This window comes from Symsagittifera roscoffensis, chromosome 7 (genome assembly GCF_963678635.1).
Source record: "Symsagittifera roscoffensis chromosome 7, txSymRosc1.1, whole genome shotgun sequence".
Lineage (NCBI taxonomy): Eukaryota > Metazoa > Xenacoelomorpha > Acoela > Convolutidae > Symsagittifera > Symsagittifera roscoffensis.
Genome location: NC_087068.1, coordinates 19,163,325 through 19,225,068, shown reverse-complemented (window position 1 = coordinate 19,225,068; position 61,744 = coordinate 19,163,325). Strand labels below are relative to the sequence as shown.

At 40.7% G+C, this 61,744-nt stretch overlaps 1 protein-coding gene across 1 annotated transcript; it reads right to left on the bottom strand.

Annotated features, from left to right (window-relative positions):
- Positions 1–15,577: 15,577 nt before the first annotated feature.
- On the bottom strand, positions 15,578–28,727 carry LOC134851442 (protein RFT1 homolog). Its single transcript, XM_063867523.1, has 8 exons — positions 28,196–28,727; positions 27,620–27,787; positions 20,650–20,819; positions 18,876–19,071; positions 18,312–18,388; positions 17,092–17,228; positions 16,165–16,344; positions 15,578–16,016 (listed from the first exon to the last, which is right to left on the bottom strand). The coding sequence occupies exons 1-8, from the start codon at positions 28,704–28,706 to the stop codon at positions 15,722–15,724; spliced, it is 1,734 nt and encodes a 577-aa protein (XP_063723593.1). The 5' UTR covers positions 28,707–28,727; the 3' UTR covers positions 15,578–15,721.
- Between the last annotated feature and the right edge of the window lie 33,017 nt (positions 28,728–61,744).

The following is a 61,744-nucleotide window of genomic DNA, read 5'->3' as shown; positions in this document are numbered from 1 at the left end:
TTACGCTTTAACTATTCAAATTCAAACTATGGAGAAAAAACTATTTATAGAGTTTTCTTAAACAACATATTTTTATATATATATATATATATATATATATATATATATATATATATATATATATATAAATGAACTTTGGTTTTCTAGCTTTCTTTCCAACCCGTGTAATCAAAACTGACTGAAATTACATAAAACTATTAATATCTTACCTGAATTTGAAGTTTTTCAGATGCCGCTGTTCGAAACGGAGGTATTGGGAAAAGTTTGAATTAATTTTTTACTCCGGTGAATAAAGGAAAATCATAATGAAAAGAATTTTGAGAATTTCGTTACAGGGCCATTAATCAAACGTCAAAATAATGTAATTGAATCAAAGCCTCATCCAGATAGTTAGATATAAATCTTCCACGCTAGCGTTAATTGCTTACGCTAAGATCAGTTTTCAGAAAAAAAAAATTGTTTTTGCGCCGACCGCTGAAAAATTTAGAACCACTTCTAGTAAAATAGTCATAGGAGACCACAGTTTTTTTTAATAAATAGAACAACTAGGATATCTTTTAGCGTTTATCTTACCGCGACAGATAAAAAACCGTTTCACAATTTTTTGTGGAAAACTTAAAAACAAATTTCAATTTTAAATTTTTTTGGTTGAATTTTTGAATCTAATATTACGCAAAAACGTAAATGATAATTCTAGGTCAAAATTTTTTTCATGAATGAGTAATGAATTTTCATTCTAAGACTTGGTATAACAAGACTGCTCGTATATCAGGGCGAAGACCTGAATATTCCGACACTTCTTTATAAAAGCAATTTAAAAAAGTTTTTGATTGTGAAATTCAAGAAATAAACGAGATTTTTTTTCAATTTGTCCACTTTCATACAAATGTATACCAAAAAAGGAAGTAATTGAAGTGTGGTATTCTGATAAAAAGACCAAATGATTTGCCTAAATTCAATTGGCAACGCAATAATCCGCCGCTTACGCGTGTTCTAAGAACACAAATAATTGCGCGTCAATTATCCAAAATTGGAGAAGTTAGCCATTTTCAAACCTTATAACTTTACTAAAAACAATCATAGGTGAAATAGTTTTTGTTTTTGAGCTGCAGACAACAACATCCTCCAGGTGGTACAAAAAGTTCCATCAAAACGTTAAAAAGTCGAAATTTGACTGAATAAAAAAACTAGCCCAAGCATAATTATTCCGTTCTTTCTTCGAAAGTTGCGACAAAAAAGACTGGTACAATGCAGCATTGCTTCATTGCTGTAACCATTTTAATTTTAGAATAAAGATTATTATATGTATTTGCGCAAAATGATTCAGTCTTTTTTGTTTAAAAAAGACGGAAGCCAGTCAACTAAACTATCTGAACGGCATTTTTGCAGTGTTTTGTTTGCGGTGGCCGCGGCGTATTATCAATAACAAAAAATATGAAGAAATGTTTATTCAGCAGCACATAAGTAAATATATGACTGTTTTGGTTATAAATGACTATAGTTGGGTTTTCACGAAACAATAATAAGCCAAGTGGGATAAATTGCTGGAAAACATAATGCAGTTTCCAAAATAACTAAGACCATGCATGCATGCTTGGTAAGAGCAAGAAGAACTGGTTAAACTTAGTGACCAAGGCCAAAATGAAAAGAATTATAGAGAAAAGAGACTGACATGTTTTAAACTGCAGGAAGCTAACTGAAAACGGAAGCGTTGAAGTAGAGTTGGAATAAAGTTCAGGAATTATGTATATAAGGTTTTAGCAGCTGAAACATACCTGGAGCTCAAATTAATCTGATTGAAGCTTTGGTATGTCGGAAGTTTATGTTCGACAACGGGTCATCGCGTCTACATTTACGGGTGATTTGATTTAAAAAAGGATCGTTAATAGTATAAAGACCAATCAAAATAGATAAAAGTTATCATCCATCTAGAGACATTCTCCAAAGTTACTGGCAGTTATTCGAACACGATGCAAAAAAATCATAAACTTGTACATATCAAAGAAAATTTCAAAAAGCTTTTTTAATTCTGAAAAAAAATTGAAGTATGCAATTTGCAACCAAATTTGAAAGATTAGCTGGATGTTGAGGTTAATAGAAATCGTCGCTAAAATCAACGAATCCAATCTAACGACGTGATTAGTGGCGCCAAGTTTCCAGATGAAATAGGATCAAATTTCACTTTTGTTCAAATAGGACAGAAAATCTAATTTATATGAATATGTTTTCTGATGCTGAAAGAGAACTTTCTACTGGAGCAATAATGAAAGAATAATAAAAAAAATTGATTTAATAAAGTTGCGTTTAAAAAATTCAGCTTTTGTGACTATTTTGAGCACTCTTTTCATCTATTTTGAAGATGATTTAGAAGGGGTAAGGTGTTTCAAAATTGAATCGATGATGATGACCTTTTTGGGCGCCCATTTCTAAATAGGCACTTCAGTTGCAGTGTTATGTAATATTTCTCAAATTTCGCCCGTCATGTTAGGATAGAAGACGGCATCAGTTAGACTGCTGTTGGAAAGCGACCGGAATTAGGAGCCCTGAGGAGCCATAAACCAGTTTGCAATTGCAAATCAACGGCCACGCTGTTCTTAACATCAGCCAACAGAAAAACAGAAACAAAACAACAACAAACACTTCTCAATGCAATAGTTTAAACACTTCTTTTTTCTTGCGTCTTCTCAAGTTTTTCCTAACTTTTGTAAACTTCCGGTGCGGTTTCTACAAGAAAATAACCCGATTAGCACAAAATGCTTACGGATTGTGCTGAAGACTGCCTCTGCTAATGCGAACGGGGAGAACTTTGTTATCAGGTGCAAAATGCGTTGAAATTGTTTTTTTTTTACTGGAGTGGAAATTCATAACTAGGAAATCCAGGTGAGGGGGATTGCTGACAAGATTCATGATGACAACTTAAAACAACTTACTTCCTTGCTTTTATAGTGAGTGATTTCTTACTGGGTTTTCAGCTTGAATTGTCTGAATTGATCTGTAAAATACAGGTTTGTTTATTGTTATTATGGGTATAAAAAGTTCTATTATGGTTTTTCTTGTGCTATTCGGACATTATGCTAACTGCATCCCTTTTGAGATAGTATTTGGGGCAGCTTATTTGGTTTATGGCCCTGTGGTGTGAATAGCCTCAGACTGCTGGCTTTGATATCCAGATACGCCAGGAAAAAAAATAAATAAGAAATTGTGTGCCACTCTTAATCTCACGCATTGGCACTTTAAAAAGTGTGCAGCGATATCACAAGCCAGTCTTCCAGCTATATTTTGGCAAGATATCTAATGTTTTTATAATCCAACATTTTGATTTTTGATTTGAACACAAACATTTCAAAACAATGTTATATAGCTGATATAAAACTGCCTAATTAGATTTAGTTCGTCGTTTCTATTTTGTTTCTGAATTTCTGCTGATTGAGATTTCGGCTTGCAGGACTATCATTGGTGCCATGGCCAATGCGTAAGGCTGTTGCTTTGAAGAGACAGAAGCCAGAAATTAGCAACAAACAAAGAGTCTATGATGGTGTTGTTATCATATTATGCATGAGTGAGCCCTCCAGAGAATGTTGCGCATCATCACTTGACTAAACATCTTCCTGATCGAAAGAACAAATGCAAAATGAAAAGCCGATTAGTGTAGCTGGCTGCTGCGCAATTAGCACAGAACGTTCCGACTAGATGCGTATTTGCAAAAAAAAAATGACAAACAAAAAGTAGTTGATTTTGCTTGTTCATTTTTGTCGCTCGAAGGGACAGGCAACAAGCATAATAACTAAGTATCAATAAACTGTTGTTTGAAATTCAGACTTCAAAATGCTCAAAATGAAATGTTGTCGATGACTTTAATTGTAATCAAACTATCATTGTTCCGACTTTTGAAAACCAATTTTGACTTTTTAACTAGCCATTTTGACAACTTTTTTTAAAATCAACTGACAATTTTCGACGTTATTAGCTCCAATTTCATCAGTATTTTACCTAAGGTCGATTTTCGCAAAGTTGTTAGGGTTTCAAAAAGGCAGACTTGTGCATTTGCGATAACTAGCGCGCCAAATTATTTAAGCTATTAACACGTGAGCGGCTTTTTAATCCGGATAAAAAATCGTTTCTGAGAGAATTGAGGCTTGCTGCCTATTTTTTTTTTCAAAAAAACTCTACTTTAGCTTAATGTATTCTTTTGAACTTGAACTAGCCATTGAGGTATGACTTTCAAAAAATGTATCAACATTTTTATTTTCAATTTTTTTTCTCGTTTTATTGAAAATTTTGTCTATGTTAATTACATTCAAACACTTTTTCATGCACATTGAAGGGCAGTCGGATCATTAAGGGCGTCGTCTTGATACGAACAGCTCTGTTGTCCTGATTTTTGAAGGAGGTGAGGAATATATATGCCTAGTGTGAAATTATTGGCCTGGTGAAGAAATTTGACAACGTGTGGTGATCAATCACGGAACGTCAGGATTGCCAAGCGCGTGTGTTTACGCCAACCTAAGTGCTTTTGGCGACTGCTCGTTTAACATTTGCTACTTCTGATATGTTGAATAAAAAGTACAAAGTGATAGAATTCTTCCCTAGTAACAAATAAATTATGGCAAATAAGCTTCTCTATACCAATTTGGAACGATTTCTAAGACGGGTTGAATCTCCGCTAACGCGTTAGAAGTGCAAAATGTGTCGCGCATTAATTGTCCCAGTTTGGCTAAAACAGCAATCTTTAAAGCCCCATAACTTTACGAAAAATGATTATTTATTGTAATCACAAAAAATCTTTTCAAATTTAAGCTCAAGACAACTATATTTTTTGAATGATAAAAAAAATTTATCCGGATAAAAATTGTTTCGAAGAGAATTGAGGCATGCTGGTTATTTTTTAAAAATTCTTTACTCTAGCTAAATGTATTCTTTTGAACTTAAACTAACTTAAATTGAGGTATGAATTTCAAAAAATGTATCAACATTTTTGTTTTGTTTTTTTTTTTCGTTTTGTTGAAGCTTTTGCCTATGTTAATTAAATTCAAACACTTTTTCATTCACATTGAAGGGCAGTCGGAATATTAAGGGCGTCGCCTTAATACAAACAGCTTTGTTCTCCCAATTTTTGAAGTAAGTGAGGAATATTTACGCCTACTGTGAATATATTGGCCGAGTGAAGAAATTTGGCAACGTGGGGTGATCAATCACGGTACGTCAGGATTGCCAGGCGCGTGTGTTTACGCAAGCCTAAGTGCTTTTGACGACTGCTCGTTTAACAATTGCTACTTCTGATATGTTAAATACTTATGGAGAATAAGTTTTTTTAGACCATTTTGGAACAATTTCTAAGACGGATTAAATCTCCGCTCACGCGTTAAAAGCGCAAAATTTATCGCGCGTTAAGCCCCAATTTGGCCAAAATAGAAATCTTTAAAGCCCCAGAACTTTACGGAAAATGATCACTTTTATTAATCATAAAAAATCTTTTCAAATTTAAGCTCAAGACAACAATATCTTTTGAATGATATAAGAAAAGTTCATTAAAATGGCTGGTTAAAAATTCGAAAATTGTCTGAAGAAAAAAAAACACACTCTGAGCACAAGTTTCCCGTTATTTTCGTTACAAAAGTCAGAAAAATTAATCCCAAGAACAGTTTGATTTATATATTTCTTTCTGACTATTGAAGCACAAACTGAAGCTTAAACTAAGACTGAATAGTCTTCAATGTGATATATATCAATCGACCACGTTGTATCACACTTTGCGGAAAAATACTCAACCCAATAGAAAATTGTATCACCTCAGCAAGATTACTGTTTTTTCCAAAGCAAAGCAAACTAGTTTTAACAAGTTTTGTGAAAAAAAATGAGCAAAGCTTGGCAAATTGGCTGCTATTGGCCTAACTAAAGTTTTACACAGAAGCGAAGCACCGCTTTGCAAACACTAGCAAAAATACGACAAAACACAGCTCTAGAAAGTGCAATGAGAAAAATCGAAAAAACCTCAAATTAGCAAAACTCGGCTAGTTCTAGGATTCATTCCAGGACCTACTGCAATCAAAAGATTTTGAATTTTATACAGTAACTCCTCAGCCACGCACGCTTAACCACCGACCGACAAACACTGGTCACTAATAAAACGGCTACATATGCTGATAAATTGCCAATGCGATTCAACAAAAGTGGCACCAAATACAAATAGACACAATCTCCTAAGTAATAACTTTGGAATATAACAAACTGAAGGCATATACACTAACTTTGCAAGCAACAAACTGCATAGCAAAAAACCACATTACGTATAAATTATGCATTTCAAAAAACACGAGATGTATTGAGATGTATTGAAAGTTTCTGATATCAACTTTTTATGATTGTTTTGTTGTTTGAACCAAATAGTTTTTTTTCGATTCATTTGATGAATTCAAAATGCATCGACTGTGTTAACTTATTACTATTCGAATGTCAAAGCACATGTTATCGAAAAGCTTTAAAAGTGCCCAAAAAGTGGCACCAAAATTTGCGACTTAGGTTTGAATAAAAGAACGTTTTAAATAATACACTAAGCTGACCGAAAAATAATTTATTGTTTCCGCAAAAATACCAAAAGATTGTTATTGTTCCGACCACTCTCGAAAAAGGGAAAATTGTGGGCTATCAAATTTTGACTATCAAAAGGAAAACTCGTAGAAGGCCAGTGTGGTAGCACATTAAAACCCTATAGGTTGTAATTGGGATTTTCAAAAACTTCGAAAAATTGTCTTCGTGTCGAGAAACACTGTCTGATGTCTGATATTTTACAACCGGAAGTTTTGGACATAGATTTTCGATTTGTAAAATGTTTTCTTTATTTTTAACTTTTTTTCAATCAGGTCGGATAATTTTGTACTACTTGCACAACAACCTGCTCTGTGTTAATTTAGCAATCAATTGATGAAATCGATCATAAAAATTTCTGAGCTGTGATTGCTCAGATCAAAATTATTGCAACTCCTCAGAGTACGCAGAATTTTTCTGCCAAGTTTTGGAACTCATGATGTGCGGCGAAACCTATATTGACAGGAAGACTTGGTTGTGTGCTTCTTTCACCGTTGAATTTTGACACACTAGTTCCTTCAGGGAAACACAGATTAAAAATTCTACAATTTGTCGTTAATCTGGAAATTTTGTGAAAACTAAGGAGAATATCTCAGGAAATTTTCCATTCTCATGCTTTAGATAGGTTAAAATATTATCTTAATAGGATCATTGGTCGGAGTTTCAAGCTTTTAAGAAGTCTCTACTATACATTTTTTCGTTGAATTTGTTTAGAAAAATTAGAATACTAAGCAAATGTTGAAACTAGCTTTTCTCGACACTACAAAATTGTTACTCGGAACTATTGTTTCTCGACATTACAAAGTTTTTAAAAATTGATCGACTCGGAACTAAAAAGGCAATAAAAAAATTTTGACAATGTTTGCGGTACGAAGGGAAAAACTGCAAAATTACCCAAATACAAAATTCCCCCATTTTCAGTGGCCGGAATAATTCAATCTTCTTTGAAATCATTCTTTCGTTTTTTTGTTGGAGAAGACTCAAGAAAATAATGGTCTGCGCAAGAAAACTCTGTTTCGTTCAACTACTTTTAGGATTGAATTGGATATTAGGATTCATAAATCGAAGAGTTTTAGCTAAAAAAAAAACAAAAAAATGCACTGTATTTAAAGTGGAATTTTAGTCTCTTCCAGTTGATTCAGACAAAGAATAAAGTGTTTAAAATGGTTTACTCAATTTCTGCCTAACCCATCACTTGAACAAATCTACTTCTCCGATTGCTTTGAAAACATATTTTCAAGGCTATATTAGGAAAATTAAAACATTTTAAACTTATTTCCCAATTCTTGCATATAATCTCTTAATGTTTTGCAGGTTTAAAAACTTCTCACGAAAAGTAAATTAACCGAGATCTTGAAAAAATCAGCTCTTGTACAAAAATATTGCACCGCAAAACAAAAACAAACACAGAGGCCAAATGTAGCTTTGCGTCACTTAAAACACTAGTAAAAAATTTCAATCTATCAAAAAAACTCGAGTTCAAACATGCGAGAGAAAATATTTGAACAATAAATTAGCGCTTACGCAGCAAAAACGAAGCCAAAAAAGTTTGAGCAGACACCAATTGAGCCGAAAAAGATTCAAAAGAAAACAAGGAATAACACCTGCAACCATAATGAAAACTGTTTACAGCACCAAAAAATCTGTACTGCGGCAACTAAGCCGACAAAAATTGAGTAGACAATCACGAGAAACACTGTCTGATGTCTGATTTTTTACAACCGGAAGTTTTGGACATAGATTTTCGATTTGTAAAATGTTTTCTTTATTTTTAACTTTTTTTTCAATCAGGTCGGATAATTTTGTACTACTTGCACAACAACCTGCTCTGTGTTAATTTAGCAATCAATTGATGAAATCGATCATAAAAATTTCTGAGCTGTGATTGCTCAGATCAAAATTATTGCAACTCCTCAGAGTACGCAGAATTTTTCTGCCAAGTTTTGGAACTCATGATGTGCGGCGAAACCTATATTGACAGGAAGACTTGGTTGTGTGCTTCTTTCACCGTTGAATTTTGACACACTAGTTCCTTCAGGGAAACACAGATTAAAAATTCTACAATTTGTCGTTAATCTGGAAATTTTGTGAAAACTAAGGAGAATATCTCAGGAAATTTTCCATTCTCATGCTTTAGATAGGTTAAAATATTATCTTAATAGGATCATTGGTCGGAGTTTCAAGCTTTTAAGAAGTCTCTACTATACATTTTTTCGTTGAATTTGTTTAGAAAAATTAGAATACTAAGCAAATGTTGAAACTAGCTTTTCTCGACACTACAAAATTGTTACTCGGAACTATTGTTTCTCGACATTACAAAGTTTTTAAAAATTGATCGACTCGGAACTAAAAAGGCAATAAAAAAATTTTGACAATGTTTGCGGTACGAAGGGAAAAACTGCAAAATTAACCAAATACAAAATTCCCCCATTTTCAGTGGCCGGAATAATTCAATCTTCTTTGAAATCATTCTTTCGTTTTTTTGTTGGAGAAGACTCAAGAAAATAATGGTCTGCGCAAGAAAACTCTGTTTCGTTCAACTACTTTTAGGATTTAATTGGATATTAGGATTCATAAATCGAAAAATTTTAGCTAAAAAAAAACAAAAAAATGCACTGTATTTAAAGTGGAATTTTAGTCAATTCCAGTTGATTCAGACAAAGAATAAAGTGTTTAAAATGGTTTTCTCAATTTCTGCCTAACCCATCACTTGAACAAATCTACTTCTCCGATTGCTTTGAAAACATTTTCAAAGCTATATTAGGAAAATTAAAACTTTTTAAACTTATTTCCCAATTCTTGTATATAATCTCTTAATGTTTTGCAGGTTTAAAAACTTCTCACGAAAAGTAAATTAAACGAGATCTTGAAAAAATCAGCTCTTGTACAAAAAAATTGCACCGCAAAACAAAAACCAAACACAGAGGCCAAATGTAGCTTTGCGTCACTTAAAACACTAGTAAAAAATTTCAATCTATCAAAAAAACTCGAGTTCAAACATGCGAGAGAAAATATTTGAACAATAAATTAGCGCTTACGCAGCAAAAACGAAGCCAAAAAAGTTTGAGCAGACACCAATTGAGCCGAAAAAGATTCAAAAGAAAACAAGGAACAACACCTGCAACCATAATGAAAACTGTTTACAGCACCAAAAAATCTGTACTGCGGCAACTAAGCCGACAAAATTTGAGTAGACAATTTTTTTAAATTTGTTAATTTATTAATTTAACTATATAGTTTAAGCACATTGAAGAAATAAGTGGCAATAATAAGCAAAAAAAGAGCTTTAAAAGTGTCAAAAAAGTAGAAAACAAGAAAATGGAAAACAATCAAGACTTTTGAAAAGTAATTGGCCTCAGAAAGTAATCAGAAAGTTGGCGTTTTCGAGAATCAAAGCTTCTTTAAAGGAAAAATTTGAGCGCTAAAGCTTATGCAGAAGATATTCACCCATGCAATTTATTATTTCGCTTGATCCAAAAAGTCAGGTTTGGCAGGGTAGTTATCGAGAAAAGTCAAAAAGTTTAGAAAAAAAAACGGTCAAAAAATCAAACTTGTGTTTTTCCGAGGCCCGGAACTTTTTGTGTCAGAAAATTGTGCGCACTTGTGTATGCAGAGAAGTTTTCCAACACCCGTGCTTCATCATCCCATTAATATAGGTCGAAAATTATTCACTCGAGAAAGAAAACAAAAAAATGAAATTGTAAAAAGATCTAAGAACTATTAAAAACAAGTTGTTAAAGCCCCATTATCTTCAATACAAAACACGCAGGCATCAATTTTTGCTCAGTAAACGGCGCAATATCAAGGCATTAAGCCAATATAATATAAGCCGGAATTTATTAAACCGAATAAACAGAAAACAAAAAAGTTCTTGAAATAAAAATAAACAAGTTGGTAAAATAACTACCACCCTAAGCAGCAAATTTCAACTAGGACGGATATTTAAAATGCCAACATTCTCAAAATGTGTTTGAGACAGTTTCCAGTAGAGAACAGGAGATTAATGGGTCCAGGAGATGAGTCATGTGAACAAACTTATTTACTGGAAAAAGTCTAGTACCAGAGTGCAAGACCCTTGCTAATTGCAAGGGTAATAACTAAAACAATTGCATGATTAAACTCAAACGTACGCAAAAAAAATTAGCAACCAAACTAAGAACGTTTTCCCAAAATTGTTAGTGTTTTTAAAAATAAAAAATATTAGATTCTTGCAATGGCAATGATAGCGGGTAAGAAAGCGGCTCCATTTGCTGTCGAATGATAATTGTTCCGACTTTCAAAGAAAATATCAGAGTAAATGTGCTGAGTAGTCTTGAGATCAAATTGAAAAAACAACTTTGCTGGTGATAACTTTTTGTAAAATTATGAGGGTTTACAGATTGCCAATTTGGGACAATTTCGCCCTAAAACCGCGTGAGGAGATTCAATCCCTCTTAAAAATTGATCCAAAATGAATTCAGACAAAGATTGCCAATTTGGGACAATTTCGCCCTAAAAACGCGTGAGGAGATTCAATCCCTCTTAAAAATTGATCCAAAATGAACTGAGGCATGCCATTTAAACTTTATCTATAAGCGAAGTATACAATTTACGCTTAACATAGCTAGTGGGGGGTTATATTTGAAAAAACGCAATTATTTTCATTTTTTTTTGAAATTTTCATTAATTTCTTTAAGCAAACCTTACTCCATAGACTTTTAAAAAGCAGTCGAAACAATACGGGCTTTCTCCTGATATGAACAATCTTGACTTAGTTGCTCTAATTTGACAAGAATTATGACCGCTTCCTATTCTTTTTCTTTTACTATTTCTTCCAACGAAAGCTTTTACCGAGTAATTTCATCATATCTGCCCCAAGATTTAGTCAACAGTTAAGTATGTGCAACAGTTGTACCATTTAGCAAATCTACCATGTTATAGACCCCTAAAACACACACGTGAAACTCTTTGGCTTGCTTACCTACTGTTTGTAACGTCATCACGGTGGGGGTCGGCTTGAGGGGAAAATACCGTAAAATCAGCACCACTACATCATGAGTTTCTTTTCTGGTACATTCTTACACCAAAAAATTGCTTCGATCAAATTTGAAAAAGGAAAAACATTGCTTGTCAGTTTATGCACCGAGGCAAAGCTATACTTCGCAAACACAAACGATTAAAAAAAAAGAAAATGGTATAGGTAAGTTGAGCACAGAAGCGAAGCGGAGGTGGTACACTTAGTCTGGAGGTAACGAATACGCCCGGTATGGCAAAGGATGCAATACCATCTTAAAATATCATTGAAGCAAGAAGACTGGAAAGCAAAGTAGAGCCATTAAGTCGAACAAAAAATAGAAAAAGAGAATATCAAAATGATGTTCTATCTGAAGAAAAACGTCACGAAATACAATCGCTGGCGTTTAAAGAAAGGTCAAAAACAATTATTAGGCGGCAACTGAGCCGACATAACTTGGGTAAACTTCCTCAAAAAACGGAAAGAGAAGAGTATAAACTAAATTTCTTTCGAAACGAACCAGCACCGCTAACCTGTCGGCCGAAACTTTTTGGGCCGATTAAATTTTTTACACACAAAAAAACAAATAATGGAAAATATACATAAAAAAAATTAGTAAAATTAAACTGTGCAGCAGTAAATCAAAACATTACGAAACTTTAAAATGCAAACTGCGTACACTAAAAGAACTAAGATGGCGCACCTAAGCCGGCAAAATAAGCAAACAAGTAATAGGCCGACATGTTTTGAAACGGAATGTTTCGTTTCAAAAAATGATCGGTCGTGGTCAGATTCGAACACGGACCTTTCGCATACCGGGCGTATTCGTTACCTCTAGACTAAGTGTACCAGAGACGCTAAGAAATTTGAATCTGTGACTTGGAGAATCATCAATCTGTGACTTGGAGAATAGAAAAATCATCCCATCTGCTTCATGGTCACTTGTCTATCTACAAGCAATATTCACCAACAAAGTAACTGCATCATATGCTATATATTTGCCAATGCTATGCAACCAAGTGCCACATGACCAAAACTTTCATTAGAGAATTAGGCCAGAAAAAAAATACATTTACGCTAGTGGTACTACAAAATTCCACTTATATTCCTGCATCTTGGAAATCGATCCAGACAACAATTTCAAAGTAGCTTCAGTGTTTGTTTCAGGCACACAATCTATTTTCGTCCTACTAGAATCGGACAGCTGCGTTGTATAATACCGATACTAGTCCTACTCTTACTTCTGTAGTCACAACAGACTTAGAATTATTGAAGCGATCAACTTGGAAGAGGTGGAGTTAAAGAGAGATCAACTTTATAATGAAAAAAAGAGAAACCTGTACGAATGAACGAACGTCTGATAAGAAAAAATGAGGACATTGAATACATTTGGAAAATTTAATACTTGTTCCAAACACATAGCCAACAGAAGTTTGGAGAAACGTAGAACAAGGATGCCGAAAAAAAGGTTGAATATAGCCAACTGAAAATATGAAAAGAGTAATAAACGCATGGAAACTGAAAAAAAAAACCGACTTATTTTTTCAAAATTCTTCAACTTTTAAATTTGGAAGAAAAAAAAGAAGGCCTTAAAGCTCTTTCAATTAATAGAACAATTTATGATGGACAGTTTATGTTAAAATTAACCCAATTTGAGAAAACTGGATCAATGGGTAAAACTTTCATTTCGCTGGGAAATTTGATAATTAATTTCCATTTGTGAAATTAGAAGTCGATCACGTTTTTTGTGACCTTTACACTTTTGCGGTTCGATAGTGGAGTTTGCCTCTCTTTTAAACGGTGTCAGGACTATTTGCCCCAAGTCAATTGGCCCTATGCCATCTTGTCCTATACTAACTTGCCCTACATGGCAACTTGTCCTATGCCAACTTGCCCCACATGACATTTTGTCCTATGCCGTTTCATTTTTTATTATATGGGACAAGATGGCATAGGACAAGTTGTCATCTGGGGCAAGTTGGAATCGGACAAATTGGGCTGGGACAAGTTGACTTGGGGCAAAATGACATGTAACCCTAGTCAATTGGCCCTATGCCATCTTGTCCTATACTAACTTGCCCTACATGGCAACTTGTCCTATGCCAACTTGCCCCACATGACATTTTGTCCTATGCCGTTTTATCCCATACTTAACACTTTTACTTGATTCATTGATGTTCAAATTGAGGACCAGCAAGTGCTAATGTACACTGGACTCGTTTCGAGATAACAAAAGACTAATTGAAAATATTCGAAGCTGACCCTAAAAAAGCATAATTTTTGGTAATTACACGCCAAACTTTGACAATAATCCACAATTAGCGCCTTTGAAACAAAATGAAACACGGCTATTCTTTCATTTTGCTTCATTGTTTACCATTTCATTTCGTTCTTAAACATCCACATAAATACTTCAACATAAATACTATGAGTCAACTTACGTGGGGAATATCTCAACGAAACAAACGAACGCTAATTATTGACGGACACGATTTCACAAAAAAGCAGACGACAAAAACTACTGAGCACTGGAGATGCGCAAGATACAGTTCACACAAATGCCGCATGCTCGCCGTCACAGCAGGAGATGAACTCGTCTCAACAAAAAATGAGCACAGCCACGATGTTAGACCTGGGAAAATTGAGGCAAACCAGATCATGCATCAAATGAAAAAAGAGGCCAGGCAGCAAATTGTACCTGTTAATAGTAGTATAATTGCCACTTGTCTCCAGGAAGTAACTGATGAGAAAGCTGTTCATTTATCCTTGCCCAGTCGTGCAGCAATAAACAGAACTCTTAACCGCCAGAAACAGAACTTGGTCCCGTCCTTGCCAATCATTAAAGACAGGCACTTCATAATTCCGACGGAATATTCTGATTTCTGTTTATTCGACAGTGGTGTTATGGATCCAGAGCGAATTTTGATTTTCGGTGATCGAGATAATGTTCATGCCCTCCAAGTTCACAATTCTCTTTGGCTTTGCGACGGTACATTCAAAATTTGCCCAATGCAATTTTACCAGCTTTATACCATTCATATTCAAATCGGTAGATTTTACCCGCCATGCCTTTATGCTCTACTGCCAAACAAAACCGAACAAACGTACTCAAAATTCCTGAAAGCCATCACCTCTGTCTCTGATAACGCGCAACCATCGAGGATCCTTCTAGATTTCGAACGAGCTGCCGTAAACGCTTTTACAAGTGCGTTTCCAGAGTCTTCAATCAAAGGCTGTTACTTTCACCTCTGCCAGGCCTTTTTACGCAAAATTAACGAGCTAGGCCTAAAGAAAGCCTATGAAAACAACTGCGAGCTAAGCTTGGCACTGCGTTTAATACCCGCTCTCAGTTTTGTTCCAACTGATTTAGTGGAACAATCGTTCGAGAGCGTCATTGAGGAGATTGAGCATGTGGTGGACAGATTAGATCTTGAGCAAAGCCTGTCAGATAAAATTGACGAACTTGCCTCATACTTTCAGATTCCGCATTTTGTTTCAAGCTTAATTGTTCACAAACAAGTCTTTCATCTTTATGCCGACATTATGTTCTACGAGGATATCAAAGAATCTGGGGCAAGTTTCATTTTTTATTATATGGGACAAGATGGCATAGGACAAGTTGTCATCTGGGGCAAGTTGGAATCGGACAAATTGGGCTGGGACAAGTTGACTTGGGGCAAAATGACATGTAAACCCTTTTAAACACTCACTACGTTCAATACTCTTAATTGAACACTTTTCTAACGCTTTAATTAAGCAGGGAGTAAGTTGGAGGCACTTAGCATAGTAATTAGGCGTTCACTTCGAGAACGCAATTTCGGGAGATCTCAATTGATCTCCAACTTCAAGTCTACCTGATTGACTGGTATCGACTACAATAGCGGTACTATGTCAAAGTTTTGAACGCAAAAATCACGCCTCAAAAACTAACTCAGTCTTGAAAAAGGAGAATAATACAAAAACGGCCTATCCTTAGACAAGCTCAACAGCCTTTGTGGGTCAACAACCAGAATTATTATCAATTAACAATCTAGATTAATTTTCACCTGATATATTACAAAAATCAAATTTACATAAATTAGTTACCCAATCGTTTGGCAAACATCTTGTTAAAATAAATAAGATGCACATTATATTGAAAAATTAAGTCAGTTTCAGTTTGACTTTTTGCAGTTTGGGAAATCTGTCTTGAAGAATTAGGTCGAAATATCCATCAAACAGGAATACTGAGAGCACCACTAATAGAAATCCGACGCCTCCTAATCCGAAGTGGATAGCATTGAACATTAGACTTGTTTTACAACAAAGCAGTTGTTCGGATAACGCACAAGCTAGTCCAAAAACGAGCAGCAGTATACTTGTCAGTCGGACCGGAATCAGCGCCTTCCACACTTTCCAGATAGGGTTCACTGGACCCATGTCATCGTTATTAGTTGGACTGGATCAGGATTGGCACGACAATCAGTTTAAATTCATACGCATTTTGAAAATTTCTTTTTAAAATTAAATCAGTATTAAAATTGTTTTGTATTTATTTTTTAATTTAATCAGTATTAAAATTGTTTTGTATTTATATGTGTGCCAACCCTCCGCAAGATCTGTGTTGGTGATCTTCATTATTCTCTAACTGAGCCTGTGCGAAGTAGGTGTTGATGTGAGAGGAGCAGAAAGCTATTCTGCAGCACATGTTCACACAATTAGCCAGAAGAAATCCAACCGCACCCACGTAATGAGATAGAATATAGGAACATAAAAGGAACAGCACGCTAAAACATAGCCAAAAGGGTTCGAATTTTTAAACACAGCAGTTAAAATTAGTCCCAACATTTATTACACAAAAACTTTCTAGCTGTCTGAAAAAAATCCGAGAAACACAATATCCAAATAATAGGTTTCATTGAGTTCTGTAACAACTAAATAATTACGTTTTTTCAATCTAAACAGATATTTTTTAAATAAATTTCACCGATTCATTTCATGTTATTGAAGAGATGTTCAGGATATTATAAATCTATTTTAGATTTGAATTAGCAAAATCGGATTTCATTTGCTTGATTTGAGAAAATAAGCAGTAGGAAAATGTCAGAAAGTGTTTAAATTTAGGCATTTTTTCTCTTTATGATGATGTCCATAATGACAGCTGTGAGATATTGAAGGTGGCTATCAAGAGACTCTGCCATCTCCTATTGAAATCACCATCGATCATTAAGGAGATATACAGGATTGAAATTATTGGTCGGCAACGGACTGAATTTAATGGTCCCATTTCTTTCGAAGCTCCAACCCATTCCGCACATCCACTCAGTGATGGAAACAAAATACACTTTTCCCACCTAATGAGCGAAGTAATGTATTCAGCGTCTATCAATTCTAATGACTAGAATTGATAGACGCTCAATAAATTACTTCGCTCCTTAGGTGGGAAAAGTGTATTTTGTCTCCATCAATGAGTGTGGATGCGCAGTGTATGGGCTGGTATGAGGTAATAATTAGGACCATGATTTGGAACTTGCCTTATGAGCACCATGTGGAATGTGTACTTCTCCAGGTTGGAGTCACTCATAGAGGCCACAGTGAAACATTCCAGAGTTCCATTCACAGCCAGACAGAACAAGTACATACAGTATACTCTCAGAAGACACACTCCCACCTAATGAGAATAATGTAACATTGGCCCCACCACTGAAGTTTTGTTTTCTCTTCTTTTTTGCCCGCAAAAATATTCATCAGAATGGATCTAGTGAAATATCTTGCTTAAGCTATTTCTTTTTCGATGCATAACTTGGAGCTTCCTTGGTAATACAAAGTTAAGTTTAATCAAAAAACTTGAAAAAAAAATCAGTAACTGACAAATGTAGTCGCAATTATGCCTATTCCACTTAAGTCTCAATATTTCGTCTTTTTTTCATCCCACTGTTCACAAAAACTGACGCAAATCACAAAAAATAATCATAATTTGAAAAATTATACTTTGGTTGGAACTTTCTGTGCCACTTGCACAGCAACCGGCAACTCTTGTTTCAAATGCATTAATAAGCCTCGATACCTCTAAATGCAAGTAATACAATGATGACTGGATCCCTCAAGTATTTTTAATGATTTGCAGTAAGTTATCTGAAGAAATCAAGGCCCTTTCTTCATCCTAACAGTGAATTTTTACTGGTATGACGCTTTTTCGATAACAGCAAAGCTTGACATGCGGACTAATTACTACAAAAAGTACACTTTGTAACCCACTTTTTACACAAAGGCGAAGCCGCGGTTTGCAAACACTGGCGAGAACACGACAAAAAGCAGTTCTAGATTTCTAAAAAGTGCAATAAAAAAGGTAAAAATAAGCCTCAAATTAGTTAAAATTCGGCGACCTCTCGGACTCGAGCCTACGATCTAGAAATTTAGAATCCCACGCGCTAACCACTCCGCCACGGACGCTTAGTCCATCACAGACACTAGCCATAAATAAAGCCGAGAACAGATGCTATGCAATTTCCAATGCTACATTGAAAGTTCCAAACAATTGATCACTTTATTTGCGAGTTAGGTTAGAAAAAAAGAAGGTTCGTGCTAAAACACTAGCTGCTTGCTAGCGTAAAAACCACTGGTTACAGCATAACGATGAGGTTTATTCGAGGGTTGGGTTCTAAAAGAGCCAAAACCGATCCAAAATTCTCAATATTTAGGATCACCGAGATTTACAAAATCAATTCTCCTGCTCAAGTATTCGAATATCTACCTCACTGGCCAGAGTGTCTCCACCATACAGAGATAAGAATAGTCGGGAGTAGGAGAATCCAAATGTACACACAGTTACTACAGCACATCACAACCCATTACTGTCATGTCCACTTATTTAAATATGCTCTTTTTTAGTCATCTTATTCTTCATTTCTTCTAGAAATATTTTACCTGTTGGAATTTTTCTGCAGTTTTCTAAAAAAAAAATTGACTAAAACATTATTAAATTATTTAAGAAAGATAGCTGATTCTTCTACTTATTGTCCAGGTTTTGATTTAGATTTTAATTGCTTTTCAGGTTGTTGCTAGATGAAACTCAGTCGTGTAGTTGCTTAATTTTTATTTGACTGGTTTTACTGCTTTATTTTTGTCTAATGTGTTCATATATAGGAAAAGATCGTTTCGGCTTCTTTAAGTGAAATATTTTCTGTACGTGAAATGATCTCTTCGACTTCGGTTTTTAAAGTAACTAATTGTGATGGAGAAAAAAATCCCCTGCTTCTCAATCACACTAAATTTTTCGGATCACCTTAATATATGGACATGTCAGTGTAAGCTGTACTTGAAATGAGTGCCACTGAATGTAGCATAAGAGTGAGCACCCGATGACACTCGGACACTGTACCCTCTGTCTGGGCCGAGGGGGGCAGATTGCGACTGATGCTCTGAGAGAAGTAGAGGTAGCCCCCCTCTTCAACTGGCTTGAACACAATCCTCGCACACAGAGAGCCCAAGTTGTTCACTACGTCGTACATTCCCTATGAGTATACAAATACTTTAGCGTTTTCATGAACATTCTCGCCATTTTTCATGAAAAATTCTCACCTTATTTTCATGAACATATTTTTCGTATTTCAATCTCATGAACATTTTTTTCACCATATTTTCATGAACATTCTCACTATTTTTTCAAGAACATTTTCATCATTTTTTCATGAACATATTTTTCGTATTTCATTCTCATGAACATTTTTTTCACCATATTTTCATGAACATTCTCATCATTATTTCATGAACTTTCTCACCATATTACCATGAACATTCTAATCATACTTTCATGAACATTATATTTTTATGAGCATTCTCATCATATTTTTATGAACATTCTCACCAAATTTTCATGGGCTGGAAAAAACACTATGTTCCCTAGCTTCTTTTCCTTCGGCGCATGAATTTAAATTAGATTCAATCACATAACAGGAAAACAAAGAATTTAAAACATTGACAAAATTCGATTTAAAAGTTCGTATATACAAGTTCCCCTGATTTGTTTTACTAGGGGCCCAGCTGAAAGCTGGAGAGACCTGTTTGATTATTTTAATATTGATTATTTTAAAATTGTTTTAAAATTTCAGGTTTCTCAAGTCGATAGCGCCCTTCCTACGCAAAAAAAGTGAAAAAGAAGCTTATGCATTCATTGGTAACGCTTTTGTCCAAGCATTGCAAATATGACTATAATATGTTGACTATAACTGACATCACAAAAACGTTCTGGAACAAACCGACCTGATTAAAGAGAACTAGCGTAACTCGTGCAACTTCTCGTTGGACTTCTTCGAACCATACAAAAAAACTCAACACAAAGCCAATAGCACCAAGCAAAAGCGAGAAAACGTAAGCATAGCGGATTCCATTGTCTAAAAAATACACACAATAAGTATATTGAATCTTTGTTCCAATGCCAAAAAACTTTTAAAAAAACTTTTCCTAAGTGTACAGCTCTTCCCCGAGACAAATTAAGGACCAGCCGCTTGGGCAGGGGAGTTTCCTACAACCTGGTCTATCGATTAAACCCTTAATCCCATATCTGGATGGGTAGTTTTTGAAGAAATCGAAAATTTCCGAAAAAATGGGCAAAAAGTGAAAAAAGTACCGAGTTGTGAAGCTTTTCTAAGACCGTAGGGGGTGGGGTAGGGTAAAAATTGCTCTAAATTTCATGCAGGCAGGTAGGTGAAACGCTACTGAATTCATTGGTACCACTTTTATGAGAATCTGACGGGTAGTTTTTTGAGAAAGCGAATTTTTCGAAAAAGCGTCTCAAAAAATAAAAATAAAAAAATCAAAAAAAACCAGAACTCATCTGGAAAAAAAAAAACGTTTTCATAATACCTGTTTAATAAATCAAACAGGAATTTAAAAAAAAACATTGATCTTGTTAACAATATCCCCATCGCCTATTGCAAAAGACGGGAAATCCTTTACGCGATCGATACAAAATCTGCTCAATTTTGATTCTTTTTAGAGGAGGAAATTCTTTACCAGGTTTCAGCGGAGGGGTAGCAGGGGGGCGGGGGCGTATGTGACAAATTCGAAAACTACAAGTAAAATTCGAAAACCTGTTCGGAGTAGGATAGAGTTGAGAAGACAGTCATGGTGTACTTCTCGCCCTCTGTGAGCAACTGTTTCACTACACTCTGTCTCAGAAACTGGCTGGTGGTGTTGAACAACTCCTTGTGCAGGGTGTGCGGGCCAGTGTAGGACGGCAGAATGTCTCCCACTGTCATACCTGATCAAAAACAATGACGATCATTCATATATTACTAGCTAGAACATATTATATTCGTCTGAAACTAATGAAATGTTATGATTTTCCAGTCGAGAAGGCAGGTTAGAAAGAAAAAAGACTCGAAAATGCAGAGCTATCTTAATGTCTCTTAAATCTAATTTTAAAAAAATCAGATCAACTTCATCGCCAAATTCGGGGTCAGGTTACCCATTTAAAAAAAATTGTAAACAAATTAAGCCACAAAGTTAAGGAAAACAATGAAGGCAGCCATCTTCAAAGAAACGTGTTGAGCTATGGTTTTCACTGCAAAAAGAACACTAATTTGTCCATGTCTCATAAATGTAATCGGTCTACGAATGTCTACGAGTAGTTAACAAGAATGCTCGAATTGGAACAAAGCCCTGAACATTTAAGTTCAAATAGAAAACTTTTCAACATTCAAAAACTAAACAAAACACCAAATAAAACAACTTATCAAGAAGGGAAACGTACTCAACAGATTATCGACCAGTTGAATTTAAGCGATGAAAACAAAAAAAAACTATTGAAATTAAGGACATTTCGTGAATTTACGGATATTTCATGAGTGAGTGACACTTCTCCGGCCAAAATAAACCTAGTTCAAGAAAACTGGAAGAAAATATAATTGCTTGTTATCTTACTGGCTAAAAAAACAGCTATTAGACAAAATGAAGCTTCCATTAACTGCAGAAAAACGAGAAAAACTGATCCGGCTTTTTTTAAACAGTTGTCAACTTTTGAAGATAAATATCAAGTTGAAGCTCTTTGAACTTCAAAAATCTTCATGAATCGACTCTTTTCTTAAATAAAACTGGCTGATTAGAAAATTGGGTCAAAAGACTATTATTTTATTTCGTTGGAAATTTTAAAAATTACAAACTTTGGCATAATATCATTTTCGAATATACGAGTCTCACGTCCTCCCATCTGCTCCGATGACATTAGCTTTACTAACACTAGCAACAAAAAAAGCAGCTACAGATGCTAATATATTGCCAATGCTATGAGGCAAAACTGCTACAAAAAACTATTGCTAAGCGCGGCATTAAAACTCCGTTACCTAGAGTAGGATTCCAGTTATTTTATCTGTGCCACGGTCACTTGACAATCTCAAAACAATAGCCACAAAAAAAAGAAGCATACAATTGGTATTAAACATCCAATGCTACAAAACAACAAAAGTTCCACCAAATGAGCACATTTATTAGGAAGTTAGCTTCGAAAAAAGCTGATTCCTACTATGCACTGACTCGCAAGCACCTGCACTGACTGACTCGCAAGCACATTTGTGTAATGAACCCCGCACAGCTCAGGAGGCGCTTTGGAGTGATAAATCGATAGAAATTCAATGAAAGCTCTTCCCAGTGATGGTAATGATTTTGGCAAGCTTTATCAGACCTAACATGCCGGCAATACCGAAGCAACAAGAGTATATCAGTTCGAATATGGCGGTGATTGCGAAAACGAGCCGAAACTAAAACAAATTGCGGACAAAACCCAGGCTGAAGGCGTAGTTATCTGCGGCTAACAATAAGTGGACAAAAAGTGCTCTAGCGTAGATCTGCTCGAAAAACAGCAAGGAACAACACATTGTTCGTGGCAAAATTTCCTAGTCAATATGCGTTTTGGTTTTCAACGAGAGAAAAAAAAACACAAAAAGGAGGGAAGAGTGACTGACATTCTATTGCTGAACTTTCACCTGTCACACCATAATTTCACATATTGTTATCTAAACTTATTCAAATTTCTATAGGTAAATAAAGATCACTAACTTTTTGAGCAACCATATAGACCGGTCGCCGGCTGAAAAAAAATTAAACTTCACAGGTGATATGGCAATTTGAATAGAGAGAACTCAAAAATATCAGCTTTGTAACACAGCTAACGCTCAATTTTCATTATCAATGAAAAATGACCGCAGATTGAATTTTTTTCTACTAATTGAGCTTAGGCTGACAAAGCTGTCAATGTAGCACGCGAAATTGGTATCTAGAACAAGAAAACGGCCCTCATAAATGTATATATAACTTTTTCAAAGTCGGGAGAATAAAAACCATAAAATATTTTAACAAGAAAAAAATGAAGAGAGCTCGATCCCGAAAAGAGTCTAGTAAGACACACTGCATCTGCAACCCAAATGCCAAGTGCAGATCATGAGTTCTTTATAGTAAGAGATGAAATTGCTCCACGGGGTTTCCAGTAGTCTGGGCTTGAGACCAATTAGAGTCGTAATATCTATAGACAGAAGAAATCGCAAAACTCAAGATGTCTTGATGACAGTTCAGTCTTGAGAGATCGCAATATAGGAACAGGAATCATCTAGTTCTTTGGCCAATTCGTTTGTCAACTTCGAAAGTCATCAACAGAAAGATCACATCGGCCTTTGCATATTTTCGTCAAGTCAGAAAATCCAGCATTTACAGATATAAAGGAATGAGTAAAAATTTAAGCTTGAAAAGGCGATCTTTGTAGTTGGGATGTAAGGCACAATCCACTTAGTGAGCATGCTCAGCAGCGTTCGATGCGTCTCATGTCGCCTCTGGAAGCGAACCAGCAAAGAGATTCCTAACGAAAAATTTGCCAGTTGGCGCTTTTGTATGACTTGAGTTGAGCACTATAATGGAGCAAGGAGTATACGTTTATCTCTATTCTGTATGAAGTTTGGAATGGTTTATTAATTGGTGAAATATTATGATCCGTCCAGGTTTGCATAAGAGGTCATATTTTGGTGACAAATCGTAGAAATTGAAAATCCTGGTTTTAAATGGGTGTTAAACCAATTTGTCGTTCAAAGCCAATGATTCTAAGATAGAAAAGCATCGTCAAGCTGTTAATCCAATGCAACAAGTATGCTATCAACAGCAAACAAAGACTACGGCGCGGACTACATCTAAAAATCCTGGCAGGTCAATCCTCGACAAGAAGATGTTGCTTTCTGTCAATCAGGTAGTCATGGTTACTCTCAGGAGCCAACAATTCACTCACAAAAAGTAGAGCTTAGTGGGCAAAATCTAATGATTGACATTGTCGAAAGCTTTCGACGCCTAGGATAAAGAGCATGAACTAACAATTTCTTCTCTTTACTTTCCTATAGCTTATTCAGCGACTTACACATGATCGTACTTTTCAACAGCTGAATTGATAAACAAAGAGCTGAGGAGCATGGAAGGAACTCTTCCGGTCGGTAGTTACATCCTTCCTCCTTGGGACTACTTTTGAAGAGGAATAATGCGACTCAACTTCCACAGTTTCGGGAACTCGAAACTGTCTGTTTTGATTTCGTGAACCAATGCAGAACAGTTCACGTTTTGCTTTCTGTTGTGCGTCTGTGAACAAAGGCGAAAGCGATTGGGATTAAAAAAGAACTAGTAAACTTTATTAGACATGGGAAAACACCATCTGGTCCGTGGCTTTAGCGACATCTAGCTGACTTAAAATTGACCTGACTTTTCCTGACTGACAAAATCTCCAAAGGAAGAGTAGAAGAAAGGAGAATCGGGAATTGAACTATCGGGTTGACTGATGAGTTCTTAACTGATTTGAAATCAGTATTGCACATGTTAGATTTTTCACTGGGGGTTTTGGCGGAGAAAGGGCCGTTTCTTAGTATGGCTGCTAGACACTGAGATGTCTGAACACTTCCTGAGTGTCTCTGTTCCTGCCTGCCGGAACGCTCAGTCAGAACACTTTGCAACGTGATTCCTTGGCATACATTTTCAGAGTATCTAGCCGTTTTTCCGAAATTCGTTCTAGAGTTCATAGTTTCCTAATACAGCGAGCAGTTTCAGGCCAAATCCATGGGGATATTTGGGATCTTTTTGAGTCCTTATAGCGCGAACGTGTCCAGAGCTGGCTCAGTCTACGCGTGCCGTCAGTATGGTAATTTTCTAGCAATACGGGTTGAAATACGAAGCCTCGATTGCATTTGAAAGTCACTCGAAGTCTTTTTGACATACTGATGGAGGTGTTTAATTTAACAGACAGCAAGTTGTGGTCGAATAATTTTCTTCCATTCAACAGAATTCTGGGTTGGATGAATCCGTTGGGCAGTTCGTCTTTTCCAGAATTTGTTCCAAGCAAAACTCTTCCTGCAAGATTAGCCGAGAAATACTGTTGTTTTCTCAAAATTTTTCAAGGCAACAACCGCCATGGCGCGCAGCTTTTTGGCTTTACAGAAAGAATAGTCCGACGGCAGTTTGTATTTCCGTCATATTTACCAAGTCGCTTCATGCGGAAACCAAGAAAATCTTCGACCTTTGAAATTTCTTGGTTAACGATGGTACCGCTGTAGCTCCATGCAGAGCTGCTGGGAAGCCGTCAGCTCTTCACTGACAAAGGAAGTTTCGATCTGGCTTCTAAATAAGAAATTAAGAAAATTCTGTTTGTTTCATGATCTGTTTCAAGGCTTCATCAATCTTGGCAGTGCTACTCGTCTAAGGTTTCATAACATTTCCTGTGATAATACTTAGGGTACTCATTATGGACTCGCTGTTGGTTGTCGTTACATGTTCCTTCAGGTTGTCAATGGAGACTTATAATTATGAATCATAATCTTTTTGGGATTTGACAGCACTAACTTCCTCTGCTTGTACGAGCTGAGATAGGGTTTCACGGAGCAGGCACTCCAGGGTGATTTTTTTCGCTTTACTCAGAAATGCTAGATACTGTGATTCCGACTCTTTCAGCTGTTGAAGGGTCTGGTATTTGGAATGGTGTGATACTTGGAACGGTGTGGTAGTTGGAGTTGAACGGTTAGAGGGAAGACGGTGTCGTGGAGGCGACGAAGACATGTTGATCAACGAACAAAATTAGGCCGGTAATATCTCTTTTAACTACTGGGAGTCAACCCGAGGTCGCCAGAAATTTTGACAGGCCTATTGACGGAGAATGTTAGAAGATCAATTAAAGTTTGTTGGAAATTGTTCAAAAACGTATCTTTCAATATCATGTTATTAAAGGACATGAAAAGGATTATCGTATGCAGCAATGTTTTATGTTCAGAATTGTTGCAAGATATCTGTTCATACAACCGAAGTTCTAACATCTTTCGTAAACAAAGGCTACCTTAGTTATAAACATGGTTCGTCGTTACATTTAACATAAAACTGTTTAAAAAGTTTCATGTCAAATGTATATGTTAATCACATATAACTTATAAATACATATGAATACATAACACTAACCGAAATTAAATTTTGTTAAGTTTTCATCTAGTGACGCGTTGCGGGAAAATTTTCATTTGTTTTTCTAGTTTTTGATATTGTGCATGTGCTGTTTTATTTCTCAGACGGCTTGTGGAATAGTCATCACGTTGAGGCACGAGATGGTGTAAAATATGAAAGTTGTTTTCTGTGCTTTATGAACTAGGCATCCGATCTTTTAATAAAAGAATCGATAAATTAAATTTCCTAATGATACCAAGTTTCATTGCCTTTTCTTGGACACGGTCAATGAATGTTAGCGTAGTTTGCGCAAGCCCAAACTCGCAGGGCATAAGTTATTTGGCTCTCTACTAGATACTCATAAATTTGTTCCAATTCTGATAGTTTAATTCTAAAACTTTTGAGTCTTGACAAAGAAAACATGAACTTCATAAGTTTTTACACAAATTGTTGATACAGGGCTGGAATGTGAATTTATATTCGAAGGTAACGCTATTTAAGACTGGGGGTAAACATTGAGAGGGTGTCCCCGTCTTTATGCACGTACCTGGCAACAACACTAAGTTTAGTAGGGGAACTGAAAAGTTAAGATATCTAGAAGGGGGCAATTATGAATTAACTAGTGAAACAGAAGAAAAAAGAACGTTTAGAAAAAAGGTGACATTTGAAATACTTAGCTTTTCATTTGAAGATATTTTGATATTTGAATTTAACCAAGTTAGTTGCCTTGCGTTTTCAGTTTTTTAAAGTTAGAAAATGACTTGATATTGAGACTTTACTAAGTTTTCAGTTCGTGCGCTAATGGCGTGCACAGAGGGTGAGCTGTGTATTGTCATAACTATTGAATTCTTATCATTGACAAGAAAATCGTTTTTTCAACACTATTGTTTGATATGCTGCATTGCGTTTCTAGAAACATCTAGCGATCCATAAACTCGTATGATCGTGTAGGAATCATCAGCAAACTTGATCATTTGAGCAGTATTGACTGGTTCCATGTCGAAATTGAACGTAGCGATATTATAGAAGATTGGCCCTAAAACTGTGCCTTGTGGTACAACTTGACTTATGTTTACTGTTCGAGATCTTTGGTTGTTGCATTCGGTGAAGACTGATCGGTTTTTTAAGCTAAAAACCCAATTTATAATAAAAAAATGTTTATTTCTGGGATGACTTTGCTCAATTTTTCTACGAAAATGTGGTGTTGGACCCTGTCAAATGCTTTACTTAGGTCAACAGATAAAATTCTCACTGAGTCGGCTTTGGTCTTCTGAAAAGTTGCTATTTGTTGTTGCAATGAAATCATTGTTGTTGTCGTCGATGCATGTTTTCTAAAACCATGTTGGTTTCTGGGCAGAAAGTAGTTGTACTGTTCTGATACGATACGATTCATTAAAACGTTTTAGTTTTTGTTTTTAGCACAATAAGCTTCAGAAACAAATCGAGCTTTTTCGGGCCCATTTTCAACCAGACTTTGGCATTATTATGGTTTCTATAGATGTGTGGTTTCGATAGCTGATTTGACGTAAGAGAAAGCGAAGAGAGAGAGAGCAATAAAAAAACGTTAGAAATAGCTGCACTATAAGCTAGAGATTTGTTTCCAACTAAAAGCCTTACCCAAGTGTGCTGAGTGCATGACGAAGTATAGGTAGAATAGTGAGCAGTAGCAGAGGGAAAAACACAGTTGGCCCACTGTCAAAGCCCACAGACCCCCCTCCTCCCCGCCCCTGCCCACTTCGGCACCATCAGAGTCACCACCACTCCAACCCCCGTTGATCAGCAGGGCTTAAAACAAATACAGATTTGAATCCTGAAATTAAATGCTTTGTAGTAGCGCTTTTTCGTCAAATCTTGCTTCGATGCTTAAAATGTGTAATAATTCGATATTTCAGCTCATTTTCAGTTTTTAAATACTGCTGTCATGATTGCGAAATGAACGACTTTTAGAAAACAACCAGAAAACCAGAAAATAACAGTATACCAAGAGCATTCCAATTAACAGTCCAATTTTTTTCGAAACACCTCTCGGAAATCAAAAAAGAAAAAGGCCCGGTTGCTTGCAAAGACGAGCATTGAGACAGAGTATGTCTCAGAAGGTAACATATAGTCTATTAAATAACAAAACGGACCACTTTAAGAATTCTTACCTGTCTCGCGTTTTAAGTATTGTTTGACCCGTATGAGTATTTTTACCTGCAGTAATCAGACAACTATTCAGTGTCGAAACCCCAATTATAACAACATTCGGGGTAACTTCTCTCTTCACTTGTGACAATATGTAGCACGGCTCAGCCAAAAGCTCCAGGATTGCTGAAAATGAATAAATCAGAACAGCTTGCCTGTAGTTCGGGAATAACTCCGAATCAGGTTGCGATAAAGCGAAGCACCATATAATGGAAAAAATTGTGCAATATAAAAATCCTACAAACGGCACAAACCAGACAATGTTAACTATGTCCTGAAGCGAAACTGTTACAGCTCCGATGCATGATCTTCGAAAAGGCTCTCTGGAAAGGAAAACAATAGATTGTTGCATAAGAAGAAGCCGAATATTCGCTACTCCCAACACATCTGTGGCCACGTATCTCAAACAAACTGCTTTCAAAAGGAATGTAATAATTTTCAGGGCTATCTCTAATGGAATGTTCACACTGACGGATCGCACTGCGGCATTCAGTGCTTCTCCGGATCTCATTCTCTGCATTTTTAATATCAGAACAAAAGACCATCTGAAAAAACATCGTGGTGTACAAATTTCTCTTTAATATACGCAGAGGCGAAACTGCTTTTCACAAAAAAAAAACATTTCAGGAAATTCAGGCTCGAATATGCAAAATTAAATTACAAATTTAGGTAATGAAGGTAAATTCTGGTAGATTAAAATTCCGTTCCAGTTTTTAGAAGAACAATAGTTCTTTTTAATTGGTCGTATCTGACTTCAAATGTGCCCGAACTGATACTGCAAATTGTTCCGATTAAGAAGTAACTGCGTCGCAGCTCGAATTTCTCTACTCGAACCAGAAATATATACTAAACTTATTTGTCTAAACCCAAGAGTAAAGGTTCCGTATTATTTCTTAGAATTCTTAGACTGTCGTAAGATCGGTAAAAACGAAACAAGCCGACTATACTAAGTCGTGTTTAAATGATGTAAACCTCATTAATAAATTGAGATGCTCAGAAAGTGTATCATCAGTTACTGCCTTGAAAAACTCATTTGGAGATGTCATTGTCAACAAAAAAGGCATTGCAGATCATTTTAATTAATTAATTTTTTTTTTCAAAATCTAGGTAATTTGTTTTGTTCTAAATCAACTTCACCATCTGTATCAACTTTTGTAACCAATATACCAGAGTTTTACTTTCGTCCAATATTTCAAAAAGAATGTTTCGATACAAAAAAGGACTGAAGGGCAATAAGCTACTAGGGGCCGGCAAGGTGCCCTCATGGGCCATAGTATATCGTAAATCAATCATTGTGCTACCCTTGAACTTTGTCTCGAACCAATGAATCTTAGATTCGGTTTTTCCTGATGATCAGAAAAATGCTATTGTGACTCCCATATATAAAAAAGGGGATACTTGATATCCTAAAAATAACAGACCTGTACCAATTACAACAGCTTTTTCGAAAAGCTATGAGAAAAATTTACATGAACAGATAACTGTACATTAAAATCAAAACAAATTATTTAATCCTTCTTGTTTCGGTTTCTGTAACATTCGCCCGGAAGTACAAACCGACGGAAAACAAAGCCAGGTTATGGAATGACTGGCTAATGTCTAAACACAGCTTCACCTGTTTTCAACCGTCTTTACCAAAGCCAGTTCAATGTGTGGTCCATTAACATCGGGTCGACAAAGTCATTACAACTTAGAGAATATCAGCCAAACCGAGCAAATTAGCATGATTACATGCAAAAATAGTGAGTTCAGGGCTGGGTCTCAGTATACCCGGACCTCGAGATCACTCCTTAAAACAGGGCTACCACTTAATTATTATATTACTCTTGTTTTTTTTATAACTGGATAAAAATCATCATTTCCATCGGAGATGCATCAACCCTTTGCCTCAACTCCTAGCTTCTCATTATCTGAAAACAAATGTGACATTCGACCAGAATGGCCAAAATGCAATCTCTGCAGAATTCGGAATTTTAGCAGTAAGCCTTCCGGGTTGGTGGTTTTTAAGAACTAAGGGCGTTATTGGAACGTTTAGCCAAACGGTGAGGGCTAGAATATTCTAGTATTTTAAAATTTCAAAAATTCGAAGGATGACGTCACATTTCTGAGAAATGCTGAAACGGCCATTTTAACAAAAAACGAGAGAAGAAACACAACAACATTAGTTGCGCTGACGAGAACAACTTTATCGAAATTGAAGAAATCGAAATTGAAGAAAACGACAACAAATAGCAGAGGACGTTCCGAGTTGCAACTATTGTGCTGCTACAATAGTTGCAAGGCCGTTGCGAACAACGGTGAAGGGTGAAAACCAGCCTTCCGTGTTATCGTGAAATCAAACTTAAGGAGCTTGATTCAGTGGATTCACAAATCCGGAAGGGTTTCGGGACTGAAACTTTTAGCCTGTTATATGAATTTTTAGCATCCTGTCATGTCCTGACTTGAATTTAACTGATATTTGGATTAGTTTTGACAAGGATGAGGTGCTAGGAGTTGGGGGAGAGGGTTGATCCATCTTCGATGGAGATGATGATTTTTATCTACTGAACAAAAACAATAGTAATATAATAAATAGTAGCCCTGTTTTTAGGAGTGACCTCGTGGTCTGGGGATACTGAGACTCAGCCATGAGCTCACTATTTGCATGTAATTAAGTTAATTTGAGCGTTCTGGTCGAAGCCGGAGAACAGTAACGTTTTTGTCGACCCGATGTTAGAAAGACCACCGAAAAGTACTGGCTTGGTAGAGACGGTGAAAAGCATGCAAAGCTCTGTTTAGACGTTAGCCAGTCGTCTTAAGACTTAGTTTTGTTATCCGTCGATATGTATCTTCCGGGCGAATGTTACATACATGTTTTTATGGCGCTCCTGGGTGTTATTCTTTTTAACATCATGACCGGCAGAACCGTTAACGAGCACTCCGCGCCGAGCGGATGCTCACAATAACGCCCTTAATAGGCCTAAACCGCCGGGGCGGAAGGGTAGTTCGGAACGCGGAGGCCTTCCGGATTGCCGTGAATAGTTTTTTAACCTAGTTAAGACCGAAAATTCACGAACCAGGAAGGGTGGGGGGATCGGCCGTCCCCTCGTCCCCTGAGTGGTTTGTGACCAAAAACACTTAAAGATATAAGTAAAACCAAACAAAAAGTAGTATAGTACCCAAGAAAAACAAAAAACATAAAAAATAACCGAAAAAACCAAAAACAGTAAAAAAAGTAAAAAATCAGTAGAAATCATCACCCCAGACAAGATGTGATCCAACCCCCCCGTTTGTTGTTGATAGATATATTGTTGTTACAGGCATTTATATCAGTCAGGATCGTTACGGTCAGTTTTGTAGCCCGTTTGTGAGGCTTGTACTGTAGGGTTATTTGAGCATTTAAGCACGTTAATGATAAATTGCGCTCAATCCGGAAGGGTCAGCTGATTTGCGCTCAATTCGGAAGGGTCTTGGGTGAAGACCGATCCGGCAAGCAGTACAAGGAGCAACAAGAAGGGGCTCAACGACAACAACAATCGACTGTTGGGTATCGTTAACAAGTTTTGTATCCCTTTTGGTACAAAAAGTAAGATAGTAATCTGTGGGTGGCTCGACAGTGCTGCACTGTAGTGACCCTTCACCGAACTGCGAATATCCGAGTTAAGCACCTTAATTCGGATAATAAACAAACCCGGAGGGGTATAGTTTTATTAATATTATTACTTATATAACCTATATTAATAGTCTTATATCGTTTTTCAGTGAAAAACAACGAAAACAGGCCGGTTTTTAGGGTCAAAATAGCGATATTTTGATCCCCCCACAAGTCGCGATTTTTGAGATATCGATATTTTTTGAAACGGAAAAAAGCCCTAAGTTAGTGTGTTACATCGTAACTGCACTACTGTAATAAGTAGAACCGGTTAACTTTAGTTCGGAAGTGGTTGGAACTAGTTTGGTACCAAAAACCAAATTTTCCCATTTTTTGATAGTAAGAAACACTATAAAATCAGAAAATTAGGACAGTAAAAATAGTTGTTCGGACAACGTCCACTAGTGAATCTACGAGTTTTGAAACCCGCTACCCGAAAGCCTTCCGGGTTTCAGAGAAATCGAACATAACGTGTTTGATTTGGTGGATTCATCAATCCGGAGGGGTCCAGGTAGCATAGTTTTTCGCAAAATTTTTCTACAAAAGCGTTTTAGATCGGGTCTTTTGCATTGAACGAGAAGAGTATAGGCCTTCTGAGCTCGGATCAATAATTTTTAGGTCGAAAGGACCAGAATTGCGGAAAAAGTTGGGTGGAGCCTATAAGCGAGAAATTTTTTGAGTTTGCAAGAAAGACGTTTTAGTTGATAACTTTGGAACTGCTGAGCATATTGAGTTGATCTTGGTACCAATAGATCAGAAATTAGCTGAGCTTACTGATAGGGTCAGAAATTTTTTTGGAAAAGTAAGCGAGAAAATTTTTTTGAGATTGGTTTTAGCAAATTACACAAATCCGGAGGGGTACACCCTTCACGTTTTATAAATTTTTCTGAAAAACCCTTAGACCCCTACCAAAAGGTAATAGCGGTTGAATAAAGTAACTTTAGGCCATTCTAGACCAAAAGGGAGGGCTAAGGGCACAGCAAAAGCTTAATCGAGCCGAAGTTAGGCCAGCAATTAGACCCTTCACCGTTAGCGTGAATTGTCAAATAAGAGGCTTAACTTCAATCCAGAAGGGTCTAGGAAGGTAGTAAATACCCTTCTCAGTTAATTGAAAGAGCATAATTGCATCGGAGAACGAATCCGGGGGGGTTTACTTTCCACAAAACCGGAGGGGTCCGAATCCGGAGGGGTCTTATAGTTGCTAATTCAGAGGGGTCCAAATCCGGAGGGGTCTTATAGTAACCAACTCAGAGGGGTCCAAATCCGGAGGGGTCTAGATTCTATCAATCCGGAAGGGTCCTATTTGTGCCAATCCGGAGGGGTATTATTTTATTAAGGACTTAGGTAGACGAAAGAAAGACTAAAAAGTGAGAGGTATTAGGTTATTAACACACAGGCTAGGTATCAGTGACTGCACTGGTAACTTGCCTTTCAATAAGAACCAGACTAATACAAAACAGGTCCGAACTCGGATATTCGCGACACTAAGTCTAAATTAAAAAGAGCGTGATTCATTGGTGTGGATTGAAACATAAGACGTTTTTGGGAAAAGTGACTGCCCTGAGGATTTTAGTCGGTCTAGCTCGGGCAGTCCGAAGGCAGATAGGTAACACAGTACTCGGTGGGTGCAATAGACGCCCACTTGAGAAAATTACTGCCTTCAAAGTTTTGTCTGTTTGGTGCGGCACCGAGCAGGGAAAGCTTTTTCTTTAAAAGACAGGTTCGACTATTGTACTGCGACAGACTAAGAGTACAAGACACATACGTTTTTTTATATATACATTCATATTGTGTCAATATATATTTTTTGTTTTTGATTTTAAATCAACCTAAACTGTGTTTGATTGGGTAGTGAGTACACTATCTTTTAAATTGACTGATAACATCATATTGTGCTAGTTTCCAGATCTTTGGACCGATAATCGGCTAGTGTGAATAAATTTTATACAAACTGTACTCTGACAACATACAGGGATTCGTGGTCACTATTTAATAGAATCTGGTGAAATTTATTGTGTTGTGTCATTATTATTGTTAATAAAACTATAAGGTCTCTAGCAATTGAGTCAAGAGTAGGCATAGGAAAGTGACAAATAAAGAATGAGTTTAGACAAGTCAAGGATACCAAAACGAGGTAACAGCTCTAGGAAATTCATACCTGAAAAGCAAAGAAAAACGATGACCGATCCTTTTGTGGATTGGATCAAGCGATCCCGGTCTGACAAAAGGGGGACGGTTTCAGGCAGAATGGTTGAAACGAGAAGTCAAAAGACCTCAGAAGAGCGAAGAGAACTGTTAGAAGTGGAGGTCAATACGGACCATACCATGAATGACAACCAGGAAGTAAATGAACTGGAAGGGAGAGGCAGAAGGCTGGCGAGTGAATCTACCCCGGTAGAACAAGGCCATGATTTTGCCACTTCCACCGGGACATTGGATCGAGAAGAGATGTCGGAACTGCCCGACATCTCAACTGAGGCAGCGGCAACGAGAAGATCTCCGACAGACAACACTCTGATGGCAAGCGGAACTGGGAAACAAACGACATCATCATCGTTCTCAGAAAGAATGAAGAACACCTTCGGAAACATCTTTCCATTCAGCATGGGAGGAGGAGCAGGAAACGATGGTGAGTCTCAGGAGGAAGAAGATGAAGAGGAGCAAGGGGACTCTGGATCTCAAGTAAGCCTCAATAGTTCGATCCAGGAGAGTGAAGCACACGTAGGAAGAGAGACTGGAACCATGGACAAATTTGGTGTAGTGACAACGATAAGCAAGGAGGCAAACACACCAGGCCAGTCAAAAGACTTCGCGATTAGAGCAAGTTCGGAGCCACAATCTGGTGAGAATAAAACCAGAGGGCTCGGCAACGCGTTAATTGATCCTGAAACAAATAAAGAAGAGATGTTGAAACAGAGGGTCAAGGCCCGGATCTCGACAAGCACGAAGTTACCTGGGACCGACAGGGTTACACCACCACTAGTGACGCCACTCGTGGATAACGGGGCAGCACTAGAGGAAGCCTTAAACAACATAGTGGACAGTTTAGGAGCACAAAACGAGCAAATGTCAATAAGGATGAGTGAACTAGAAAGAGCAGTTCACATTGAGAGGGAAAGGCTGCGGGAAGAAATAAACCGCAACAGACAAGAAGTTGACAGGAGCGAAAAACGCTTGAAAGAGAGAACGGATGAACACATGACGAGGAACTTGTCGCGAATGACAAGAGAGGCGGAACAGAGGGAGTTACGCTTAAGGGCAGACATGGAGAAGTTAAGAATTCAGCAAGAGCAGTCTCTTGGGACTCTTGACACAAAGATAGATGCGATGATGGAGAGGCGAACTCAGGCTATCATGGATAGGTTGGACGGGCTACTAAGCAGCAAGAGTGGACCAAAAGAAGGAGAACCGAATTCGGGAGGTCCCAGCAGGGAACCGAGGGTGAACTTCAATGAACATCAAAGGAGGAAGACGTATGGATCCGCTAGAGGCAGGGGCAGTTCATCAGGCTATGCCACAAGGGATAATGGAGCATGGGGCCCGAACAATAGAGCAAGTTCAACGGGGAACAGACAAACCTCTAACGAACGACCAACGCAAGGCACACATGCGACTGGGAGAAGTGATTCCGGCAACAGGGGGCATGCAAGCCCGAGGAGGAGTCATGTGGGCCAAGCGGGAAGCGCTCACGGTGATTCGGACTGTAGGGATGCACCGCACACAGAGCCTTCGACGAGGTGTGAGGACACTCAAACGGGACACTCAAGGGATGCTACTGCAATGGCCACGGCATTTGAACCCCTGAACAGGTCTCTGGAGACATTCCTCACGAGGTTATCTAAAACCAATGAACGCAGTGAGAAGTCCAGAAGAGTCTTTAAGAAGCCAAGATGCTACAAAGACGAATCTGATGGCTGTATTGATACCTGGATAGAGGTAATGAAGCTGCATTTCGAGGAAGAGGACTTGTCTGAGAGACAGGAATGCAGCGCGCTCACCAGCAACTTAGAAGGGACAGCCCTGAACTGTGTCATGGCCAAGAAACAGTATCAACGTGACACTGCAGAGAAAATCTTCGAAATCTTGTTAAACCGTTTCGGATCAGGGGTGCAGGGGCACCAGGCGATGATGCGCTTCGAGAAACGGAGGCAACGAGAGTATGAAACCATAGACAAGTTTCTCGATGATTTGGAAATGCTGAGAAGACGCAGCCAACCGGATGAGTCAAACCGAAGGATGAACCTGGCCGTAGCCTCAAAATTCATCGATGGTGTGAAAAATGATGAACTTCGTACGAAGCAAGCAACGCATTACACACCACTATCAACTAATGCGCCAACACCGGAGGAGTTGAGGGTCAAATCAAAAGAGTATCTTTTGTTGAAACCTCCTTCGAGATCTGGATATTACAAGAACAATTATGGCAATTTTAACAACGGACCAGCAAACCAAGGGAACAATTGGTACAAACCGAGGGATGATATGGACAAGAGACGTTCTTGTGCTAATTGCAGTTCAACAGACCATCATGTGTCAGCATGCCCAGCTTACAAACAAGGCATGAAAGCAATAGGCTTTAGCCTCGAGGACGAAGATGCGTCAGAGTTGGATCATGAGGATTTCATGAGAGGAGTAATTGCGAAATTCGGCCCGAGGTGTTTCTTTTGTAACTTGGAAGGTCATTTTAAATCAGATTGTCCGCAATTCTGGGATGCAGTGGCAGACATCAAGCATCCAAGACATGAAGAAGCTTTGTCAGGAGTGAAAGCCAGCAAGGCTCGACTTTTGAGTGAAGCGGAGGCACGCAGAAAGGATAAACCTCAAGAGCTGGTGGCAAAGAAGATGCAAGCGGTAACAGAGGAAGCACGTGAACCGGAACCAGCAACTGCGGCCGATGACTTCAAAATCGATTATAGGGCAGCTGCGAGGGATGCTATAAATAGAGTACAGCAGGAACTAGTGACGAAAGAGATTGAGCAAAAGGTGAAACTCGAGCTGGAGAATGAAAAATTACAGGAGCAACTGAACGCCTTTGAAGCAACGGAAGTTGAAGAGGCAAAAGCACCAAGCAGCTTGAGCATGAAACTTAATGTTATCTCTGGTCAGAGGTTCGGTATGGCACCGCAAGGAAGTAAAATACAGTCGATAATCTCGGTAGCAGGGCATCAGGTAATCAGAAATCTGAGTGAACCGTCTGAGTTCACTTTGATGCATTTGGACACATATGCAGACTATCTGAGGCAGATGGAGCCACGCACCGAGTCGAGGGCTGTGAGGGCACTACTGACCACGGGTGGCCCTCGCATGAAGAAACTTCATGGACGCTACCTAGAAGTCTATGGGCCGTATCAAGTGATGCTGAACGTGGATGGGATCAGTATCTACACCAGGACTTATGTAACAACAGATGATGACCAAATAGGGCAGATCTATTTGGGTGAAGAGGAACTCAAAGTCCGCAGGATAGGCCATGACGCCATGATGGAACAAGACGCGGTACACATTGGATATGAAGCAGATGTGACAGCACACCTGCTCGACACCAACGGAACAAAAATTGGAGTCACAGGGCTTCTGGACACAGGAGCGGTAGTGAGTGTGATGCCGATAAAAACTTGGGAAAGAATGGGCTTCACGCGGGAAGATCTGATTCCAACGAATCTCCGACTGGCTGCAGCCAATCGAGGAGCTATCTACGTAGCCGGAAGAACACCAATAACGGTCCTCCACATGGGAGGACGGGATCTTTGGATGAGCTTCCTGGTGGTAGAGAATCTGGACGATGCCGACCAATTCATCTTGGGCAGAGATTTTGTCAGGAATTTTGACGTGATGATTGATTTGAACAACGGTCTGATACGGATTAGAAACCCGGACCGAAAGTATGTTAAGAGACCAATTAATAGGATAATAACAGACGAAAATAAGGTACCAGTTTTTTTGGATAGAAAAGTAAAATTACAACCAGGACAAGCTGTAGTAGCAATTTTTAGAATGAGAAATCTAAATTCGTTGAGTGATAGTAAACAGGTTTGCTTAGTACCGAATCCAAATAGTCAGAGTTCGGTGATTTTAGGCCGGAGCTTCTCGGTAACGCGAAACGGACTGTGTGTCAGTGTGTTGTTGAACACACTGGACACCACGGTTTCAATCCAGCGTGGAAAGAAGCTTGGCTACGCTTTGCCGATGAGGACCGACTATGAGGAGACACAAAACTTGAAGAAATATAGTGTGAAAGACTGTCCTTATCATGCAAATAAAGATAAAATTTTAAAGAGAATTAATGAATTAAAATCTATTCATAAATTGTTTTCAATGAAATCCGAAACGGACGACGGCTTATCAAGCTGCTCGAATTTTCCGGAACGCCCCTCGTCATGTGAACTAGATTCTGACAAACCGGTTTTGCCAGAAATAGAACATCTAAAAGGGAAAATAGGTGATGGAGATTTTGAAAAATTGCGGGACCTCCTAAATCGGAACGCTGATGTATTTTCAAAACATAAGGCGGACATCGGTTGCTGTAATTTCGTCGAACACGAGATCGAACTAGAAGAGGGCGCCGCTCCTCATAGGGAAGGCGCAAGGCGAATGACGCCACATAAATCGGAAGCGTGCCGAGCGGAAATAGAAATGTTGCTTGAATACGACATGATAGAGCCCTCGAAATCGCCATGGGCTTGCGGAGTAGTAATGGCGAAAAAGAAAGGGGGGCAGCTTAGATTTTGTTGCGACTTTCGTTACTTGAACGCGGTAACGATAAAAGATGCGTACCCGATACCGCGAATAGACGAGAGCCTATCTAAACTTGGTGATGCCAAGTTCTTCACCACATTGGACTTAGGTTCTGCCTTCTGGCAGGTTCCTTTGCGGAAAAAGGATAGGGAAAAAACCGGTTTCGCGTGCGAATTGGGGTTGTACCAGTGGAAGAGGATGCCCTTCGGCTTGTGCAATGCAACAGCAACCTTTCAAAGGCTGATGGCTCAGGCTTTGACAGGAGTGACCAAAAAGTACGGGAATCTCTTGATGTGCTACGTGGATGACGTAGTCATAGCGACACCGACCCTGAAGGATCACATTGACCGGCTCGATGAGGTCTTCGGATGTATGAAAAGAGCAGGCTTGAAATGCAAACCATCGAAATGTGAAATCCTTAGGGATTCGATCAAGTACCTGGGAAGAATGGTGGACAGGCATGGTGTGAGGCCAGATCCGGAGGCAGTAGAGGCTGTGCTGACATGGAAGGCTCCGAGGACGGACACACAGCTAATGAGCTTCCTGGGGTTTGCCAATTATTACCGTGAATTCATTAAAGGATATGCGGATAAGGTGTACCCGATGCAGAAGCTGATGCGCAACAAAGGGAAAAAGTTCGAATGGAACGATGAGGCACAGGTTGCTTTCGAGAACATAAAGCGGGAACTGTGCGAAGCGCCAGTGCTGGGCATGCCTACAGAAAAGGGCATGTATGTTCTCGACACAGACGCATCGGTGGTGGCCATCTCAGGAATCTTGCATCAAGAGCAAGAATGGAACGGAAGAACGGTTCTCCGTCCCATTGCATACGGCAGCAAGGTCTTGAGTGACACAGAGATGAAATATGGCGCACCAAAAGCAGAAATGTTTGCAGTAGTCACCTTCGTGGAGAAGTACCGTGCATACTTGGGGAGCGCTCCCTTCAAGTTACGCGTGGACAACAGAGCGTTATCCTGGTTGAAGACCTACTCGATGGATCAGAGTTATATTGGTAGATGGATAGTAAGATTGGATGGCTACCATATGATAATCGAACATAGGATGCGTGATAAACACCAGAATGCTGACAGCCTCAGCAAGAAAACTGAGTTCTATGAAAGATTGGAACAGAAGCAGGCCAATCAGGCGGAAATAAAGGAGGGATTCTCGTTTCTGGACAAAGAAACTTATGAAGCGCTTCCCTTGGACAAAGAAACTTATGAAGCGCTTCCCTTAACGAGGTGGTTGGATAAATCAGGACATCCAATTCCAGGGCACCCTGAGCTACCTGTAGAGAAAGCAGCCGAGATAAAGATCTTGTCCAAGGAGGACCCGGTCCCCTTGGATTTGTTGCTGCGCTCGAACCTGGTCCAGCAAGAACTCTCTCGCATGAATATAAACAGCCTCTCATTATTGGATAAAACGGTGCAAGTCACACCACAAGTGATGCGGATGCTGGGTGGATTGTTAGAAAGAGAAGTGACCAGAGATGACCCCGAGTGGACAGCAGCAGTGGCATCGCTAACAGTCAGTGAGAAGGTGAAGATCATGCCGTCCAGACGACAGCACGAAGAGAACGAAAGGGATTGTAGGACAATAGTTCAGCAACTAGTATCCTCAATACCCCAGGAGATTTTATTAAGTACTTCTTACGGACAGAAAGAACAGGGGAGCAGCAAGCGAAAGAAAACCGTCACCTTTGTGGACCGGGATAAAGAGGGTGAAGTTGTAGAACAAAATCTGCCGCAAGACTATTTGTCCGGGGAGAAGGATGAGGAGAAGAACCAGCAATCACAAGATCAACACCCGGGACAAGGAAATTTGTCCGGGGAGTCTGAGATAAACGAGGAAATTCCTGATGAGAGACAGGACCCAGAGAACAAGGTTTTGTCCGGGGAGTTCAGGTGGATGCGAAGAAAGCACAGACATGATCTGGAGGAGCGTGCAGTCTCCAGCACAACCTCTTCGACGGATGATGCTTCCCTAAACTCAGGAATGGACACCTATTCAGACAGGAACTCGAGTTCGGGATCGGAACTGTCAGAACTGGCGATACACACGCTACTAGTGGAAACTCGGGCGAGAGACCTGGACAGAGAGGTGTACCAGGATCCTGACAGTGATCGCTACCTAATACCAAGCGAAAGAGTCTTTGACAACGCAGCGGATGACTTAGAAACAATAGCGGTATCGAAACGTTCGAGAAGCCTGTTGCCGCAGAAAGAGGTAGTCAGGACTGATCTTCAGCCGTTTCAGCAAGAAACACAACCGTTGGCGAAGATTTGGTGCGTTAAGATGGAAGAAGACACACATCAGCCCAACGAGCTGAATAGTCAGATGAGAGTCATGAAGACGTACTTGAAGGCGAGATACAGACTCTTGGACCTTCTAAGGGCGCAGAGAAATGATCGCATGACAAGCAACCTAAAAAGGTGGATAGAAAACGGTGCACCTGACAAAGGTGACCTAGAAGAAGATAGCTATAGGATCCTGAGACAATACTTCATGCAGAAGGAGGGGAGATTATATCTGAACAAGGACGGGATCGTGGCTTGCAGGAGAAGAGAAGAAGACAAGGTCTTATACAAATATAACGCGATAGTGTTGCCGCAACTATATCAGACAGAACTATTATTCAGGTCGCATGATCAGATGGGCCATCAAGGGATCGACAAAGTGTATCAGAGGATCCTGAAGCGCTTTGAGTGGCCTGGAATGAAAAAGGCATGTGAGAAATGGGTAACAGCGTGCCTGTCATGCCAACAGGTCAAGGATCCAAGGAAATTACGATTTCCTTTACAATCGATTGAGTCGTCTGAATTCAACGAGGTGGTGCAGATAGATCACCAAAAGATATGCATGACAGACAGCGGTTATAACCAAGTCTTGGTCATGATAGATCACTTCACGAAGTATGCAGAGGCCGTGCCCTGCATAACAGCCTCGGCGGAAGAGACATGCGACCACCTGATCAACACGTGGATAGCAAGACATGGTTGTCCAATGACGCTTCAATCGGATAATGGAACAGCTTTCGTAGGAGAGCTTACGAAAGAGCTTATGAGACGCTCACAGGTTGCTCAGGCTCACTCCACGACATACCACCCTCAAACGAATGGCTTAGTGGAAAGACAGAATAGGACGTTAGTGTCGATGCTGAGGGTATATTGCTCCAGGTACATGACCGATTGGGACAGATACCTTCCACAGGTGATGGGAGCTTATAATAGCACGCAACACTCCACCACTGGGGTCAGTCCACACATGATGCTGACGGGGCACGAGAAGTCTTTACCCTTGACATTCTTCTACCCAGAGTATGAGGGGAAGAAAACATCTCCACAGGTTTACGTAAGGGATGTGATCAGACGTCAACAGGAGTTGAACGATCTGTGCAGACGAAATACTCAGCAAGCACAGGCAAGGCAGAGGAAAAGATTCGACAAGAAAGCAGCTGGTGCAAAGGCCTACTCGGTGGGAGACTACGTATGGGTATTTCAGAACGTTATACCACCGAAAGGAACAAAGAAGCTTCTAAAAAAGTGGAGGGGACCCTTCATGATTACGGAGGTGCACCAGGAGGGACGTTTTTATAGACTGAGTACTGGCCGAGCCGCCCACTACGAGAACATCAAGCCACACAATCCATCGACAGAAGACTGGCGTATACCTGCAGACATGGAAGAAGGGGATTATCTAATGATGGACCCTGCTTGTGAGGTCAATGAAAAAGGCACCAGGGAGAAGAACGATGGAAACGAAGTCGTAGAGGAAGGCACGGATACACCATTGGACCTGGATCCAAACGAACAGATCGAAGCGGACGATGAAACCTTGCCCTACGCAGAGGAAGATTGGCAGGATTCCGAACAGACAGAGGTTCCCAAGAACATAGAACCAGATCTTCCGTTCACGATGCAGACTCGTCAGAAAGACGGGACGAGACCAAGAAAGAAATACAATCCTTACGGTGACGACTTTGTAGTGGATAGGATAGATCTAAAGAAAATAGTGGAGGAAGTAGTGGGTTTAGAGGAAATAACCGTGTCACAAGACATTGACATAGTCGATGATCACAACGATGAGTGGGTTGACGACTGGTCGAAACCCGAGGTGGAGTTCGACGATGAGCAACAGCAGTCAAATGAACAAGACCTGACGAACCTGCGTGTCTTAGAGTGGCTGAACGAAATGACATCAGACCCTAAAAAGACCAGCGTTACGATTCAAGACGTAGATCGTGAAAGCGCGAAATACATTAAGACCGAACGAGATGATCCTTCCTGGGCTGCCCAGGAAGGACAACTTCTCATTCCAGCTTCTAACCTTGACTTGATATCCGGTATGCGATCGACGGGGACGCCGATGGATATTTTTGTCCGGGGAGTGGGGGTAGGACTTACCCACACTGAAAACCTGATAATAAAAAAATTGAGAATAGCAAGAGAAACAGGAGAGTTAGAAGCAGAAACAGGCGAAGAACCTAAGAAACCTGACATAGGCAGGGTAGTTGAGTCATATTTTAACTTACCAAATGAATATTCAAGTAACATAATACTAACAGACAGTGATTTCATACTCACAAACAGAACATGTGCGATAGCAATCACCGCAGACATGAGTTTTAGGACAGCGTTAGCGGCAGATTTTAAGAGAGACTACAAAAACGTGGAATTCCTTTGGAAGCAAAGACCAGGGATAGGGGGCGTAGCAGTCTTACCTCCGGCGGTGTCGCAGATACCGGGAAAGTATTTATGCTTCTTGGTAACGAGGGCGACAGAGAAGCAGCACGTGGACCCAGAAAACCTAGTCTTGTCTTTGACGAGGCTGAGGGACTTCCTTGTGGAAATGGACGTGAAGGAGCTCTCGCTTCCAGTGTACGATCCAAACAGAGGAAGACTGCATCCTCGGGAATTGTACGCGCTTGTACACGTGATATTCTCTGATACAAACATACAAGTATATCTACATAAGAAATATTACTTAAGTATAGGCTGAGTGAAGTGTGAAAGAGTGTTAGGCCACAGATTAAGTTGTGTGTAACATGTGATATGTGTGTTATGTTATGTTATGTGTTAGGTTATTAAGATCATGGGTAAGTAGGGGTTAGTGACCATGAACAACTGAATGACGATCTTGGGAATAGATCCAAAGTTTGGACTGTCCAATCTTAGGTCGAATTCCAAAATTTTAGAAACCAATTGATTTTAACAAATTTTAGGATAAATATCTTTTTATCTGAACTGTTTTAAGCAAATTTTAACGATATAAGTTAAGGTGAAACTGACAAGTGTGACATTCGTGATTTCTTTTCTAGATCCTGATTGATCATATAAATTACTCACTTGAGTCAAAGAATCGAAGCAAATCAAACTTGAAAAGAATAGAATGGACAACTTCAACCTGGATGAATTGATGGACCTGGCAGAGGCATATGTAGGACCGATGGTAGATGCGATCTATCGTCGGCTGATCGAACGAGACTTCGCTCTGGAGGACCCAGAGGTGGTCATGTTGCTGACCGCCCTGATCAACATCTTGGGGCACGACAACCGTGGGGACCACCCCACGGAAGTCATGTTGATGGCAGCATATGGAGAGAGGAGAGTACTAGACCGCCCGAACATGAGAGTGATGAGGTGGAGAAACGGGGCTCTCTCAGGGAGTGACTTGGCGAATGAGCCTGGATTGGGAAGTCCTAGGACATACCAACCAGGTGAGATGCCAATGCCCTCTAAGCCTAAACCTGGGCTGACGAGAATGCATCGGGAGATGAACAGCGAGGCGACCTCGTCTGGTTCACCACTGAGAGCAGCTGTGCCACCAAAAAGGGCGAAAGTAACACAGAAGGTTCAGACGAACCAAACCATACAAGATCTGGACGAGATGAATGATCAGCTGAGAAGTACGAAGAAGGAGCTGGACGAGATGACCAGAAGCATGCTCCAGATGGAGGAAGATCGGGACATGTGGAGAAAGTTGTTTGAAGACTGCAATAAAAAGCAGGGTCAAGAGATCGAACGCTTAAGGCAGGAATACAAAGAGCGATCGGAGCAGGTGGCGTTGACAACGGCCGTGGAGAAAGTGATACCTGCAAGGGATATTCCTCGTGGGCAGTCCCCGATGGAGCTCTTGACACCTCGAGAACTGAGTCAAACAACGGAGACACGGCTTCCAGCAGAGACGAACCGAGTAACAATCCCGGATCCTAGTGACACCTTGGGTGATCCCGTCGTAGAACAGACAGTGAGAAAACTGATAGAGACAGCTGGACGATTGGTCGCTAACAAGAATGCACCAGGTTCCGGGGTCACTGCACCCTATGGAACGATTGACGATACGGGCAGAGTACAACTCTCCCAGACAGTAATCAGACAAGGGATGAGTAACGTGACACCACTCATGGGGAACTCGAGAATCCCAGAGAGGAAAGTAAGGAAGATGCCAGCGAAGAAAGTGTCTCGTGTAATAGACGTGCAGAAGAATAATCAATTGAAGTATAATTTCACGGGAGTTCCGGAGACAGATCCGAGGGCCTGCTTCAATCGAGCTACCTGGAGCCCGGCTGTGAACCTGCAGCAACCACCACTCGGGACATCTCACCTGATATTGGGAGACAGCTTAGTCAGAGTGCTGTCGAATTTGAGGACCTCATGGGTCACCACGGTGATGGCCTTTGGAGGCGCGACGATTGCCCAATTATATCGCATGGTGGAGCTGATGAATCCAGGGAAGATACCCAATGTGATGATCTTAGTTGGGACGAATGATATCTCCAGAGGATCAGATGAGCAGGAAGCACTGTGGGAATCAATGATGGTGTGTTTGTTCACTACTCTCTGGCAGAAGTTCAGTTGCGCGGTACTGACCGTTTGCACGGTGCCAATGAACGCAAGAAGCCTGACAGCATCAGGAAGAAGGCACAACGAGGGAGTCATGAGATGGAACAACATCTTGAGAAACCTAGCAAATCGAAATGCCGGAAGAATGATCCTCATGGACATTGAACATGAATTGAGAGCCATGGATCAAGCCAGACTGACCACAGATGGCATCCACTTCGACAGTGTCGAAGGACAAGCTTGGTTGAATCGAGTCTTCCAAGAACGGCTGGATGAGCTGGAAGCAGAACTCTTTGACACAGGAGTACTGAAGGAAGAGGGAACGGTGAGTGATACGGTGATCACCACCTTTGTGCCTCCTAACCTGGAAACACGCTTGGGTACGGTCCCAGCCGTCACAAATTACCGGCAACAAAGCTCCAGTGAACCAGGTCGAAGAACAGACGTACAGGATTGGTTGGGAGAAGCACCGATGAGGAGGACAATTCATCCTAGGAGAAGGATAGGACCTGTCAACCAACCAATCGAAGAAGTAGCAGGCACATCTAGATCGGACACTAGATCGGAGACGACGAGTACCAGTCAAGAGGAGAGACCGAGCAGAGGCTCATTGATGTGGTCGCGATCCATACCGTCTCCTTGGCATATATACAAAGACGAACTAATGAAGCTGGACCTACAGAGAGTGAGCTTCATCGAAGATGCAAGGAGGATGCTGAATGGAGCGACGCTATCCGTCAGCAGATTGTACTCGATAACCGGCGTAGACTGGTTGATAGCCGCTAGCATAAATTTCAGCTCCACGACGGCCTTGAGATTTGCCGACTTGGAGGGACTGCCCTCCAACAACACAATGGGACCTGTGAATGCAAGACCGTTGCAAGATGTGAGATTGAACCATGATGAGAGGAATCGTGAAGAAAGGCCAGGAAGATTCCTGACGGCGAGAGCGCCGATTGGACAACACGTGAAGATATTTAGGCAATTGACGACACCACCTGGTCATGTGAAGGAGAGAGTGTACCCAAAAGTAGTGAACCAAGATGGTGATGCCCAGAGATATGGCGGATTGACAGCGATAAAGAAAGATGAGACCATCTTCGCCGCCTACGACAAAGCAGAGATGAGAAAGGCCAAAATCATGGTAGTAGCGAATTCAGAGTTCGTGTACACCTCTAAGTCTTTGTTTTGGCCGGACGTCATAATGCTGGCCGCAGTTGACCTAGACCTATTGCAATCAGTGTCATTGGCTATAGGGGTACAAAGGCAGACAGAAATGAACCCGATAACGATTGTGTTTGCTGGTATCAATGACCATCTACACAGTAGAGGTTTTCTGAGCAGGCTCAGAGATCCTGCAACAGCAGAAAACGCAGTATGGCCAGCGATAAAAGACATCCTGGAGTCGATGGGTGAAGTGGTGGATGCGACGAAGGATGGATCATTCAATAAAGTGACGTTGAGAGTAGTATTTGCGTTGTCTCCGGGATATGCACATCTCCCGGATGGACTGAAATTTGTGTATGCAATGGTAGCCTTACTTTCGGAAGGAAAATATGATGTGATCATATCAGCCCCGAATCGCATGATAGAAATGGAGAACCTGAGGCCAGTTAAGGCTGAACTGCCTGCAGTATGGTCAGATATCTCAAACGCGATGAGAGGATTCAAGGACCACGCGCTACACATGTTGGTGTTGGACGAAGTGCTGGGGTTGGAACTGTCCAACTTCAGTCGGCAACTCAAACTGAAACCAGGAATAGATGATGACCATCGAGTGATCACGGCAATGTCCAACGACTTGTGGTTCCGAGCAATGGAAGTGGCGAGTGAAGACACGAGAAGAAAGAATTCTCTGGAGACGAGAGCTCATCTGGAAGCGATGGTGCTGAGAACCAAGCCGGAAGCAAACCAGTGGCTACACCTGAATCCTAGAGTAGTGGCATTGGGTGCAGATGCTTTTCAGCAAGGCCCAGTAATGATCACTAAGATACACGCCTACTTGTTGAAGGAGGTGAACCTGGCGGAAAACGCCGGAGAAAAGACAGCTGAGTTCGTGAACAGAATGTGTCAGATTACTCTGGAAACCTTCTGGACCCAGGAAGTGAAGGGACAGGAGGGATTTGAAAGGACAGACAGCATGCTAGAAGGGTTGGGAGCCGGATGGATCGCGTCCTTCTTGGCAAAAGTTTACCCGAAAGTCTCGCACTATTTGATAAAGGAATTCCTCCAAGCAGTAGTGAAAGTATCGATAGTGGAATTAATAGCCTTGTTCGTGACATTCGGAGCGGAGAGTTTCGTGAAAGGACCGGCGATACTGCTTACGGATGGAATACAGAACCTGCGACTAGATGGACTTCTGACATTGATCGCAATAACTCACGGAAACTTGGGAGGACTAATGAAACTGGCACGTTGTCCAGAGCAGATGAAAGAGAGAGTGAGGAATCTGGATATGAAGAAATCCACGGACTCGTGGAACAAAATAAGAGACCTGAGACACACTCTTATCCAATATCTCTTGCAGCAAAATCGCTTTGGAACCGGAGAAGACGAGACAATTGAAAGAAAGGAAGATGTTAGACGACATGTTGGAGGCATGCCGCTATTAACAGATTTGAGCTTAGCTATGAGAACCGATCCCTTGGCGCTGATCAGAGGAGTCACGGAGTTCGTGACAGTGATCTATGGACCAGCAGTCACGTTTGCGTTCCCTGACGTTAAAGTGGAAGCATATAGGAGGTCGGTGCTGCACCTGAACCTCATATCGGCAGTGGACGGTAGTACACTGAACTGGTGTGAGCAGAACACATTGCGGGAACTCATGAGTGAAGATCTGTTGTTTGCGAAGATATCAGAGCCAGAAATGACGATCATCAATTTTGACGATCACTTCCGTGACCGCATGGGAGAAGTAGAAAGAGGACACATCGAGGTGTTTCCAAAGCTTTGGAATTTGAGACCCTATGACAAAACGAATGGTGAAATGACCAGAGTGCCTCGTCTCACAGCAGCCTATCACAAAGTGAGAGAAGAGACGAAGGACTGGGGCGATTACAAGAAGCTACCGGAAGCAATCCCTGAATTCCCTCTGATAAGAAGGATGCTGCTCGGAGCAGTCTCCGTAGTACAAACTCCTAGATTGAGAGCATTCGAAACCAATGAAAGGAGAGTAGGGAATTTGTCGGTGACGATGGATCCATACTTCGTGGGGAGAAATGCCGCCGTGTTACAGTACTCGCGATTTGCATACACGGATCAAGCGACGAGAAGGCGAATAAGCAACGCTGCTACTCCCAAGCCTGGAAGATTTGATGAAGAATGGAAGGAACTAGGCTTAACTCCGATGAGAATGAGAGGCAGGACAGAATTACCTGAAGCCTCATTAATCCTGACCAGTGTGAAAAAGGAGATGAAAGTGGGAGGAGTATTGCAGACGAGAACCTTCCTAGCACCATTCGGCTGTGAAGAAATCAAAGTGGTCCATGGAGAAGAGGAAGACAAATCAGCCGGTACATTGCTCATACCGAGATTCCAGGAAGAAGCCGACAATGACGAACAAGGACCATCGAGCTGGAACAAGGATAAGTCAGAAGGAGATGACGGACAGGGTGGAAGCCGTCAGACGGAAGAACCCATGCAACAAGATCAAGCTGGTGGGGAAGACGACAGGGCATCGACAGGAGGAACATCCAGCCTGGATTTCAATATCTTCAGTGATCTTGAGAATAATGCAGACACGTTGGAAACGACTGAGCCAGCGGATGAAGGCATCTCGACACTGGAACCTCCATCAGCCTTTATGGAAATGAAACGGAATTTGCCGGAGAGCAGCTCTCCTGGCAATTCAAGAAATAACGACCAGAGAATCCTCATGGAATCACCTCGGAGGAGAAGAATAGAGGCTTCAGCCAGAGTACCTTTCTTGGGAACGCTGCCCGAAGAAGAATGGGAAGTACATCACCGAGACCACGAGAGTAGGACGAGATGTAAGCTGGACAGAGTGGCGTTCATGGAAGAAGTCTGGACTGTGGTTCAGAGCTATGGGACCCAATCCATCCTCAAAACAGGTCTCAATCAACCCTTGATGAGAGAAGTACTTGACAAGCTTGATGAGTGTGAAGGGAGACTGAGTGAGTTATTGATCGACTCAGCCACTGATGAGAGTGAAGCGAATTCTCCCATCAAGATGACACCGCAGGACGATGAAGGAGAGGTGGTGTACCTGTCAAGGACCAGGAGAGGAACGATGCGATTGAAAATGGTGATTGATAAAATCAATGCGATGAAAATGAAGTTAGGCAGCAGAGTGATGCCGAGGAGAATTGGAAAGACAAAAGTGGATTCAGAAATATCGATGAAAGCTGGTAACTCAGCGAAAAGGAAGCGAGTCGAAGAAGTCATGGATTTGGGGCAAGGTGATTATCAAATGTCTGGCACAGATAGAATATTAACCGATATAGCGATGGTGCCACCCATTCTCATGGCGGGGATAAAGTCAACCGGTTTTAAATCCAAAAGGAGTGACCGCACTCTGACTGGAGCAACGTTAGAAATGGAAATACTCAGCCAATGTGGAGAGAGCAAAATGAGGGACTTCAAGCCATCTCCCATGAATCATGGAAAGGGAAGTGTTGCAGGACAACTAACACCAGTGGAATACAACCGACTAACCGTGTCGGAGACAGTGTCGATAGATGAACCCACCGGTGGATACATGGAGATGTTGGAATACCGAAACTCGGCTAGAGGGTATGTAATGGCCCTGGAAGACGAAAAAGCCATGGAGGGTTATGTGGAAACAATGTTGCAAGGCACCACCCTCAAGCAGAAGGCGTATGGAACTTTGGCGTCGTCTGACGTACAGGCGGAGACGATCGAGCAGTTAGTGAGCTTTCCATGGAAAGCAGTAGTATTGAGGTATTTCGAAGAAGAAATGAGGAATACGCCAAGAATACATGCTCTCGTGGCAGTACCTTACGTAAGGACAGAGTTACAACTCAGGCTCGCCTGGTGCATGATGGGACTGACTCGCGAAGAATATTGCTCAGAGGAAAGAAAAAGGTCAAAAGAAGAAAAGGTGTTCCTTATGACGAATCTGAGGGATCTGATAGTCCAGGAGGGAGCAGCAGTAGCGTGTGCGAAGCGGAGAGATGCTCTCTGTTTCATTCGATTTCTGATAGAGCAGATTTCAGTACCGGCATTGAACACTTGTGTTAAGATGTTGAGGGAAGGTGATGAGCGAGCGAAAGCCTTATTCTTGCTAGCACTGCTGGATATGCAGCAAAGTAAACCGATGAGGGTGAACATGAAAGAACCCGAGGAATTAGAACCCATGAGAAAGATAGACGAAATCAGGAGATTCTCAAACAAGGAGCTGAGACTCGCTAAAGAATCTATGGGGGCATTGCCGAAATCCAGTGAATACTGTGGAAAAATCAAGAAGAAATCGTATAGCTACGTATCCGGGATCATAGGGATAGCGTACAACCCTTTCCTGAGTGAAGACATACGCGATTGCTTCTTCGATTACGAGCAGGCGGTGTTGCTAAGATTCTGGACGTCCAGAATTTTAACGATTAAGAGCGTTAACAATCCACAGGCCAGATTGGGACTGGTCTTGGAAGAAGAGGTGACTGCACCTTCAGTACCAAAATCCGACAAGAGAGTGGAGTTTGGGTTGGGATTCTCAGATGAATTACTGAGAACGAGCTTGATGGCAGTGTGGGAATTGATGAGACCATCATGGTGTCCTAGTCCCAACGCTGACTCAATATTACGGGCGACACAAGACATACAGAGGGAACTGAATGCAGACTGTAACCTGCGTGACCTCAACATCATATATAATGTGATGATAACAGCCTCTAAGAGCAACGGAGAAGATAAAGTGGAGTTGCCTGGCTGGGGACCAGAAGACTGGGTCAAAGCTGGTAGCTGTCTGGCGGAAGTCTGTGGACTAGAGGGTCACGTTTGTGGAAGTCTAGACTGTGTGAAAACCCTGGAGAAACAACACAAGCAGTTGACAGTATTGTTTGGAAATGTAGTGATGAAAGCAAGAACGGAAACGGAACTGATAGCAGATTGCCATGGAGGAACCGATGTGAATCTAGTGACAGCACTAGGATTCTACAGCATGTTTGGTTCTTTAGAGTCACTATTGAATCTAGAACAGAAACATGAGATGGTCACAGCCATCAGCGTAGAAGTATTCCCAGGAGTTCTGCAGACTGAGCAGAAATATCTAGGAAAATGGAGGGAAGCAATCGAAACGGAGATGAACATCAGACACAGCGAAACTTACTGTAGACCATCAGGAGCACGATATTTGGTGGGTTCAACGTTGGCTCCAATGTGCAAGAGCAGATATCCTGTACATTTCGTAGCTGTGGACGTAAAGAGTACAAGAACGATTGTGGATCAAGCCTTCTCAGTGCCGAAGTGTGTGAGATTAGCGAGGATGTCTGAAAAGTCTTATGAGTTACTATGTAAGATGTTCTCAGCAATTCCAGAGAGAACCAAAGAAGAGTTGGAGTCAATACTAGGAAAGAAGTTCATGGGATATGTGAGCGGGAACTTCAGTGACTTCGAAAAACAGAATGAGGGAGGATCAACTGTCACAGATTACAATGCAGTAGATGAGAATGATGAAATCCACCGAGTGATGATGGAAGTGGAACCATTGCTGGAAGCTTCGGGAAAACGTAATTGGAGGAGCATCATGTTGAGGCATGATGAGTTTCCTTGCCACTGCTTGCTGCAGACCTGGTGGTATCCCAAGCGTAGTAATCTGATGTTGATCTGGGACTCTGGAGAGCTGCTCTCCATGGGTTTACCAGATTCATCACAGCCCGTAACAATAGTGATAGTGGGAGTTATGATGGCGATACGATGGCTGGAAGCTCATGTGAGAGAAAATAATAGACAGGAGGCGCCGACGAGAGAACAATTGCGGAAATTAGATTGTCTAAAAGATTTAGATCTTTTTGAGACAATGTGCAAAGTTCTAAACATTCCGATGGAAGTGAAGAAGATATGGGCGAGAAAACGATTGATGCCATGGTTCAGAGCCAACATGACTGCATGGTTGTACGAGTATGCGAAAAAGCATATGTCGAAGCACGGCAGGGTGTACAGTGAATATCAGCTGGACATTGGGGCAGGAGCTTTCAAGCGAGCTCTCGTGACTCATCGGAATGCAGTGACCACCGCCGTGAAAAGAATTTCCAGAACGAGTGAGCGTAGTGGAAATGAGAAGGCAGAGATGCTGAAAGAAGATTTGGAGAGAAACGTGACGTTGTGTCTCCACAACAGTTTCTGCAGAAACAGAGAATCCAACGTGGATCACCTACCTTGCTGTAAACAGAGGGTAGAAGAGCAGATGTGTTGGAGGACGGCTTCCAACAGCGTCAGGATAGCCAACGACGTGCTACAAGACACGGAAACCGAAAGTGCGGAGTCAGCATCACAGGAGGAGGAAATGGAACATTGACGAATGGTCGAGAAAACAAGAGGCAACAAGAAAGAAAATTAGAAGAATTTAGAAGTTTTAGAACTTCTAAACGACGAAAAAAGCAGAGAACAAAGGAATGATGAAGAAAACTTAAAACTCAGAATTGTTTTATGTGTGTGAAAAACTCAAGTGAGAAACCAAGCAACCAAGTTGTAATTGAAAACTGAAACATTTTGTTGAGTTTTGAAATTGTTGCATTTATAAATTTGCATTTTGATTTTAGCAGAAGTGGCTTTAGAGACACTTATGATTTATTTAGAAAGGCTTAAGGGAAGAGTGTATTTAAATATTCCAGCCTGCATGATTGTTTTTAATCACTTAGGAAGACTGATCACTTTGTGGTGACATGAAAAACTTGAGTAACTTCTTGAGGAGGGAGGTTGTTGCATTGTTCTTTCTAACCACAAAGTTTCTTAGTTTTAATATTCAGGACAATAAACAGGCAAGATTTCCGAAGGGAAGGAGCATAGTAGGATAATTTTAGCTTGTTGGTTGGCAGGACTGTCCTACAAGCCAACACCTTTTAAATCTAAGAAAAAAAGTTTTAATCGGTACATTGACAATGGAAGTCAGAAAATATGTTTTATCTTAAGTCATATCCTTAATGTGCAGATTAATGAAAGAATTTGGAGGCTATAGTGATGTAGTATGATGCCATTTATATTCTGCAGTGAGTCGATGTGACGTGGATAAAAGTAATTTCGTGCATTTTGTAAATTCTGTTCGATGACACTGTAACCATTTTACGAACATTGCGCGATTCAATGAGGACATTGACCGGACTGTCCGGGGAGTATGTGACATTCGACCAGAATGGCCGAAATGCAATCTCTGCAGAATTCGGAATTTTAGCAGTAAGCCTTCCGGATTGGTGGTTTTTAAGAACTAAGGGCGTTATTGGAACGTTTAGCCAAACGGTGAGGGCTAGAATATTCTAGTATTTTAAAATTTCAAAAATTCGAAGGATGACGTCACATTTCTGAGAAATGCTGAAACGGCCATTTTAACAAAAACGAGAGAAGAAACACAACAAAATTAGTTGCGCTGACGAGAACAACTTTATCGAAATTGAAGAAATCGAAATTGAAGAAAACGACAACGAATAGCAGAGGACGTTCCGAGTTGCAACTATTGTGCTGCTACAATAGTTGCAAGGCCGTTGCGAACAACGGTGAAGGGTGAAAATCAGCCTTCCGTGTTATCGTGAAATCGAACTTAAGGAGCTTGATTCAGTGGATTCACAAATCCGGAAGGGTTTCGGGACTGAAACTTTTAGCCTGTTATATGAACTTTTAGCATCCTGTCATGTCCTGACTTGAATTTAACTGATATTTGGATTAGTTTTGACAAGGATGAGGTGCTAGGAGTTGGGGGAGAGGGTTGATTCATCTTCGATGGAGATGATGATTTTTATCTACTGAACAAAAACAATAGTAATATAATAAATAGTAGCCCTGTTTTTAGGAGTGACCTCGTGGTCTGGGGATACTGAGACCCAGCCATGAGCTCACTATTTGCATGTAATTAAGTTAATTTGAGCGTTCTGGTCGAAGCCGGAGAACAGTAACGTTTTTGTCGACCCGATGTTAGAAAGACCACCGAAAAGTACTGGCTTGGTAGAGACGGTGAAAATCATGCAAAGCTCTGTTTAGACGTTAGCCAGTCGTCTTAAGACTTAGTTTTGTTATCCGTCGATATGTATCTTCCGGGCGAATGTTACACAAATTGGTGTTATTGATTTCAAATTAGGACATTCCAGGAAGCTAAATGTTGTTAAAAACCAGATCACAGTCTTCTCCGAGACCCTTCCGGATTCTTGAATGATGTCGAAGAGCTGTCTCTTAGACGATCAGGAAGGGAAACAAATCTTCCCAATAGCACTTCTGATTCTCGAGAATTGCTCAGTAACGGTTGTAGCTGTACAATCGTTACAATTCGGAGTGCTCTTCTTCTAATTTTGTTGAATGAAATTTCCGCCGGTCACTATACTTCTTCCACGCCTTGTTTCTGTTTGCGAAAATCGTTGTTCTGATTTTCTCGGTTTCATTGTTCAAGAAAAATAAAAAAATGAAAGGTGTCATGCATGCCTAATTCGAAGATCCAAAAAGTTATAGTTCGTCAGTCCAAATGTACCCATCGGACATTCGACTAAGGCATGTGTGAACGCATGCCTATAGTGTGAACGATTAACACTTTAAATCGTCTAAAAGAGCGAACCCTCAATCTGAATTGTTCCGAATAAAAATTCATTGACGACATGCGTTTCGATCATTCTGGTCGAATGTCACAAACTCCCCGGACAGCGCGATCATTGTCTTCTTTGAAGTTAGAAAAACTCATCAGAATGGTACATTGTCATCAACAAAATTTAGAAAACGCATCGAAATTTTTTTATCAACATCACATCGATTCATTAAGTGCTAAAATTGCATCATACTACATTGCTATAGCCTTCCTAAAATTTGACTTAAAAAATGTTGGGATGCAGGGCAGTCCTGCCAACCAACAAACTAAAATTATCATAACAAGATTTTTCTCTTCGGAAATTTGTGTGACATTCGACCAGAATATGCCAAAATGCAATCTCTGCAGATTTCGAAATTTTAGCAGTGAACCTTCCGAGTTAATGATTTTGAAGGATTAACGACGTTATTCGGATGATTAGCAGAACGGTGAAGGTCAGGATATTCCCGTATTTTAAAATTTTAAATTTTCGAAGTGATGACGTAACACTTCTGAGAAACGTCAGAAACGGCCATTTTGGCAGAAAAGCTAAAAAGAAAGAGAACAATATTAGTAGCGATTGCGAGAAGAACGGAAATTGTGGTCAAGAAACGACAACAAATCAAGGAGTTGACAGAGAACGTTCCGAATTGCAACTATTGTGTCGCTACAATAGTTGCAAGGCCGTTGCGAACAACGGTGAAGGGTGGAAGACAGCCTTCCGGATTACGGAAAAGTCAAGTTTAACGTGCTTGATTCAGTGGATTCAAGAATCCGGAAGGGTTTCGGGACTGAAACTTTTATCCTTTTATATAAACTTATAGCTTCTTGTCATGTCCTGAGTTGAATTTAATTAACAACTAGATTCATTTTGATAAGGATGAGAAGCTAGGAGTTGGGGGAAAGGGTTGATCCATCTTCGATGGAGATGATGATTTTTATCTACTGAACAAAAACAATAGTAATATAATAAATAGTAGTAGCCCTGTTTTTAGGAGTGACCTCGTGGTCTGGGGATGCTGAGACCCAGCCATGAGCTCACTATTTCTGCATGTAATTAAGTTAATTTGAGTGTTTTGACCGAAGCCGAAAGCAGTAACGTTTTTGTCGACCCGATGTTAGAAAAGACCACCGAAAAGTACTGGCTTGGTAGAGACGGTGAAAAGCATATAAAGCTCTGTTTAGACGCTAGCCAGTCGTCTTAGGACTTAGTTTTATTTTCCGTCGATATGTATCTTCCGGGCGAATGTTACATACATGTTTTTATGGCGCTCCTGGGTGTTATTCTTTTTTAACATCATGACCGGCAGAACCGTTAACGAGCGCTCCGCGCCGAGCGGATGCTCACATAAACGCCCTTAATAGGCCTAAGCCGCCGGGGCGGAAGGTTAGTTCGGAACGCGGAAGCCTTCCGGATTACCGTGAATAGCTTTTTAAGGTAGTTAAGACCGAAAATTCACGAATCAGGAAGGGTGGGGGGATCGGCCATTCCCTCGTTCCCTGAGAGGTTTGTGACCAAAAACACTTAAAGATATATATAAAACCAAACAAAAAGTAGTATAGTACCCAAGAAAAACAAAAAACATAAAAAATAACCGAAAAAAAACCAAAAACAGTCAAAAAGTAAAAAATCAGTAGAAATCATCCCCCCAGACAAAATGTGATCCGACCCCCCCCCCCCGTTGTTGATAGATATATTGTTGTTACAGGCATTTATATCAGTCAGGATCGTTACGATCAGTTTTGTAGTCCGTTTGTGAGGCTTGTACTGTAGGGTTATTTGAGCATTTAAGCACGTTAATGATAAATTGCGCTCAATCCGGAAGGGTCAGCTGATTTGCGCTCAATTCGGAAGGGTCTTGGGAGAAGACTGATATGGCAAGCAGTACAAGGAGCAACAAGAAGGGGCTCAACGACAACAACAATCGACTGTTGGGTATCGTTTACAAGTTTTGTATCCCTTTTGGTACAGAAATTAAGATAGTAATCTGTGGGGGGCTCGACAGTGCTGCACTGCAGTGACCCGAACTGCGAATATCCGAGTTAAGCACCTTAATTCGGATATTAAACAAACCCGGAGGGGTATAGTATAACTAATATTATTACTAATATAGCCTATATTAATACTCTTATACCGTTTTTCAGTAAAAAAAACACAGAAAGCAGACCGGTTTTTAGGGTCAAAATAGCGATATTTTGATCCCCCCACAAGTCGCGATTTTTGAGATATCGATAGTTTTTTGAAAACGGAAAAAAGCGCTAAAGTGGTGTGTTACATCGTAACTGCACTACCATAATAGATAGAACCGGTTAAGTTTAGTTCGGAAGTGGTTGGAACTATTTTGGAACCAAAAACCGAATTTTCGTGATTTTTGAGAAACCGAAACACAAAAATTTCAGAAATTTTTTTACAATTTTTGAGTTATAACAGTAAAAATAGTTGTTCGGAAAACGTCCACTAGTGAATCTACAAGTTTTAAAACCCGCTACCCAAAAGCCTTCCGGGTTGCAGAGAAATCGAACTTAACGTGTTTGATTTGGTGGATTCATCAATCCGGAGGGGTACAGGTAGCATAGTTTTTTTTGCAAATTTTTTCAACTAAAGCGTTTTAGATCCGGTCTTTTGCCTTGAACTAGAAGAGTATAGGCCTTCTGAGCTCGGATCAATAATTTTTAGGTCGAAAGGACCAGATTTGCGGAAAAAGTTAGGCGGAACCTATAAGAGAGAAATTTCTTGACTTTAGAAAAAAGACGTTTTGGTTAATAACTTTGGAACTACTAGGCATATCGAGTTGATCTTGGTACCAATAGATCAGAAATTAGCCGAGCTTACTGATAGGGACAAAAGTTTGTCGGAAAAATTAGCGTGAAAATTTTTGAGGTTGTTTTTGGCAAATTCACCAATTTGGGAGGGTAGCCCCTTCACGTTTTATAAATTTCCTTTAGAAAAGCCCTTATACCCCTACCAAAAGGTTAGAGGGGTTGAATAAAGTAACTTTAGGCCGTTCTAGACGAAAAGGGAAGGCTAAATGCACAGAAAAACCTTAATCGAGCCGAAGTTAGGCGAGCAATAAGACCCTTCACCGTTAGTGTGAATTGTCAAATAAGAGGCCTAACTTCAATCCGGAAGGGCCTAGGAAAGTAGTACATACCCTTCCTAGTTAATTGAAGAAGCAAAATTGCATAGGAGAACGTATCCCGAGGGGTATAGGTTGAAAGAAGGAAATCTCCGAAAAGCTACTTTTACAAAACCGGAGGGCTCCCAATCCGGAGGGGTCAAAATTTTTTTTCAAATTAGGAGGGGTCCGAATCCGGAGGGGTCTTATAGTTGCTAATTCGGAGGGGTCCAAATCCGGAGGGGTCTTATATTAACTAACTCAGAGGGGTCCCAATCCGGAGGGGTCTAGATTTTGTTAGTCCGGAAGGGTCCTATTTGTGCCAATCCGGAGGGGTATTATTTTATTAAAGGACTTAGGTAGACGAAAGAAAGACTAAAGTGAGAGGTATTAGGTTATTAGCAGACAGGCTATGACAACACTATGATGGCAGGTGGAACTGAGAAACAAACAACGTCATCATCGTTCTCAGAAAGGAAACATCTTCCCATGGGGAACACCTTAGGAAACATCTTCCCATTCACCATGGGAGGAGGCGCAGGAAATGAAGGTGAATCCCAGGAGGAAGAGGACGAAGAAGAGCAAGGGGACTTTGGGTCTCAAGTCAGCTTCAATAGTTCGACCCAGGAGAATGAGGCATACGTCGGAAGAGAGACTGGAACCATGGACAATTTTGGTGTGGTGACAACGATAAGCAAAGAGGCAAACACACCGGGCCAGTCGAGAGGCTTCGCCATTATGACAAATTCAGAGCCGCAAACTGGAGAGAGTAGAAACAGAGGGCTAGGCAACGCATTGGCGAGTCCTGAGGTGGATAATGAAAAGAAGTCGAGGGAGAGAGTCAAGGCCTGGATCTCGACCAGCACGAAGCTACCTGGGACCGACAGGGTTACACCACCACTAGTGACGCCACTCGTGGATAACGGGACAGCACTAGAGGAAGCCTTAAACAACATAGTGGACAGTTTAGGAGAACAAAATGAACAGATGTCCATAAGAATGAGTGAACTAGAAAGAGCAGTTCACATTGAAAGAGAAAGTCTGCGGGAAGAAATAAACCGCAATAGACAAGAAGTTGGCAGGAGCGAAAAACGCTTGAAAGAAAGAACGGACGAGCATATGGCGAAGAACTTGTCGCGAATGACAAGAGAGGCGGAACAGCGAGAGTTACGCTTAAGAGACGACATGGAGAGTTAAGAATTCAGCAAGAGCAGTCTCTCGGGACTCTTGACACAAAGATAGACGCGATGATGGAGAGGCGAACTCAGGCTATCATGGATAGGTTGGACGGGCTACTAAGCAGCAAGAGTGGACCAAAAGAAGGTGAACCGAACTCGGGAGGTCCCAGCAGGGAACCGAGGGTGAACTTCAATGAACATCAAAAGAGGAAGACGTATGGATCCACTAGAGGCAGGGGCAGTTCATCAGGCTATGCCACAAAGGGTAATGGAGCATGGGGCCCAAACAGTAGAGCAAGTTCAACGGGGAACAGACAGACCTCTAACGAACGACCAACGCGAGGCACACATGCGACTGGGAGAAGTGATTCCGGTAACAGGGGGCATGCAAGTCCGAGGAGGGGTCATGTGGGCCAAGCGGGAAACACTCACGGCGATTCGGATTGCAGGGATGCACCGCATACAGAGCCTTTGACGAGGTGTGAGGACACTCAGGCGGGACACTCAAGCGATGCTACGGCAATGGCCACAGCATTTGAACCCCTAAACAGGTCCTTGGAGACATTCCTTACAAGGTTATCCAGAACCAATGAACGCAGTGAGAAGTCCAGAAGAGTCTTTAAGAAACCAAGATGCTATAAAGACGAATCTGATGGCTGTATTGATGCCTGGATAGAGGTAATGAAGCTGTATTTCGAGGAAGAGGACTTGTCGGAGAGACAGCAATGCAGTGCGCTCACCAGCAACTTGGAAGGGACAGCCCTGAACTGTGTCATGGCCAAGAAGCAATATCAGCGTGACACAGCTGAGAAAATCTTCGAGATCTGGTTAAACCGTTTCGGATCAGGGGTGCAGGGGCACCAAGCGATGATGCGCTTCGAGAAACGGAGGCAACGAGAAGATGAAACGATAGACAAGTTTCTCGATGACTTGGAAATGCTGAGAAGACGCAGCCAACCGGATGAGTCAAACCGAAGGATGAACCTGGCCGTAGCCTCAAAATTCATCGATGGTGTGAAGAATGATGAACTTCGAACGATGCTAGCAACGCATTACACACCACTATCAACCAATGCGCCAACACCAGAGGAGTTGAGGCTCAAGTCAAAAGAGTATCTTTTGTTGAAACCTCCTTCAAGATCTGGATACTACAAGAACAACTATGGCAATTTTAACAACGGACCAGCAAACCAAGGGATTAATTGGTACAAACCGAGGGATGATATGGACAAGAGACGCTCTTGTGCCAATTGCAGTTCAACGGACCATCATGTGTCAGAATGCCCAGCTTACAAACAAGGCATGAAAGCAATAGGCTTTAGCCTCGAGGACGAAGATGCGTCAGAATTGGACCATGAGGATTTCATGAGAGGAGTAATTGCAAAATTTGGCCCGAGGTGTTTCTTTTGCAACTTGGAAGGTCATTTTAAATCAGATTGTCCGCAATTCTGGGATGCAGTGGCAGACATCAAGCATCCAAGACATGAAGAAGCTTTGTCAGGAGTGAAAGCCAGCAAGGCTCGATTTTTGAGTGAAGCAGAGGCACGCAGAAAGGATAAACCTCAAGAGCTGGCGGCAAAGAAAATGCAAGCGGTAACAGAGGAGACACGTGAACCGGAACCAGCTACTGCGGCTGATGACTTCAAGATCGATTATAGGGCAGCCGCGAGGGATGCTCTACATAGGGTGCAGCAGGAACTGGTGACGAAAGAGATCGAACAAAAAGTGAGACTTGAACTGGAGAATGAGAAACTTCAGGAGCAACTGAATACCTTGAGTTCGAACAAACTAAAGCACCAAGCAGTTTTTGAGCATGAAACTTAATGTGATCTCCGGTCAGAGGTTCGGCATGGTGCCGCAAGGAAGCAAGATACAGTCGATAATCTCAGTGGCTGGACATCAGGTGATCAGAAATCTGAGTGAACCATCCGAGTTCACTTTGATGCATTTGGACACATATGCGGATTATCTGAGTTAGGTGGAGCCACGCACCGAGTCGAGAGCCGTGCGAGCACTACTAACGACGGGTGGCCCTCGCATAAAGAAACTTCATGGACGCTACCTAGAGGTCTATGGGCCGTATCAAGTGATGCTGAACGTGGATGAAATCAGTATCTACACCAGGACTTATGTAACAACAGATGATGACCAAATGGGGCAAATCTATATGGGTGAAGAGGAACTCAAAGTCCGCAGGATAGGCCATGACGCCATGATGGAACAAGACGCAGTACACATTGGGTATGAAGCAGATGTGACCGCACATCAGCTCGACACCAACGGAACAAAAATCGGAGTCACAGGGCTTCTGGACACAGGA

Bases quoted from the DNA above. Each gene is read 5' to 3' on its own strand.
- LOC134851442 (XM_063867523.1), bottom strand. From the start codon at position 28,706: ATGCAGAGAATGAGATCCGGAGAAGCACTGAATGCCGCAGTGCGATCC. The intron at 20,820-27,619 runs GTAAGGCTTTTA...GTTTTTGATCAG, and splicing joins CATGCACTCAGCACACTTGG to GTATGACAGTGGGAGACATT. The intron at 18,389-18,875 runs GTACAGCTTACA...GATGTGCTGTAG, and splicing joins TTCAGTGGCACTCATTTCAA to TAACTGTGTGTACATTTGGA.